Source organism: Nilaparvata lugens, chromosome 1, assembly GCF_014356525.2.
Source record: "Nilaparvata lugens isolate BPH chromosome 1, ASM1435652v1, whole genome shotgun sequence".
Lineage (NCBI taxonomy): Eukaryota > Metazoa > Arthropoda > Insecta > Hemiptera > Delphacidae > Nilaparvata > Nilaparvata lugens.
The window spans coordinates 1,116,911-1,188,999 of record NC_052504.1 but is presented as its reverse complement, the minus strand read 5'-3'; the positions used below and the strand labels follow the sequence as shown (position 1 = coordinate 1,188,999).

At 34.0% G+C, this 72,089-nt stretch overlaps 3 protein-coding genes across 11 annotated transcripts; 1 reads left to right on the top strand and 2 right to left on the bottom strand.

The window, feature by feature from the left end:
• Positions 1-1,194: 1,194 nt before the first annotated feature.
• On the bottom strand, positions 1,195-5,899 carry LOC111045356. Its single transcript, XM_039427312.1, has 2 exons — positions 5,638-5,899; positions 1,195-1,643 (listed from the first exon to the last, which is right to left on the bottom strand). The coding sequence occupies exons 1-2, from the start codon at positions 5,738-5,740 to the stop codon at positions 1,444-1,446; spliced, it is 303 nt and encodes a 100-aa protein (XP_039283246.1). The 5' UTR covers positions 5,741-5,899; the 3' UTR covers positions 1,195-1,443.
• An 8,041-nt stretch (positions 5,900-13,940) lies between these two features.
• On the bottom strand, positions 13,941-39,660 carry LOC111045357 (cellular tumor antigen p53). 4 transcript variants are annotated; one of them, XM_039427299.1, is made up of 10 exons: positions 39,403-39,640; positions 33,739-33,810; positions 30,852-30,888; positions 26,403-26,577; positions 26,282-26,366; positions 25,981-26,218; positions 20,669-20,858; positions 19,083-19,314; positions 17,873-18,086; positions 13,941-15,724 (listed from the first exon to the last, which is right to left on the bottom strand). In XM_039427299.1, exons 2-10 carry the CDS (start codon positions 33,807-33,809, stop codon positions 15,548-15,550), a joined length of 1,419 nt encoding a protein of 472 aa, XP_039283233.1. In that variant the 5' UTR covers position 33,810; positions 39,403-39,640; the 3' UTR covers positions 13,941-15,547. The 4 variants fall into 4 exon arrangements, with proteins under 4 accessions (XP_039283233.1, XP_039283228.1, XP_039283239.1 ...); XM_039427294.1 differs by having other exon boundaries at positions 25,981-26,366; XM_039427305.1 differs by lacking the exon at positions 26,282-26,366 and having other exon boundaries at positions 25,981-26,258.
• Positions 39,661-40,305: 645 nt separating this feature from the next.
• LOC111045359 (CCAAT/enhancer-binding protein gamma) lies at positions 40,306-66,811 on the top strand. 6 transcript variants are annotated; one of them, XM_039427263.1, is made up of 5 exons: positions 40,715-40,906; positions 42,529-42,706; positions 49,566-49,722; positions 57,669-57,840; positions 66,237-66,811. In XM_039427263.1, exons 1-4 carry the CDS (start codon positions 40,824-40,826, stop codon positions 57,806-57,808), a joined length of 558 nt encoding a protein of 185 aa, XP_039283197.1. In that variant the 5' UTR covers positions 40,715-40,823; the 3' UTR covers positions 57,809-57,840; positions 66,237-66,811. The 6 variants fall into 6 exon arrangements, with proteins under 6 accessions (XP_039283217.1, XP_039283213.1, XP_039283197.1 ...); XM_039427268.1 differs by lacking the exon at positions 66,237-66,811 and adding an exon at positions 65,739-65,943; XM_039427283.1 differs by lacking the exons at positions 40,715-40,906; positions 66,237-66,811 and adding an exon at positions 40,306-40,486 and having other exon boundaries at positions 42,532-42,706; positions 57,669-58,324.
• The last annotated feature ends 5,278 nt before the right edge of the window (positions 66,812-72,089 follow it).

The window sequence follows — 72,089 nt, the reverse complement described above, 5'->3', positions numbered from 1 at the left end:
AGCAAAAATTTCCCTCACAATATCTACTGATGCTAATGTTTCTATACACTACTTTTTTATATGATTTTCAGATCTTAAGCCTTAGATTTGAGACCTTAAGCCTTAATGTATGAAAACATTCTCAAAAAGTTAAATCAAAAATTTATTCTTTATTAGTGGGAAAACTGTTATTCATTTGATGAAATTCTCTAATATCAAAATTAGAAAACCCTCTTCAGATGTGTATTTTTCTAACAGGTATTTCAGTTGGCATGAGGTTCATATTTCAGTAGTAATATGTAGTTCATAGTTAAGCCAGAAAATATTAACTAAAGGAAACGATTTGGAAAAGCTAATAAACATCATCATAGTTATAATGACAAAAAGTTTATTTTTGAATTCAAAAATACAATACTATTTCCATTTTAAATACTGATTGATAGTTTTCGTGGCTTTTAATGTATTTTTACAATTTAAGGGGGTCGTGTGGTAGTGATTCATCATTTAATCCTACTTAGACCTACTTGGTTATAATAAACATAATAGGTTTATGTTAATATAATGTTTATATGTTTTTCAAGAAAAATACCAGTGTAACAAAGTTTGAAGAGACTGATGAGGAGGTTTTTTTTTAAATATCAGGACGTAATTCAAGTTCTATCAAAGCCTAAAGTTTTATTTGTACCTATGGGAGATTTCAGGGTACAATCTCCTTCCAGGACGATTTGAGTGAAAATAATAATAATAAATCATTTTATTTGTACACGGTATAACCATACAAATGAGTTGAGTATAACAAATTCTATAAATAAATAAATAAATTCAATAACAAATTCTAACAATGACTAAATTAAACCACATGAACAAAATGTTTGGCAATAGATCAAACTAATAACAAGATCCAATTATAAATTTGCATTCAACCGCGAACAATGAAAGTACCCACGTTACAATCAATAAACATTATTACTGAGTGAAAATAACATTATACTAATTTTGCATAGTAGGTTTTTAATTTAATTTAATTTTATTATTTTACAAAGGCGACTTCTTAGAAGTATTTTAAGCCTAGATGATGATGATGGGATGAATGATAATACAATGAAGGTAGAGTTATTAATGAATAAAAATTATAGGTTATGCTATCCACTTTGAATCGATTTGAGTCCACTTTCAGTCTAGTTAATGGTTTTTCCAGTCAAAATAGAAAGAAAAAGAAAAATCTCAGTACCCTTTTTGAATTATTTAATCACATATTAAATAATTCAAAAAGGGTACTGAGATTTTTATGTTTTTTTTAATTTTTATTTAATATGTGATTAAATAATTCAATAAGGGTACTGAGATTTTCTTTTTCTTCCCACCCCCAGCGTAGCCCTCCTGAAAAGTTCACTATTTTATGAATGAGTGACTGATTATGTCTCGTCATTTCAACTGTCATTGATATGATTGATTATGATGTGATCACTTTTCCTTGCAGTAACAGCTCTCATACTTGATGTAATTGTTATCTTTGAGCAAGTAACGGTTCTTGTAGTGCTTGTACTGGGAACGGTTCTTGTTGTTCTCGACAAAAGTCGGATCCTTGCTGAGTCTCCAACACTGTCTGAAGTTTTTGATTCGTTGGAAGAATCGGCGGTGTCTGTTGAGGGGTCGATTCGATTCTGAAATTTAACAAAGAAAAAAACTTGAATGAATCCAAATTTAATTGAGTAGAGAAAAAATAGGTAAAGATTTGTTCACAATAAGCTTTTTATTTACATTGATACAGAAACTCCAATACAGTCTGAAAGAAAAATACTGTTAATTTTATTCATTTTCTTTTGTAGTTTTCTTTCAGAATGTATTGAAGTTTCTTGCTTAATTGACCGAACGTAATGAGGTCTATGTTTCAACTCGATTTGCTTTTGATGTCTGTCTGTATGTAACGCGATTACGGCCAAACGCGTTGATAGAATTCGATGAGATTTGGCAGGAATATTCCTTCTTTAACTGCGCGTCGATGTATACTCAAGGTTTTTTGAAATTTTTCATTTTAAGGATAATATGAAAAGAAAAGGAATTCCTCCATACTCTGAAATCACTATATATATAATCTACTTTGAAGATAGGATCAATCAGACTATAGAATTATTCATAATCAATCATCTGACAAGTGGCATTCATTGCTTGCAATACACTAGATGTCTGGCCGTGTCTATTTCTATGATTGTAGGGTTTCAATATTTTTTATGATGAGTGCCCATCAGCAGTACGGTATCAATATTCTCTCATTTGAAAAACAAATTTGATAGGTGATTGAAAATTATTAAATGAACTGAATAATGCCGGAGAAATTATAATATTCTTGATTGAAAATAATAATAATTTTAAAATAGTTGAGAAATATTATTTTCCTACAGTTACGTTGAAAAGTGGCCATTGCTGCACTGATTACAGAACGCAAAAGAATCACTTTTCCGCTCTAGTGCGGGAAAAATTTTTCTGCACTCCAGATTTGCAACATGGCAACGCAAAATACTTAGTAGGTTATATGGAGCACCAGTGCAGCAAAATCAAAATGAAGTTGGTAACAGTGACTGGGCTGCTATAGTGAGCAGAGGTGCAACGAAGCACAACGCGCAAATTATTAATTAGATATTTATAACCAAGGACAACATTTTTATTCAATTTGACAATAAATTAAGGTTTTTATCAATAATAAAATTACACAGAAAAACATGTGATGCATTTCAGGCAATTTTACCCATAATTACCCACTTTTCATATTCAATGGTAACTGTAGGAAAAACTTAATGTGAAATACGTGCGCAAAGTTACTCTGCTGCACTCAACAAACCATTCCGCCCTCGCCTCCGGCTCGGGCGTAAACGTTTCTTTCGGTGCAGCAAACTGTCACTTTGCGCACTATTTGCACAAATAACTATATCAGATGGAAAGATAATCACGAAACTGGATAAATCATCATATGGGATACAAATTCAAACCTGAACTGAGTTTTTGATCTTGAAGAAAACAAATAACAGTTCTTAAGAGTAAATTATGGTGTATTGTGATTAACAGGTGACATCAGATACGGTACTTGTGGATGAGAAAACTGCGTGAGGTGTACTGTTCACAGAACTACTAGTATAAATAAAAAGCATATTGTTAACAAATCTTTACCCAGTTATTCTCTACTCAAGTGTAATAGATTACAGTTATTCTAAACTTATGTCAAGACCAAGAGGGTTATGTAACATCAATTATTGTTTGAAATAATCTAAAATAGCTTACAAATGACATGCAAAGCAGACGGAGACAGTTGCATTGTTGTGGCAGACTTTAGCTGCATGCCTTGGCATGCACTGCAACTAAGCCCCAGCGGTGTCCTATCACTAAAGCTGCCTCATTTCCAACGCACAAGCCTAAAACTAATGTGGGCATCACCCTCAGTGAAAAATCTTCAAATCAAATCATTTATTGTCACACAACATTTAAATGTTACAACAACGTCATAATTAACAAGAAAACATCAGTTTAAAAATCGATTACAAAGAAATCTTCAACTTTATATAAACCAGTACTTTATATTAACCAGTACTTTTTAAAAGTATTTACAGAAACTATGAAATCTCATGCTTTTTATAATTTCAGGCAAAGCGTAATAAAATTTTATTGACATGTATAAAAGCGCTATCAGCTATCTCATTACCCACGCACAAGCCTGAGGCTGAAGAGGGCATAACCCTCAAAAAATTTTGATACTGTATTAGGTGAGATAAAGTGATCCCTAATGAAAACACAAAAATATTGTCTAATATCACGAATTCAAAAAAATACAGACATACTTCGACACCTATCTTGTGTCATCTTCAGTGTGAAAAATCTCAAACTGAAGATTTTTTGAAATATGTCTGTAATTTTTTCAAATAAAATTCGTTATATTAGACAATATTTTGTGTTTCATTTGAGAAAAAGGCAAAAAAATCTGGTGTGGCGCACTCACACAACTTTCCTTGCCGTTATGAAAATTGATCAACTGACGCTAGTGTTCACGCGCATCTCGAGAGTACTATTCTAAGATCTGAGCCAGCTGTTGACAGGACAATAGCGCTGCAGACATAGTACGAGGTCTGCTATCTCTCCATAGTGAATGATTTGATAGAATGAACAGTTGCCAACAGTTTGCAACTGAATAATCTTATTTTCTCGAATTTTGAGCTTATTTTCAATTTCAGATGAAAATGTTTTTGGACATTAATTGTAGAGATTTTTATGCTCAATCTTTTCCACTTGAAAATTTGTGTTTAAATTGTATCGAAGCCTGATAATTGGGAATCTAAAATCAAATTTTGCATAGATGGGGCGGTGCTCCTGAAATTTTTACAGATATGGGACTTGTGGCAGTTGATAGAGCTTATCAATGACTATTCTAGGTATAAATTTTATCAAATTCGTTGGAGCCTTTTTTGAGAAAATCGCGAAAACCCCTGTTTTTGACAACATTTTCGCCATTTTAGCCGCCATCTTGAATTTGATTTGATCGAAATTGTTCGTGTCGGATCCTTATAGTGTAAGGACCTTAAGTTCCAAATTTCAAGTCATTATTCTGTTAATTGGAAGATGAGATATCGTGTACACACACACACACACACACACACACACACACACACACACATACAGACCAATACCCAAAAACCACTTTTTTGGACGCAGGGGACCTTGAAACGTATAGAAATCTAGAAATTGGGGTACCTTAATTTTTTTCGGAAAGCAATACTTTCATTACCTATGGTAATAGGGCAAGGAAAGTAAAAATCTCACACTGAAGGTTTTTTGAAATATGTCTGTAATGTTTTCAAATAAAATTTGTAATATTAAACAATATTCTTGTGTTTTCATCTAAGAAAAAGACAAACAATTTTAAAAGTTAACTTAGTCTACTTTATTTTTCGATTGTATGTATTATAGTACTAGTAGTACTGTGAACAGTGGACCTCACGAAGTATTCTCATCCACAAGTACCTGATTGAAATATTATAGACCTTTAAGTCTTGTCAGCTGATTTATGATTGTAGTGTTGGGCATCCTGCGCATGACGTCAGAAAAGCAATGGAGTGAAGTTTTTGTATTAAACCAGTCGGGCGGTCTAGTTTTGTAAAGTCTTTTTGTGAGTTAAAAGTAATAAGTCAATAAAGAATCAAGAGTCTAACAGTCTTTTATTAACGAGTACTCCAAATAATCATATTAAAGTATAAACATTATATTTGGCGACGAGGATGGGATAATAATTATTATATAGTCTGATTTTTACTCTTATATTGGCGTATGAAGGAGGCTCCTTTTTCGTTTTATATTAACCTTGAAATGCAAAATTTCCAAAAACCTTGTATATACGTCGACGCGCAATTAAAAAAGAAAACATACCTGTCAAATTTCATGAAATTCTATTATCGTGTTTCGCCGTAAATGCGCAACATATAAAACATATAAACATTTAAACATTCGAACATTTAAACATTAAGAGAAATGCCAAACCGTCGACTTGAATCTTAGACCTCACTTCGCTCGGTCAATTAGTACTGACAAGTTAACTATCAGATAAGATTATTCCCATAACATTGATGTAATATTATAATGATTATTAGTAAATTTAATAGATAAATAAATACATACCTGACTCAGCTTCCATTAAATCAAAGCTAGTACTCTCATCAGCCGATGAAATTGCTAATATTATTACTAGAATACTAAACAACAATAGAATACAGACTCTCATCTTGGCTCTATAACTGTAGTCTTCTAAAACACTGAGAAAAAATCTTCAAATTATTTTGCCAGAGACAAAGAATTTCAAGGAAGGTAACGTGTCTTATATACAGGACTCTTACCCACAGATAACAAGTAGATAAGTTTTGGTTGATTCTCTTCTATTCCTATGTAGTGAGGTCCACGTTATAATGGCAGTGGAGAAAGATAGGAAAACCGTGTTGCCAATTATTGGTCTTGCCACTTATCTTACCCACAGATTACAAAATACAGAAATAGTTGCATTGATCATTCAATATTTATATTTTAGAATTTTCCTGTTTCTCCCATTTATTTCTCTACATACATAATTTGTGGTTGTTTCTCTTCTTTTCCTATAGTGAGGTCCACGTTATAATGGCAGTGGAGGAAGATAGGAGAACAGTGTTGTCGGTTCTCCATCTTGCAACTGCCTTCTGTAGAGGATAGCTGATATCAGTGATATAACATTAACTGTTCAATCTTGTTTAAAATAATCAATTTATATTTAATTCGTGGAGAAATATTTCTCAATGATTTAATAATAAATGACATTGAATATATATTTCTAAATCTTCAAAAGTAAGACGTACTGTAGAGGATCACTGTTCATTCTTGTTTAAAATAAAAAATTATGTTCAATTCGTGAAGAAATATATTTCTCAATGATTTAATAATCAATTTTCATAATTTACATTGAATATTTCTAAATCGTTAAAAGTGAGACGTACTGTAGAGGATAACTGTTCATTCTTGTTTAAAATAAAAAAAATATATTTAATTCGTAAAGAAATATATTTCTCAATGATTTAATAATCAATTTTCATAAATGACATTGAATATATATTTCTAAATCGTTAAAAGTAAGACGATCTGGCAACGTTGCGGAGCTAGAAAAGGATAGCGCTATCTGCTTTGACGAATGATAGACAAGGATAGCAACACAAATGTTGATAAAATACTGCCATTTTAACGTGGACTCTACCACTATATAGGTACTGTATTTAATTCAGAGTTCCTTGACTTTCATTCCTTGTATTCCATCATTTTATGATTATGACAGGAAAATTCGAGATTCTCAGATATAAAGGATGTGGTTGAGGCTAAGTGAGAATCACTGGAAAATGTCAGTATTGATTGAATGGACAGCGTTGAAGTTTCAAATGAGGAATACTGACAGTATGACGTAAGCCTCACAGAATCAAAATCGCCTGTATTGTGGTGACCTGGTTGTAAGATTTTGATATTTTCTGTTCTATTTTCAGCCACAAAAACGGATGATTGGAGAGATTTATTGATATTATAGAGGTATTTTTTCCTATTATAGTAGGCATATTTTTACTTTCCTTGCCCTATTACCATAGGTAAGGAAAGTATTGCTTTCCAAAAAAATTTAAGGTACCCTAATTTCTTGTTTTCTGTACGTTTCATTACTTTCCTTGCCCTATTACCATAGGTAAGGAAAGTATTGCTTTCCAAAAAAGTAAAGGTACCCTAATCTCATGTTTCAAAGTCCCCTGAGTCCAAAAACATGATTTTTGGGTGTTGGTCTGTGTGTGTGTGTGTGTGTGTTGTGTGTGTGTGTGTGTGTGTGTGTGTGTGTGTCTGTGAACACGATAACTTCATTCCTAATTAACCGATTGACTTGAAATTTTAAACTTAAGGTCCTTATACCATGAGGTTCCGACAATGAGAAATTCAATAAAATTCAATTCAAAATGGCGGAAAAAATGGGGAATATGGGTAAAAAACCATGTTTTTCACGGTTTTCTCAAAAACGGCTCCAACGATTTTCTTCAAATTTATACCCTAGGTATGTGTGTGTGTGTCACACACACACACATTTATAAGCCCTATCAACTGACATGAGTCTCATTTCTGGGAAAATTGCAGGAGCTCCGTAATATTCCTGAGAAGAATGAATTTTGTTTAATTTCTATCACGATTTTCTCAAAAATGTCTTGACCGATTTTTTTCAAATTCATACCCTGTATAGTTATTTATCAGCTCTATTAACTGGCATGAGTCTCCTCCCTGGGAAACTAACAGGTGGTCCTCTCCATCCCTGAGAAATTTACTTTGTAACCTCCTTCTCGTGCGTGAGGTAGGTAGGTAGAGCAGTTTATTCAAAAGAACACATGTCGATATTTTATTTGTAGAACAGCTGTTTTGACAACTTTTAAAAAATCCTCAAATTTCATAATTCAAACAAAGGAAAATGTACTCTGAAAACAATAACAATAGTATAATCATAGTTATAATTATTTAGCCGCCAATCGGCATAATGTTATTCCCCGAAATTATCCTCTTTTAAGAATGAGGCTTATAGATCAATGAGCAAGGAAAGTTGTGTGAGTGTACCACACCAGATTTTTGTGTATTGGTTTCACGTGATGAAACATCAATTGGTAAACTATTGGTGTACCTAAACTTGGTGTACCTATTTGGTAAACTTGGTCTATTCTCCCCATATTTGTTTGTACAGGGAAATTAATTTACAGGGATGAATCTAATTGAAAATAATTTTGAGATTTGAGTGAACTTATTATTCTCAAGACTCCAAGTTAAGAAAAAATATCGGGGACCGAGCTTGCAGTACAACAGCATAAAAAATGTATTACGAAAGAAGAAATTATAATAACATTCATACAGAAATGTTCTATCTAATCACAGTAAATTGAGATTAATTCCAAGAGGAATGCAAAAATTTCTCTCACAAAGGCCCAGTTGCACAAAAGCCGGTTAAATTTTAATCCTGATTAACTTCACGTGAACCAAATCAGAGACCATTTCAAAAAGATGGATGTACTGGAATTAATCAGGATTGAAAATAACCCGGCTTGTTTGCAACCGGCAATAAGTACCTGATTGAATGATTACAAAAGTTCAACAGCTGAGTCATAATTTTGACACAGTCCCACACACATGAGCTCGCGCTCACTCACTTCCATCACCAACAGACGACGAAATAATTATTATCAGCTGTTTTTCCAAGGATGAATAATAATTATCCTTTTAATGTCATCCAGCGAGTTTTCCCAGGGATGAGATCGAGTGCAATCGAATCCTTATATTATAAACCTACTATGTTCTGAATTTCGTGAGAATCGTTTTCGAGATCCAGTGCAATACGAACATATAAACAGGAGTTGCTCGTTTAATAGTATAGGATTGTCACAGAATCACTACAGTTTTTCAACATTTCACTATCAAAATCAGAGTTGAGACCAGACTAAAATAAAAGTTTTTGTTTTTGAAAATCTTGTTTCCTGATTAGGGGTTTCATAGAATAAGGCTCGGCTACACAAAATCCTGTTAAATTTAACTGTAATTAAATGTCACGAAAGCCAATTTGGAGAAGCCTTATTTGTAAAAAGCATTCTCTGATTGGCTCACGTGTTATTTAACCATGATCAAAATTAAACAGGTTTTTGTGCAAATGAGCTTAAGTCTTGTAATTGAATACAGAAAAAATGCTACCACACTCTACAGTGAGGTCCACGTTATAATGGCAGTGGAGAAAGATAGGAGAACAACGTTGCCGATCCTCTGTCTTGCCAATGCCTTCTATAGACGGTAGCTGATACAGGTTTATTGATGTAATATTAACGGTTCATTCTCATTTAAAATAATCAATTATATTTTATTAGGCAAGAAATTATATTTTTCAATAATTTCATAATGAATTTTCACAATTTAGATGAAATATTTTGTTGATCAATTATTAATTCTACAATGTTAAAAGACGATCTGGCAGCAGATCAAACCGAGAAAGAGATAGCGCTATCCGCTTTGTTGAATGATAGACAAGGATAGCAATACCATTGCTAATCAAGCACTGCCGTTATAACGTGGACCTCACTATAGGTCCATAGTAAGTTTGTATACCAAGTTCATTTTATTGCGGCCTTTTCCTTTTTATAAAATAACTATAATTTACAAAACACGGGCCCTTAGATAAGACTTCAAAGTTTAAGACCAATCAAATACAGCATAGGAAAAGCTGAAAAAATGAAATAAAACTAAATTTGATAACAAACAAGTTGAAGAGTTAGGAACAAGCCACACGAAGCGTTTTTTCAGATGACTCGACAGGGCAGGAAGCTCTCAGATTGGCTGATTGGGTTGGCGTTTAAGGATCAGCTGATAATCAACCAATCAGAGAGCTTCCTATCTAGCCGAAACATCTGAAAAAACGCTTCATGTGGCTTGGCCCTAATTGGTGTTTTTACTCGAATTCAGTTCATCACATTGGCGAAATAAATGCATTCTATTCTTGAGTTATATGCATTTGAAGATGAGTGATTTCTCTGATCTGAGAGTGGTTTTTGAGAAATTTTATGAGATTTTGTGAGGTTTTTGGTTTCTGTGAGATTTTATGTTTCAGTGAGTAACTCACCTTGTATTGTAGCGAAACGTCTCATATTATAGCACAACACTTGGATTAATTAACTATCTACATCTAGATATCAACTTTATGGACATTAAATAAAACAAAATTTCAAAAAAGAACTTATTTATTCAATAATAAATTGAATATACAATATAGTAGCAAAAATTTAAGTAGTAAAAACAACTTTCATCCATAGAAAGAGTAATCAATTTTCTATTCTTTCATCGAAAGATATTTCCAAACTAATCTTCAAATATATTACTTGAAGATAATTACCACAATGAGGTTAACAAACGATAATAATTAAAATTATGAACAAACTGAAAGACATGCGAACAAAATATTGACTAAAATTATTGAGAAAAGTTGTTCATAGAATTTTTAGCAACAATGATCAACAAACTATAACTATAAATTGTAAACTATAGAGTAACTTATAACCTATAAACAAATCCAAGGTAGCTATAAACCAATAACCAACTTAGTTATTGGTTTATACTAACTAGGTTGATATAAACCAATCCTAGGCTAATAACTTATAAAACAAAACTAAGCACAAAGAAAATGGGTTTAGTTAACATTTCAATATAAATGCAAAAATTTGTCGAGAAAATTTGATCTCAACAAAATAATTTTTGTTCATGCACAGCAATTTTGTTTAGAGGATAATTTAGTATCTAGAAATCTTTGAATTTAAAAAATGTACCATACAATATTATTCTTTAATGATTTTGAAATGTCAGAATATTTCTAATTATTACTTGAAGTAAAACATTGTATAATTGGGTATAATACTATTATTCTTTATTGATTGATACAATAAGTAGATCATCAAAATGATAGGGAGAGAAAAATGAGGTAACCTTGTGCTATTCCTCTCCCAAATTTAGATAAGGTTACACATTATAGTCCGAAATAGGTTAAGTCTTGTAGTTGTTTTGAATTGAAACCTCTAATAACAGAATATTTTCAGAAAGTACACAATTTTGAATTAACAACTCTTCACAGTCAACAATAACTGTATTTTCTATCATATTATATCATATTTGCTGCCGTTATATTATTACAAAATTATAAAAATATGTTTATACAGTATTCTCCATCCTATAAACACATAAACGGGTATAGTGGATAGGGGATAGAGGATATAGTGGATAGATACTCTTCTAATCATAAGAGTACTGTATCATAGTTAGAACTAAATTTATTATTAGCAACTTTTGTATGTATATTATAATAATTATGTAGCACATAAAAGAAACACTTTACAGTTTTATAATATAAATAAAAACAGGAAACACACGACATAGAATAAATACACTAGGGCCGGTTTCCGAGCTCGGGATTTAGCTAAGTTCTAGACTTTAAACAGCTGGAGTCAGAAAATTTGCTTTCCAAAACGGGGCGTAGTCGCAGTTTTTATAACAGTAGTCGCAGTTTTTATTTTCTCATTTCTATAATTTAAAACGTTTTTCCTTGACGAAATTAGACATTTCTAAATAATTCAAAATAGCTGAAACTTTACACTATTTTCTCTTCATTTTATTTTGTGTTTAATTTTCTAGTTTTTTTTTTTTAATTTAATTCAAACTTGACTTTGACAATGACTACGACTACGCCCCGTTTCGGAAAGCAAATTTTCTGACTCCAGCTGTTTAAAGTCTAGAACTTAGCCAAATCCCGAGCTCGGAAACCGGCCCTTAGAAACTTACATTATTTTCGATATGTGCTCTCTTCTTCAAACAAGTAGGGAGTCCCTTGTTGAGTTGAAGGAGAGAGCACAACTCCTAGAAAATTTCCAAACAATAATGTAAGTTTCTAAGTGTTTTTATTCTATGTCGTGTGTTTCCTGCTTTAATTTATATTATAATAATTATGTATAATTATGTTTTGCCAATAAACTCCTCAGGTTGCAATTCATTGGCAATCAGAGAAATTATTATTATTACTCTAATAAATTTCGATAAAAATTAGATTCGACTGAGTCACTGTCGAATTTAACGATAAACGTGTGTTTTATTTCATTCAAAAATGAGATTAATATACTTAATGGACGGGTGTATATTGCAACATGGAATATGTCTACTTTATCAATAACTTATTAATGAGATTCCATGAATAACCATAGACTCTCCTTGTGAACAAACACAATGGTCAGGTCGATGTTTAGCTTTCAGTTAAGGTCGCGCTCGACCTCCATGTAACACAAACTCATTGTGAAGCATGGGAGTGAACAGACAGGTTGTCTCAATCGCGTCTTAGCACGATGACATCCAAATGTTTTCATGTTAGCCATCTGATTACTGGCATCAATCGAAACTAAAAGCTAAATCACGACCTGTTATTAATATTTGTACCTTTAGGCTAGCTACACACATATCGATTTTTGTTCGTACGATTTTTGCCGTTCTTATAAATTCTATTAGATTAGACGGATGATTTCAAACAGATGCTGTTTGTCAGGCTCCGTTTAATCTGATAGAATTCATAAGGACGGCAAAATATCGTACGAACAAAAATCGATGTGTGTGTAACTCAAAGTTAGTAGACAGTAGTTTCACTACTAACGTTGTGTGAAACTGGCTTTAGGGTTGTTCACATGATAATTAATTGATGAGATAATGTCTTTGTTACTATTAAACAAGATAAATTATTTACCTATCTACGAAATCAAATATGCTTATTTAAAATGTTCACACGCTATTTAATTGATGAGAGATTGTCTCAATTATTATTAAACAAGATAAATTATTCACCTATCTACGAAATCAAATATGCTTATTTAAAATGTTCACATGCTATGTAATTGATGAGAGATTGTCTCAATTATTATTAAACAAGATTTATCTATCTAAAGAATCAAGTATTGAAAAATATAGTCTTACAGATGGAATCAAATAGATCAAATAGATTTTCGTTAAATAATAATTTTATATAAATATAGTCTTCCTGTATGATAACTCTATTATTGCTTCTGTAAAACTAGTTTACACAATCAAAACTTGGATTTATATAAATTGGTAATATTATGATTCCTATAAGTTCATAAACTATAATTTTTATTACCTAAATGATACGGTAATTGATAAAAAAATAATTTAGAATGTGGACTTTAACCTGAGATACTTGATAAAACCTATCTATGATAATAGATGAGAATAGGCAATAATGAGGAGAGTTAATCCTTTATCACAGGACTTACCCTAAGATACTTAATAAATCCTATCTATAGGAATAGATAAAAATAAACAATAATAGGAGAAGTGAATGCTTTATCACAGGAATAAGCTTATAGATCACAATTTAATTCAAAATAATTAATTTCACAAAGGCAAAGAAACCGAATCCTCAGTCTTCATCAATTAAAAAATGGTTTGTCAACAACAAAATTTAAATTTAGTTGATAATTAATGCGCATTGCACTTTTATAATAATATAGGCCTAATAATGAATATATCTCTGGGTTGAAATATCTGGGCTACTATAGGACTAACTTGAAAAGATTAACTTACTGATAAAACGTATGAATCAACCGTTTTTTGACTCGATATTTTTATGAAAAAATTATATAAAAAAAACTATGAAGATAATATTCGGTTGGACTTATAATAGGTTAGTAAGGTACATTGCATATCTGGGCTACTATAGGACAAACTTGAAAAGATTAACTTACTGATGAAACGTATGAATCAACCGTTTTGACTCGATATGTTTATGAAAAAATTATGTAAAAAAAAAACTATGAAGATAATATTCGGTTGGACTTCTAATAGGTTAGTAAGGCACATTTCACTTTATAAATATTCTATTGAATATAGAAGTAAATATTCACGGATTCCATATGAAAATAACTGTCGCTAGAGGTCACTAAGGCTAGGCACACACCAGTTAGTCAAGACAAGACATGATCAGACACGTTTAGTCACAATATTTCACATTGTTGCTTATGACGAAACTCAAACTGATTAGTCATTGCAATTATACATGTCTTCATAAGCAACTATGTGAAGTATTGTGACTAAACGTGTCTGATCATGTATTGTCTTGTCTTGACTAACTAGTGTTCGCCTAGCCTAAGTTGCCAGAATAAATTTTCTCACTAAATTTTGTTCAATACAAGCATGGCACATTTCCGATTAGATTTGGTCAATAATAATTCTAATAATTCGGGTTTTCGTTACATTCATGTGTTTAAATTATATAATCATAGTTATATAGTCAGTCAATTTTATAATTTAGTTGAAATGCTTGATAGGAACCACTCTATCAATGTAGAAAAAAGACACAAAATGTACCTAGACATACAACAAATATGTTTGTGTACGAAAGCATACACAATTGTAAATATACAAATTAAACCTAATAACAAACGCAACCTATAACATTATACTAATTAAAACATTAAATATACATGCAATCATTAAAAATTAGCAGTACCGGAAGTACCCATGTCCCATGACCGGAAGTAATACGTAGGAGAGGAGCCTCACATAAAATTGAAATATTTTGGAGATAGATTACTATTTGATATGCCTAAACATGAATTTATAGGTTTTGAAAAAAAAGATGAATGAAATGCAGTAAATGCAGAAACTATGCAGTAAATCTACAAAACTATTGTCAGTCCAATAGTGCTCTACGGTGCTGAGACATGGAAGTTAGATAGAAGTGAGGAAGGGAACTTGATTGTCCTTAGAAAAATCTATGGACCTTTAAATGAGGGAGGAGAGTGGAGGAAGAAACACAACAGAGAATTCGAGACCTTTATAGGGAGCCAGATGAGTATGCGAGTTCAAGTGTAGAAGGATCAGATGGGTTGGGCATGTTTCGAGATGAAAAGAGGACAGCAATCTCAATCAAGTGTTGAAAAGAAATCCAGAAGGACGACGATCGAGAGGAAGACCACGACGGAAATGGTGGAGTCAAGTGAAGGCCGATATGGAGAGAATTGGAGCAACCGAGGAGGACGCGGAGAATCGAGAGAGGTGGAGGGGCTTTGTTAGAGCGGCTAAATATCTACTTAGATATGTATGGTCATGGCAGTAAATGAGTAAGTAAGTAAGTAAGTGCAGTAGCTTATATTCGTTTTTTGTAAGACTTTTTTGTATTTTGTTTTTGGCAAATGAATAAATTCATTCAATGAATTCAATAACAGTGCACAATACAATACATAACACAGGATTGCAATACAAATTTTACAAGTTTACTTCCAACATTAGTAAGTGAGTACTTCCAACATACACCGGCCAGGACAACTATAGTTACAATATAACACTTATGGGAATAAAAACCGTTGAAAAAATGGAATAACTATCGACTCAGGTTTATATTTGTAGCCATCGATCTACCTGGTATTCTTTTTTTTTTTTTGAATAAGAACCGTATGGAAATTAGAATAACTATCGACTAGTACTTAGTCTCAAATTTGCAACCATCAATCTGCTTGTTTTGACGCATGCCGGAAGCAATTTCTCGAAGTAAGGCGGTCGCGTGGTCGACTTTACTGCTGAGTTGGTCGAATTTCGCATGCAGCTTCTGCACTTCTTCCAATAGCAATCCTATTGCAGGCAATTGGCAAAGGTCCTGCAACCAAATTAAAAACGTGAAACATCTAATAAGAAATAGTTGAAAACGAAATTTAAAATCAAACTCTTCTCTCTTCTTTCACACCCATTGTCAAAGCTTCACTTCCATAGTTTGCAATGCTCCATAAATATGCTTTGAGCAACCGTTTTCTCACCTCTGGACTCAGTGCCGTTTGCACTTTGCCGTCTCTTCAAAAACGCCTTCTCTGATTGGTTCTCGTGAAATTAATCACGGTTAGAATTTAGCCAGCTGTTGTGGAACCGGGCCTCAATGTTTTTGCAGTCAATACCCTCTTTATTATTGAAATAATTCTTTGTCTTATTATTATTAAACGAAAATCCAAATTGAATGCTGTAAATCACCCCGAAGACGTCTGCTACTGCGAATATTGACAACAGGGTTAACAGCTAGATGGAAATTCGATGAGAGCTACTATCCAAAAATTATTTGCTAGCCCGGGAATCGAACCCGATACCTCCTAATTGCTATAGGCTAGTGACGTCCACGTTATACTGGCAGTGTTTGATTAGCAATGGTAATGCTATCAATGTCTATCATTCAACAAAGCGGAGAGTGCTATCTCTTTCTCGCTTTGCTCTGTTGCCAGATCGACTTTTAACAATGTAGATTAATAATCAATTAACAAAATATTTCAATTATGAAAATTCATTATGAAATTATTGAAAAAAATGATCCATTGCTTGATAAAATATAATTGAATATTTTAAAACGAGAATGAACAGTTAATATTTTATTAATATACCGGTATCAGTTACTCTCTATAGAAGGCATTGACAAGACAGAGGATCGGCAACGTTGTTCTGCTATTTTTCTCCACTGCCATTATAACGTGGACCTCACTATACAGCCGGGTCCTGTGGCTTTGTCTATTGGAGCTTCAAAGTATCTTTCCATAAGCAACAGATGCTCTTTTGTATCTTCTCAAAAGCAACGTGTTGCATCCGAAAGGATACACAAGAAGCTTTAATGTATCTTTCCATAAGCAATAGATGCTCTTTTGAATCTTTTCAAAAGCAACGTGTTGCATCAGAATAGATACAAAAGGAGTTTTAATGTATCTTTCCATAAGCAATAGATGCTCTTTTGTATCTTCTCAAAAGCAACGTGTTGCATCCGAGAAGATACACAAGGAGCTTTAATGTATCTTTCCATAAGCAATAGATGATCTTTTGTTTCTTCTCAAAAGCAACATGTTGCATCCAAAAAGATGCACAAGGAGCTTTTTGGAGTTACGTCCTTCTAGCACAACACAGACTATCAGCTGACATTCGTACAACATGCCTGAACAAATCAAATCAAGTTTTATTCAATGAATATCGGGGCACCGAGCTTCGCTCGTTATTTATTTATTGACTTTTCATAAACCGAACACAATTCTTTAAAATGATTGGGGAAGTACTAACAGGCACAACCCAAAACTGTGTATTTCTCGAATTTTGATTTATACACTATAAATAGTCCAGAAAATAGGTTATGTTCCATACACTTGAATTCAGGTTCAATTTTCTGTTCAAACATTTGAAAACAAAAAAAAATATAATTTAGATTATATACAAACCAAATTGAATAACAAAATAACACTCACTAATCACTTGAAATTGTCAAATAATGATCAACTTTGAAAATTATGATATACTCGAGTTTAGGAGGATTATCATGTCATGTCAACAAATCAGATTATGTTGATCAAATCGATTAAATTGTCTAGCTAGAAAAAATTTCTCGCTGATTGATTATGATTACACAGCTGGAAATAATTCTGTCTCTCTCCCACACAGGCACAAGCATCTTCTGTTATCGAGAGAAAACGAAATTATCATCTGTTTTCCAAGGATGAATTATCCTTTTAATGTCGTTCAGCAAGTTTTCCAAAGAATGAGACCTAGTGCAATCGAATCTTTATATCATAAACCTACTATGATCCAAATTTCGTGGAAATCGTTAGAGCCGTTTTCGAGATCCGTAAAACATAAATAACCAGATATATCAATACAGAAATTGCTCGCTTAATATAATAGGATATCACTTCATGACAAATTCCATTATACAAATGATATTACAGATCATTGAATACAATACTGTTTGCTTAAGAAAAATACAAGAAAGTGAATATTTTGTACCCACCTTGGTTGATTCGTTGAGAGCCATCAGCTTACTGCCGGCACCAGACTGATGCGTCAGCTTGCGTTTCTTAGCGTGCAGCGAATGCAGGGCTGACGCCTTGGTGTTGCCACCTCTCTCTCCGTCGCCCACCTCCCCGCTCTCCTCTCTGTCCTTGTCTCGCTTCGGACAACTGCAGATCTTGACCGGCACACGGGCTCGACCCACTACTTCTCCGCTGTTAATCACATAACGGGCAATTAATAGAGACAAAATAGATCCGTTTTCATTTTTCACGTATAAGAATTTAAGATTACGCAATAAGAGCCGGTTTCCAAGCTCGGGGTTTAGCTAAGTTCTAGACTTTAAACATCTGGAGTTAGAAAATTGGCTTTCCAAAACGTAGTCGTAGTCATTGTCATAGTCACGTTTGAATTAAATTTCGAAAAACTAGAAAATTGAACAAAAATAAAATAAAGAGAGAAATAGTGTGGAGTTTCAGATATTTTGAATTATTTAGGAATGTTTAATTTCGGAATATATTTCAGTTTTATATATTTTGAGTTTTTTTAGGAATTATATTTAAATATTTAGGGCCGGTTTCCGAGCACGGGATTTAGCTAAGTTCTAGACTTTAAACATATGGAGTCAGAAAATTGGCTTTCCAAAACGGGGCGGAGTCATAGCCCTCGTTCGAATTAAATTTCGAAAAACTGGAAAATTGAACAAAAAGTAAAGAGAAAATAGTGTAAAGTTTCAGCTATTTTGAATTATTTAGGATGTTTCATTTCGTCAAGGAAAAACGTTTCCAATATTATAGAAATGAGAAAATAAAGATTATAATAAAAAGTGCGACTACGCCCCGTTTTGGAAAGTCAATTTTCCGACTCCAGCTGTTTAAAGTCTAGAACTTAGCTAAATCTCAAGCTCGGAAACCGGCACTTAGTGTGAAAATGGACAACACCAGTTGGACAGGGCGTCTGCTCATGCCAGTTACATATATGTATGTAAATATAAAGTGTAAAAATGAACACTTGAAATGAAGTGTAAGAATGAATGAGGAGGATAACGAGGAGGTGGTGGTGGTGGTGGTGGAGGAGGAGGAGGAGGAGGAGAAGAATGAGGAGGGAGACGATGACAAGGAGGAGAAGGATGAGGACAATCTTTTTATAGATAGACTGCATGATTACTAATATAGATGAGTAAGAGTGGATTGTATTGTATGACGACTCACAACTGGCTCTCGAGCGTGAAGACCAACTGCACAGGTCGCCGACTCATGCCCGCTGCACAGGACGTCTTGCAGCCGAACTGGTAGGCGACCGGAGTGGTGTCCATCGGCACGAGCACACTGTGGCGGCCACTGGTGGTGTCGAACTCGTAGCGGGCCTGGGGGTGGTCGCTGGTCACCACGTGGCCGCATTGATCGAACGCAGAGCACTGGCATTGCAAGGGGTCCGCGTGTGCTGGCAAGTCATAGAAGCAGTTATTAAGTGCACCAAAAACATGTTGATATGGGGAGATCCACATTATAATTGATACAAAAGAATGCAATGTAGAGGATTAGAAGGAATTGACTAGAATAGAATAGAATAGAATAGAATGACTTCTTTATCTATCTATCTATCTATATATATATATAATATATATATATATATATATATATAATATATATATATATAATATATATATATATATATATATAAATTAATGTCTGTTTGTGTGTTTGTTTGTTCCCTATAGACTCAAAAACTACTTGACAGAACGGCATGAAACTTTGGGTATATGTTGTGTGAATATTGGGGATAGTTTCTAACCAGATATTTTAATAGGGGGACTAATAATAATTATTTATTAATCCATTTTACAGACCTATGTTTTCGAAATTCGGCTACCTATGATTTAGCATCTACAGTTACCAGCTGTATAATAAACACGTTACCCTGTGATAAATTGTGTACTGATATTAAAACGGTAGTTTGGAGTTGAAGTTAGTGTAGTTGATTTGTACCAGCTGTAGATAATCGTTCCTTAGAAGACCTATACAAATAATTATCACTCCCCTATCATTGAGAAACTGGAAAATATTGCAAAAAATTATTCATCTCATGAAATAGAGTTGTTCATATTGCATCCATTAATTACTGAAGAATGAGAGACTAAATTAAATTTTTCGAATTTAGCTTAGCTTATATTCATCCTAAAATGGAAGATGGAAAGAATATAGAGTTCTGTGTAATTCATCGTACATCGCATATTTCCTGGACCATCTATTGACAAACAACAACTATGAAAACATTCAATTCATCTTTGAAACACTGATTTAACCTATCTATTTTTTTTAATTCAACACTTTACTGATAGATATTAATACAAATAGATTGAGAAGAATATGTTTTCGGAATAATAAATGTTGCATGACTAAGCAGATAGGGAGTCCGTATTGAGATGTAATAATGAAAATATTGATTGTCAGATAAATTTCATGATTCACCAAATAAAGTAAAGTGTGACATGAGATACATTGACTTTTTGGGTAAGCTAGTTTCAAATAAAATGTCAAAGAAATTGTCTTAATGTGAAAATTCTTATTCTAGTATTCATCTATTTTTCCAATATATTAAGCGCCGAGCCACATGAAGCTTTCTTTGCCAGAGGCGTTTTTGCACTGGCGGCGGATGAGTTGGCAGGGCAGGAAGCACTCCGATTAGCTGATTATCAGCTGATCGGGTTGGCGTTCGGGAATCAGTAATTAGAGAGCTATAGACATAGTATCAGACATATATATCAGTATGCACTATAGACATGAGTAGCACTCACCCAGACGGTTCGGATCACACTTGAACACATGCAGCGTGCACCGGTTGACAGCCAGTGTGGCGTGGTCTGGGTCAGAGTAGACTAGCAGAGTGCGCACACTCAGTCCCTTCACGTCCACTCTGTTCAGTCTGAACTGCATCAGGAGCACCTTGTCTATATCTATGTAGATCTTCTGCAGCTTCGAAGAGTACTGTAACAAGCACAGATATATATCACATCAATAACATTGTATTTTGAATTTATTTATTTGCCAAAACAAATATAAAAAAGCTTTTAAAAGATAAGATAATGTTTCCGGTTTCAAAGTCTCAAACAGATCTAATACATAAATAATCAACATCTTCATTACTATTTTAGTTATTAGATATTATTATATTAGATTCGTTCAATTAAGGATTGTCCTTCCTATCTATCAATTAAGAATGGTATTGTTGGCACTGATAGTCAATTATCTGCTATGGTATTGTATCCTGGGGAAGTTGTGGGAGTTCAATTTTGCAACCTCTCATAATTCTTTATAAAGAATAATAAAAATATGTTTAAAGAGACCCATAAGATATCCAACCGAAGTATGTATAGAGAATTGGCGTTTTTAGTGTTGATACCCTATTTGAAATAAATCTTTTGAAGTTTGTGTATTTAAGACGTTCAGAGTTTCCAGTTATGGATGAACATGTATATTCCGCTCGTCGAAATCTTGCTAATAAATTAAAAGAACCCTTCACAAGAAGTAGAGTGGCCTCCTTACATGCTTTGTAAGGGACCACGACTTTTCAATAAACTGCAATCGGATATATCAGATGCACCCAGTTACAATTTGTTTAAGAATAGACTAATCGCTTCTATGAAGAAAAACGTTTAATAGAGGTGTAATATTATTTACATTTTTTTTTTGCTGTCTTCATTCAAATGTAATTATGTTAAAGATTCATAATCCCATCTAGCACACTGATTATTGTATAAAATTACTTTATTGTTTGATACCTCAAAATTGTTATCGTATTATAATTAAGTTGACTCAACTAGAGAGCGAGACATCCCCAACACAGGTTTAGCCTAAAGAGGGATGCACTGTGGTTTTTTCTGTTACATGCTTAATATTATTATCTATGTTCAATTATTATGCTTAAGGTATGTATTTGTATTACCAATTGTAATGTTCAACCATTATGTTTAATGTATGTATTTGTATTACCAATTATTGTAAAAATGCAGTGAAAAAAACGAGTTATTATTATTATTATAGATACTAGCTGGCCCGGCGAACTTCGTACCGCCAAATAGTTTAATGCATCTCATGACAAACTTTAGCTGGAGCTAAACCTGAGGAGGCGCAATGCGGAATTTTATTTATATAGATGATTTTCCACACTGCAAAATAAATTATTTACTAAAAATTAATTAATTCTGAACACCGGAGACAGCACAATTATTCGGAACAAAGCAATATCTTTAGAGCATTAAAGTCTTTAACCTGAGGTCGCACTGCTGGATGGTTACACATAGAACAGTCATTTTGTTTTTAGTCGAGGCGTTTAGAATAAAATACATGGGCGGTTATGGAGCAGCACACACTCTTGTCTACTATCTACCGACGGCTGTTGGATGACGCAACGATTATAACAGCTGATTTTTATTTCTGTGTGTGACCAGCTCACAAATCTTCTCTCATAAGGATTACTTGTAAACTTTAAAGGACAGCAGGAAAGCGTCCTGAAGTCGGATTATGAATTTGATAGGCCATAACCTGGTCCTGAACATAACGAACACAACTAAAAAAAAAAACATCAAATTCGGTGCACACATAAAAAAGTTATTGAATGTCAAAATTTGAGGCTCGATTTTTATTTATATAGATTAGATTTAGTGCCGGTTTCCAAGCTCGGGATTTAGCTAAGTTCTAGACTTTAAACATCTGGAGTCAGAAAATCGGCTTCCCGATACAGGTCGAAAAAGAACGACACCGACCGGCTAGAAGCATTTGAGATGTGGGCTTATAGAAGAATTCTCAGAATAAGCTGGACTAGCAGAACAACCAACAAGGAAGTATTAAGAAGAATGGGAAAGGACAGAGAAATCATGATCACCATCAAAATCAGGAAACTGCAATACCTGGGTCATGTAATGAGAGGAGAGAGATATACACTTTTGCAAAACATCATACAAGGAAAGATACAAGGCAAAAGATATATAGGAAGAAGACGGATCTCCTGGTTAAATAACTTGAGACAGTGGTACAACAGTAGTTCCATTGATCTGTTCAGGGCGGTTGCCTCAAAAATCAAAATTGCCATGTTGATAGCCAACCTTCTTAAAGGAGACGGCACATAAAGAAGAAGGAAAGATACATTTTCAAGATGTTCGATGTTTTTGAACGTCAACTGTCTATAGTTTATAGTCAACTGTCTACTAACGTTGATGGAAAGATACATTTTCAAGATGTTCGATGTTTTTGAACGGTAGTTGACCGAGCGAAGTGAGGTTTAAGATTCAAGTCGACGGTTTGGAATTTCTCTTAATGTTTAAATGTTTGAACATTTAAATGTTTATATGTTGCGCATTTACGGCGAAACGCGGTAATAGATTTTCATGAAATTTGACAGGTATGTTCCTTTTTAAATTGCGCGTCGATGTATATACAAGGTTTTGGAAATTTGGCATTTCAAGGATAATATAAAAGGAAAAAGGAGCCTCCTTCAGACAAGTGATTACACAGATGTGTGGAGAAGCAAGTCTATGGCTGTATTTCCATGAGGTCTATAGTTTCAATTAGGTACTTGTGGATGAGAATACTGCGTGAGGTCTTCTGTTCACAGAACTACTAGTATTATAGTCCACTAGACAGATGAATAATTCTATAGTCTGATTTTTACTCTAATATTGGCGTATGAAGGAGGCTCCTTTTTCCTTTTATATTATCCTTGAAATGCAAAATTTCCAAAAACCTTGTATATACATCGACGCGCAATTTAAAAAGGAACATACCTGTCAAATTTCATGAAAATCTATTACCGAAAATCTATTCTTGAAAAGCGAAATTTCCAAAATCCTTGTATATAAATCGACGCGCAATTTAAAAAGGAACATACTTGTCAAATTTCATGAAAATCTATTACCGCGTTTCGCCGTAAATGCGCACATATAAACATTAAGAGAAATGCCAAACCGTCCACTTGAATCTTAGACCTCACTTCGCTCGGTCAATTAAATTTAGTGCCGGTTTCCGAGTTCGGGATTTAGCTAAGCTCTAGATTTTAAACAGCTGGAGTCAGAAAATAGGCTTCCGATACAGATCGCAGTTATTATGATAATCTTTATTTTTTCATTTCTATAATTGGAAACTTTTTCCCTTGACGAAATGAAACATTCCTAAATAATTCAAAATCGCTGAAACTTTACACTATTTTCATTTTATTTTATTTTGAGTTCAATTTTCTAGTTTTTCGAAATTAAATTTAAACGTGGACTGCGACTGCGCCCCGTTTCGGAAATCCAATTTTCTGACTTCAGCTGTTTAAAGTCTAGAGCTTGGCTAAATCCCGAGCTCGGAGACCGGCCCTAAGAAAATGCTTTCAGTTTCAACATAGAGAAACAATAGTGTAAGTAGATATCCCATGGTATAGGGCGTTTATGTCGCAACTTACTGTTATCTCAAGCCGATTACTGTCGATTAGTACTGTTTTGTTGGGATGAGAATGTATGAACGGCACAATATGAGAGACTACCAGCGTCACACAGCTCCACGAGAAAGAACTACGTGGACTATCGGCTTGAGATAACAGTAAAACTGCTACATGAACGCCCTATACGATGAGATATCTACTTATGCTATTTTTCCCTATGGTTTCAATGCCTCAAACAGATCAATACATAACTAATCAACATTTCAATACATTTTCCCCTGATTTCCAACATATGATTTAGTTTATTTTCTTGCTGGTTATTGATTATATCAAAAATAAGATCATGTAAAAAAATAAATACATTATTATTGAACGAAAATCCAAATTAAATGCTGTAAATCACCCCGAAGACTTCTGCTTCTGCAAATATAGACAACAGGGTAAACAGCTAGATGGAAATTCGATGAGCGCTACTATTCAAAAATTATTTGTCAGCACGGGAATCGAACCCGGTACTTCCTAATTGCCAGTCAGTGTAAGGGTAAGCATTCCTGACCGGCAATTAGGAGGTACCGGGTTCGATTCCCAGGCTGGCAAATAATTTTTGAATAGTAGCGCTCGTCGAATTTCCATCTAGCTGTTTATCCTGTTGTCAATATTTGGAGTGGCAGAAGTCTTCGGGGTGATTTACATAATTTAATTTGGATTTTCGTTTAATAATAATTATTAATTGAGTAGCATTTAATCATTGGTTGCGTTCAAAGTCACTGATCGGTGAGTGAACGATGAGACCGGTGCGTGAACGTAGCTCTGAACGAGGCACTGTTTGGTCTAACTCAAAGACATTGAAGATGCATAGAATGAAAGAACTGAGAAAACGCAAAAAAAACACTTATTTTTGGCGTATCTTTGACGTTATTGCAAGTTCCTTCTAGCACAACATTAATACACCCTAGTTGAGCTTCTTTATTAAATTTGATCATTTTCTGTTCATTTGTTCTCGATAAAGCTGAGAAATCGAAAAAAAACGCTGGAAAAACGCAGATTTTGGGCGTATCATTGGCATTATTTCAAATTCCTTCTAGCAAAACATTATTACACCCCAGCTGAGCTTCTGTAGTAAATTTGAACATTTTCTGTTCATTTGTTCTCGATAAAGCTGAGAAAGCGCAAAAAAAACGCAGATTTTGGGCGTATCTTTGACGTTATTGCATTCCTTCTAACACAACATTATTACACCCTAGCTGAGCTTCTGTACTAAATTTGAAAATTTGTTGTTCATTTGTTCTCGATAAATTTGAGAAAACGCTAAAAAACGCTGGAAAACCGCAGATTTTGGGCGTATTTTTGACGTTATTGCAAATTCCTTCTAACACTACATTATAACACCCTAGCTGAGCTTCTGTACTAAATTTGAAAATTTCCTGTTCATTTGTTCTCGATAAAGCTGGATAAACGCAGATTTTGGGCGTATCTTTGGAAATTTTTCCAAATCCGTTCTTAGTGCGTCTCTAAAGGGTCAACTGAACATACCTACCAAATTTGAACGTTTTTGGTCCGGTAGATTTTTAGTTCTGCGAGTGAGTGAGTTAGTCAGTCAGTCAGTCAGTGAGTGAGTGCCATTTCGCTTTTATATATAAAGATACAGTATTAGAAATAAAGATAATTGAAAGTTGACTTTATACTCACAACCCAAGCATGACGTCCGTTGAGTGTGTTGGCCACGTTCACTTGGAAATCGTAGACGCCCGGTTGGATGGTCAAACAGGGCCTCAGACCAGTGGGAGAGGTGTGCTCTGAAGGGGTGGTGTCGTGGTAAGGAGGGGCACGCACCATTTCTCCCCCACTCCCCGAAATAATTCCCACCTTGCTGTCATCACTTGGCGCCGGCTCCGACATCAAATGGTTTAATTGTGGTTGATCGCCGGTCAGATGTTGTTGGGCAAATTGTTGATCGTTGCTCAAATGTTGTTGATCGTCGGCCAAATGTTGTTGGGCAAACTGTTGATCGTTGCTCAAATGTTGTTGATCGTCGGCCAAATGTTGTTGGGCAAACTGTTGATCGTTGCTCAAATGTTGTTGATCGTCGGTCAAATGTTGTTGGGCAAAATGTTGTTCGCCGTCTATCTGTTGTTGCTGCATTTGTTGATCGCTAGTTAAATGTTGTTGGACAAACTGTTGATCGTCGGTCAAATGTTGTTGCTGCATCTGATGTTGTTCGCCGGCCATCTGTTGTTGGCGAAGCAACTGTTGTTGATGTGCTGAGCTGTATAGATCAACGTACTCCTAGAAAATATGGTAATGACAATACATTAGCACTCTTCAAACGTACATTATGAATCTTCAAATGATTATGTATTCAACGCAAGTATACAAAAGGAATTGTAGTTGAGAATATTGTAGATAACAAATAGTGAGTAGGTCTTTGATTTTGTATTCAAATAAGTGAAATATTTCTAAAGTTTTTAATTATGAAGCAGCGTGTGATTACATAACCTTAACTTTTGGACAACATTAAAAATTCGACTGAGTCATTGTAAATATTGTAAAACCGTTCCATAATTGAATAAAAACACACATATGTTGTCAAATTCTACACAGTTTTATTCGGTACACGACCATGGTTTCGTGACCACACCGGTCACATTTTCAAGTTGACTAGAGCTAAAAGGTTATCAAACATCATATTGTTGGTTATGTATTCTATGCTATGATATGGTAAACAAACTATCAGCGCATGTGCAGAGAAGCAAGCAGACTACAATAATTGACCAATGCGAGCTCAGATAATTGGAACTGTTCCAGGTCGGACAATTTACCACACTTCGACTGTGGGGCAGAAAGTTGGAACTGGAACAGGTTTCTGGAACAGAATCTGTCAAAATTCCTCCCATGGAACGCGGAACTTTTTACTGGGTAAATAATTTACTTTTGATGGAAGAGTGGAGGTGTGCAGGAAGCTGTTATTGAATTTGTTTCAAATTTCTGAAAAACGTATACGACATGCTTTCATTTTTCATTTGCAATACTCATTCCTTAAATATAGTGGAAAACTTTTGTTTTCTATGCAATCTAAGGGCTTCAGAAATATGAATCTATGCAAGAAGGGTGGCTTCAAGCCTTTCTAATTCTGATTGTTATTGAGTATTCACATGAACAAGAACAATACAATAATTATAATGATTAAAAAGTTAAAATTTCAATTTAATTCAGGGTGAAACCCAAAATAAGAAGTTTTGGGTAAGAAAAAAGTTCTAAGGATTTGAAAACTTTGTAACTCGTTTTCTCAAAATGAAGGTTTGCTTCCTAACGCCCTTCTTGCATAGAGCTCCTCATATTGTGAATCGGACAATTTACCACATTCCATGTACACAGAACGGGCCCAATGTTTACCTTAACCTTTTAGCTTTAGTCAACTTGAAAATGTGACAGGTGTGGTCACGAAACCATGATCGTGTACCGAATAAAACTGTGCAGAATTTGACAACATATGTGTGTTTTTATTCAATTTCGACAACATTAAAATTTTATCAAAATTTTTTGGAGAGAAATAGTACAGGCCCAGCCTAGTTTTTCCTCCAATGTCATAATTTATTGTATTATGATTATAGTGTTTTATTCAATGAATGAATGTTTACTCTATAGTGAAGTCCATATTATAATGACAGTATAGCCTGGTTTTGATTAGTAGAGTTAGTGGTAGAAAACCCTAGGCAAGTACTAACTATCTTGTGAATTCTTCCAATGGAAACGTTCATGATAGAGTACTAGTTTTTAGTAGAGTAGAGTGGGATTGTACTCTTCCACTTGCCTTCCCCTACCATCACTTCTCATTCTACTCTACCACTACTATGCTAATGAAAACAGTCTCGAACCAGTAGAGTGGAGTAGTGCCGTAAGCTATCAAGTTTAAGAAGTATTGATATTTATTAAAAATTATTAATTTATTTCAAAGTGTTAATAAGTGTTAATTTACTAGTAGTTCTGTGAACAGTCGACCTCACGCAGTATTCACAGCCACAAGTACCTGATTGAAACTATAGACCTTATGGAAATACAGCAATAGACTGGCTTCTCCACACATCTGTGTAATCACTTGTCAGCTGATTTATGATGAATAATTCTATAGTCTGATTTTTACTCTAATATTGGCGTATGAAGGAGGCTCCTTTTCCTTTTATATTATCCTTGAAATGCAAAATTTCCAAAAAACCTTCTATATACGTCGACGCGTAATTGAAAAAGGAACATACCTGTCAAATTACATGAAAATCTATTACCGCGTTTCGCCATAAATGCGCAACATATAAACATTTAAACATTAAGAGAAATTCCAAACCGTCGACTTGAATCTTAGATCTCACTTCGCTCGGTCAATTAAAAAGTATTGACATTTTAAGGTTAGTTCTGTTCACTAGACAACACACTCTACCTACTATTCTCAATTGTAGTGAAAGCCTTAGACCAGTTATAGAATAGACAGGGCCCATTGTATATTCATACTGAAAGTCGATGAAGCCAACATCTACTGCCATATCGCCAAATCGTGACGTCAGCATCAGATAGAAAACTTTTCTGTAGTTTGTTTACATTGTTTTCCATAGCAGATTGTTTCTTTTTCAGCGGGAGCGCAGCGAGAGTTTACCATTTTAATGAATAATAATTTACATCCTCCTGAAACAGACACAATTTGAAAGTTTTCTATCCGATGATGACGTCACGATTTGGTGATATGTCAGTAGATGTTGGCTTCAGAGGCTAGACTTCCCAGCGTGTCTATTCTATAACTGGTCTAAGGTGAAAACAACCAAGTTACTCGACCAAGTAAGTAGAGTAGAATTAGTATGCCAGTTACACGACCACTAACTCTACTAGTGAAAACCAGGCTTATCTGTCAACATTGATGTTGCTATCCTTGTCTATCATTCGACAAAGCAGATAGCGCTATCCTTTTCCAGCTTCGCAACATAACAAAATCTTTGTTTAATAATAAAAAAATGATCAACAAATTCTATTATTGAAATCTATCATTAAATTTACTTAAAATTTGCATTTTTGTTTGGACTAGTAAGAAGAACATTTCAAAAGTATTCATCCCTAACATTTGTGTTTAAAAGTTGCCCCGGTAGTTGAGAAGTTGCATTTTTCATTTTTTGCAATCATGATTATATCTTGAGAAACAATGCTTTCCGCCGACATGACTGTCATAAAATGGAGCTTGATAAATTTCCTACAAGGTTTTTTAGTAGAGCTTTGTCATTTAATAGTTTTCGAGATAGCCCATCTTCTATTGAAAGTGTGACATTTTTTAAGAAACAGTTTTTCTTCCTACGTTGTGCATTTTCAGTGCTCCAACTATTCATCGAAAAAATATACTTATAATCCTATACTATTAAACGAGCAATTTCTGTTTAGATGTTTATATGTTTGTATTTCACCGGATCTCGAAAACGGCTCTAACGATTCTCACGAAATTCAGATCATAGTAGTTTTATAATATAAAAATTCCATTGCACTAGGTTTCATCCCTGGGAAAACTCGCTGAAGGGCATTAAAAGGATAATTATTATTCATCCTTGGAAAAACAGCTGATAATAATTATTCCGTCGTCTGTTGATGATGGAAGTGAGTGAGCGAGTTCATGTGTGTGGGACTGTGTGAAAATTATTACTCAGCTGTTGAACTCTTGTAAACATTCAATCAGGTACTTAGTGCCGGTTACAAAAAAGCCAGGATATTTTCAATCCTGATTAATTCCAGTAGATCCATCTTTTTGAAACGGTCTTCTCTGATTTGGTTCACGTGAAATAAATCAGGATTAAAATTTAACCGGCTTTTGTGCAACCGGGCCTTTGTGAGTGAAATTTTTGCAATCCTCTGGGAATTAATCTCAATTTACTGTGATTAGATAGAACATTTCTGTATGAACTATGAATGTTATTATAATTTCTTCTTTCGTGATAAATGTTTTATGCTTTTGTACTCCAGGGTAAAACTCGGTCTCCGATATTTATTATTATACGATCCGAAGTGAACGCTGTAAAAATACTTACAGGCCTATACTGAATAATATACAATACAAATATACGAATCTTATAATTTTAGATAATTAAATTCTCCTCAATTTGATGTATTATTTCACTGTAGTGAGGTCCACGTTATAATGGCAGTATTCGATCAACTTTGTTGTTGCTATCCTTGTCTATCATTCGACAAAGCAGATAGCGCTATCCTTTTCTAGCTCCACAACATTGCCAGATCGGTTTTTTAAAGTGTATAAATTTTATTAACAAGATATACTATCTCTATTATGAAAATTTATCATTGAATCATTGAAGAATATATTTTCTTGACGAATAAAATGTGATTGATTATTTTTAACAAGAATGATCAGTTAATATTACATGAGATACACCAGTATAAGCTGTCTTCTATTGAAGGCAGTGGCAAGACATAGAATCGGCAACACTCTTCTCTTTTCTTTCTTTACTACCATTGTAACGTGGACCTAACAATAGTAAGATATGAATATTGAAGTCTAGTATATATATTCTACTCACATTTCCTTGTAGGAACAAATACGGCTGACTGGAGTTTCTGTAAATAGAAAAAAAATATATTAATCTTCAAAAATTTCAATGTAAAATAGTAAATGGTTCTATTTTGAAAGGATTGGGTATTATCATAGATAAACAATAGCATAAGTAGATATCCCATGGTATAGGGCGTTTATGTCACAACTTTCACTGTTATCTCAAGCCTATAGTCCACGTAGTTCTTTCACGTGAAGCTTTATGACGCTGGTAGTTTCTCATATTGGGCCGTTCATACACTCTTACCCGGTCAAAACAGTGAAAATCGACAATAATCGATAGTAATAGGCTTGAGATAACAGTAAAAGTTGCGACATAAACGCCCTATACCATGGGATATCTACTTACGCTATTGTTTCTCTATGGTATTATATTAGCTATAGTAGGGTCCACGTTATAATGGCAATGTTTGTTTAGCAATGGTATTGCTATCCTTGTCTATCATTCAACAAAGCGGATAGCGCTCTCTAGTTCTCGCTTTGCTCTGTTGCCAGATCGTCTTTTAACAATGTAGAATTAATAAATAGTTAACAAAATATTTCATCTTAACTATGAAAATTCATTATGAAATTATTGAAAAATATAATTTATTGCTTAATAAAAATATAATTGATCATTTTAAACGAGAATGAACAGTTAATATTACATCAATAAACCTGTATCAGCTACCGTCTATAGAAGGCATTGACAAGACTGAGGGTCGGCAAAGTTGTTCTCCTATCTTTGTCCACTGCCATTATAACGTGGACCTCACTATAGGTATATATTATATTAGATAGCCTACTTATGTTTTGTCACAGCAATTAGGAAATTCTATGTTTGATTGCCAAAAAAGCGGGTTCAATTGAAATTTAGGATTAGCTAAATCAAGGGATCCAGGGTAAGATAACTTAATTGAGGAAAAAACTGTAAGTTAAACCTGGTTTAGACAACCGAACATAATTATATCCTATCATTTGAAATTATATGAAGAAACGTTAACAACATTTTTCCCACGCTAGACCTCATCAACTTACATAGAGTACCATATTTAGTATATGACTTCCTTTCATTCTTAGCTCTGTTATCATTCACCTCATTGTTATTCTTAATTTATTCTCAGCATATAATTCACATCATTCTTGGAATGTTATTTGTAATTTCTTGTTTCCCCTCTTATTATTTTCTCATATTGTAAATGGTTTCTAGTATATAAGTCTCTAGTATTCAGTATATTTAGTTTCTCATAATTTTTTTTCTTCACTAATATGAAATAGTTTTTCACTTGTTTCTTTCTCTCAATTTTCAATTTCTTTGTAAAGTGATTATTGTAATTTTTTTTTTGATTAGGGAGCAATTTTGGGGTTTTCCCGTATGCTCCCATATTGTTGTAAATAAATAAACATAATTTAAATGAGTTTCATAAGTTTAGCACAGTAACTTAGAATAATGAATCGTTTGAGAATGTATTTCATTTACAAATGTTAATCATGCATTTATTTTACATGGAAAACTTTGAGTAATACATTGATCCGATTCAGGAAAATAATTGTAAGATGTCAATAGCTTACTCTATTTATTTAAAAAGCCAATTAACATCAATTCTTATTTATTATAGTATAAAGCTCACTCAAAAACTGAAACTGAAATTGCAATTTGAAAAAGTGAGTAGCTTAGTCTTTGAAAATTTACGACATAAACGTCGTAATCTATAATATAATAAAGGAAAGAAATGGCTTATACCATAGCCACCTCTAATACAAGGCCCCGGCCTACGATATTGCAACGTCGCAGTATAGGCCTAGAATCTAATACATGATTGGTGGAAAAGATCAGCTGGTATTTTTTTAAATCTTAGGCCTACACTGCGACGTTGCAATATCGTAGGCCGGAGCCTTGTATTAGAGGTGGCTATGCTTATACACGTACGGGATAGGAAATTCACTAATGACGCATCATCACGTCTGAACTACTGGACTGATTAACTTGACGTTTTGCATAGTGATTCTTAATTTACCGAGGATGGTTATAGGTCTATTTTAAATTATTCAAGATTTCATTTGTATGAGAATAGCATAAGAGAATGGAATTTTGTTTTTTCTTGATATTGTAATGTAAAATTTTTTTTTCATTCTTTTCATCCCACTGACCACCTATGAAAGGGGTATAAGGATTTGTCAATTATAATCCAAGTCGTCAATCTTTGCATTCTATAATGCAAAAAGAATTCCACACTGAATAAGGACAAACCTGCAACAACTCCTCCCTCACCTTAATTCTGAACTTTTCACCTGTAAGAGCATTTATGCGTGTTGGCAATGAATTATAAAGCCGAATTCCTGCACTCTTTACCCCTCTCATACATACCAGTTCGATGAATGTGGTCTCTGAGGTTTTGTCTATATCTGGTATTGTATGAGTGGAACAACTCTCCTGTATTGAACCTATCTTTATTCCTATCAATAAAACAAAGAGCCTCTAAAATATACACCTGGTAGTGGGAGAATCTTTAACTCTTTGAAATAATCTCTACAACTTGCTCTAAGCAGATTATAAAATCTAATTATGTTATTAATATTACGATGTATATTAGTATCTTATGCTATCCACCATCCCTCATCACAAGCTTTGCTTAAAGAGGGATGCAACAATATTATTTAGAATATGATATTTTATGTAATATTCATTATTTTATAAAGAATTTATATTTTATGTTTATAAGTATGAATTGTATATTAATTTTTTGTTGACATTAATAAATTGAATTGAATTTTAGTAGGTCAAGTTTTTAATTAGACCATTCCGGAGCAAGGATTACCTACAAGTCTGTAATAAAATTGAAATAGAAAAACTTAAATTTGACAGTTTTACTTACAAGTCACTCATAATATAGTTCAACTCTCCCTCATTTATTATCTCACTTTCTTGACTGTTCATCAACTCCATCCTGTGAAAAGAAGAATAAATTCATTATGAATAAATTTATCTATACATTGATAGATACAATATAATTCTCAACTATGAATGATTGGGAAAGGAACAACAGGCTTAAAGCCCAAAACTGTTCCTCTCCGAAATCAGGTTATCTATATAATAAGAGAGAGTAGGTATGTGTTTGTTCGTTTGTTCGCATCAAAACATGTCAACTTGTGGATTGCATACCGGAAAAACGGGAATGATTTAGATCTCCAAATTTTGAACATAGATTCTAAAAATATCAATCTCGTGCACCTGGAAGCCCAAATTTCAATTTTCCTTCTAGATTTTTCAGAATTAATGTTCAAATTCATCTATGCTACCGTAGGCTACATGAAGTTTCATAGCCCAAAGTGTGTCTATTTATGAGCAGGTTATAAGACTACCATTTACGAACGTCTATGTAGCGCAGCGGTAAAAGGCCTCCTTACGGAGCGATGGTTCCTCGGTTCGAATCCCCGAGGCTTCCCATTTTTTTGTTCTTAATTTTTTCCCTCGAAACGTATTATATCAATTATTTTTTGAAGGAATTGTTTTCATTACTATTGAACTTGGATTTTATCAAATAATTATTTTTAATGTAAAATTTTGCCACCAGTACAAATGAATTGGACATAGTCTTCATGCTGTAGGCATATAATTGAATTTCATAAGAAAAACATGAATAGATCACAATAAAATAAGAAATAATTTATATTCTTCAGTTATAATGTACTATCAGACACGAATTCCAGTGAAACGAGTATTTTAGGTATTTTGTTTGGAATGGGAAAACAAAAGGCTGCCTGATTCAAATTGTGGAGGATCCTAATCGAACTAAAATTGATTGATGTATTGGAAAAAACAATATGATTCTGTGAGGTTTCCAAGTATTATGTATTCTTCAGTTTTCTATACTATAATAAAGGAAAGAACTGGCTTATACACGTAAGGAATAGGGAATTATGTTTGACGCATCATCATGTCTGAATATACTCAACTGATTAATTTGAAATTTTGCATATAGACTCATCATTAACCGAGGATGGTTATAGGTCTATTTTCAAATTTCGATTTTTATTACGTCAAGTTTTCATTTTGCAGTTTAAAATAGACCCTTGCGAAGCACGGGTTACCTACTAGTTAAATAATAAATGTTTATTTCCCAAAAAAACTAAAACTACTTCATCAATTACAGAAAATATTACATAAATTACAACCTACAATAGTTGGTTACAAAAATTCTTATAATGTGTCCTCTACTTGTTTAGTTTTTTCTGTGTTGTAATTGACCTACTCCACTATGGGGCGTATCATGTTCTAGAGTAGGTTTTGTTTGTTTTTTTTTGTGCGGATTATTGATTAGACATTCGAACAATATAGAACTCAGCTATCAAAAATGTGTACTTTTTTGTCTGGGGTTATGGGGAACAGTATAAAAGCGGTACTCCGCTCGTATAGATTTCTACAAGAAAGAGGTTTTCCCCGAAATTCCGTCGCGTCTATTCCGCCCGTATAATTGGAGGGTAAAGGTATGATCACAATAGATACATAGCCTATGTTTGCGCAAGTACGCGCGTGCATAAAATATACTTTACTTTTATTTTTCATCACAATTATTAGACAGCATTAAGGGAGCAGCGATCCCGCAGTATATGACACGTCAAAGTTTAATCTAATATCTACCATCCTTCATATTTCAACACTACAGATTCCACATAACATTATTCAACAAGGAAGTCTGCTAACCTGTACGGACACAATACAATAAAGAATTCCCTGAGTGTTTTTTGTACTCCATCAAGCCATCAATTTCTCTTATGTGAGATGGGATTGAATTAAATATTTTCATTCCCATATAAAACGGGCCACTCTCCAGCAGGCTAAAGCAAAGACCTTAAAGATGCATAGACTCACATACAGCGCTAGTGTCGTACTTGGAATTGAAATCCGCCATTGAGGGGGCAACCCATAAGATTATTACATACCAATGCCACCAATGCCTTTGTGATCTATTGTATTACAAATATATATAGATATTAATAATACTCGTGCTAAAATACCCCAATGGCGGCCTTCAATTTCAAGTAAGAGCTATCATTGGGAAGGCATAGGCATTGTGGGTCTATATCTCTTTGAGGTCTTTGGGCTAAAGCACTGGCCACACCAACGTCTGCTAGAGGTAGCGAGCTCGCTCCCGCGGTGGTAGTTCAGGCCACACCAAAAAACGTCCGCTAGCGGTAGTTTGGTTTTGATGAGTGTGGTTCTCTAGTAGTGGGGGAAGGCCGGCAACGACAGCGCTGTACTTTGTCTCGTAATACTGTAGATACTAGTAGCTAGTAGCAGAAGTTAAAATCCCATAATATTGGTCGCTTCCTTACTTCTACAATTAGGCTCTTCATTGAAAATGAATGTATTATTGGAAGACAACACGAAATGACAACAGCTCAATTTCAACTCCAACACAAAATGTTGCGTCGCTGTAGGCATGCGAATGACTCATTGTCACGTGTGAGTCTCGGTATCCTGCGCATGCTCTACCGAAGGCGAACTTTTAAAACTCGCTTTCCATGTTATTGAATTGTGCAGGCAGGCCAGACCGAGCTCGCTACCTCGGCGGTAGTACCACCAGCAGACGTTTCAAAAGTTCGCCTGGCACGGCGAAGTGAAACTACCGCCGAGGTACTCCCTCTGCGGGAGCGAGCTCGGTGTGGCCTGCTCAATTTAATAACATGGAAAGCGAGTTTTTTAACTACGTTACCGCCGCGGGAGCGAGTTTGGCGTAGCCTGCGCCACAGTATGTGGAGTGGGTAAACAAGACCTCTAAATCTTGTATTATGAATCAAGAATCAAGAATTTTATTGGCCATAAAACAACATTACAAAAATGTAAGCAATAGGCTTCGTCAATAATAAGTAAAATATCACAAGTTGGACTATAAAACGAACAAATTTACAAATACACATTGAAATATTATAGTAAAATAACACGAGTTGGACTATAGAAACGAACAAAATTACACTATACATTGAAATATTCGAGGTACTCATTGACAGAATAGAAAGCTTCAGACTTGAGCCATTTATCAACATAAATACAAAACGTTTTCAATGGTAACTTCTTAACATTATCTGGTAATAAATTAAACATGCGAATTTGTAGGTACTTATGACTTTTTAGAGTTTTAGTCAATCTAACTGCAGGTCTAGTTATATCGTCCCTATGTCTAGTATAATGTGAATGTATAGAAATATTTTTATCAAAATTAGACAGATTTTTCTTTACTGAGATTAAATTATAATATATATACAGACAAGGCAAGGTCATAATTTTGTGTTCTACAAAAATTCCTCTACAAGATTCATTGTATTTCATACCAAATATAACTCTAAGTGCTTTCTTTTGCCATATAAATGCTTTTTTTGAAGAGATGAGTTGCCCCACAGTTTTACTCCATAAATCAAGTGTGAATGGAAGAGACCAAAGTAAATCATTTTAATTACATCAAGGTTTACACAATATTTCAGTCTACGTAAGAGAAATGTTACTCTAGAAAGCTTTTTACATAAATTCACTAGGTGATACTCCCAGCTGAGTTTACTATCTAAGTACATTCCTAGTAACTTTACAGGCTTGAAAACATCATCATTCAGATTCAGGTTACCAGTACTTACATTGTTGAGAGAAAATATTATTTGTTCTGTTTTGCTCTCATTTACCTTAAGTAAGTTGGCATTGAACCATACCTTAGACTCATCCATAGCCCTTCCAAGAGTATCCTGAACAGTATGGGGATGACTCAACTGGTTATCCTCATACATCCGTCTATTTTTAAAAACTCAACCAGCAAGTGCACCCTTCAGTGTTAGTGTTTCTGAGAGATTAAGGGTATGATCACATTGGATGCACGTACTTGCACGCGAGACCATGCATTACCATGCGTGCAGATGAGAAACAAAATCTTGAAAGAGCAATAGAAACCCTCACACTGAACGCTTACACTTGCTGGTGGCGTTCAGTGTGAGCAGCTACATACAAATCACGTGTTTATTTGGCTCTTTCCAGATTTTGTTTCTCATCTGCACGCGTGGTCATACATGGCCTGGCGTGCACTCGTACATGAGTGCATCTAAAGGTGCGTACAGATATAAGCGCCGCGAACATGAGCAATTCACTTTTAATCAGCTGATGCCAAGCTTTTTATATCTGTATCTTACCGTTTCTGTAAAAATACAGATATAGTCAGCTGATTATAAGTGAACTGCTCATGTTCGCGGCGCGTATATCTGTACGCACCTCAATGTGAACATACCCTAATACCGCATCCACATATTGGCCCAACGTCGACCAGCGCCAATGTGTGGATTGATGGTTTCCCAGCGCTGACCTTCTGGGCTGACAAACCACCCATCCAAACTATCGTCCGAGAGATATTACTTTTTACAAGGCTCTCTCTCGAAGACAGAGAGATCCGATGCTCTTTCCTTCACCAATCACTCCCACAACCTAACAGAATTCACCCTACTTTTGTGCGCACCATGCTTACTCCTCGACTCCACTAATCTGTCCATGCTGCAAACTGTGGAAGAGAAAATCGGTTTCCCCTCTTCATGTTAGAAGTAGTATCTCTCGGACTATTACAACCAATGCGTGCTGTTTAGTCGTCTTCTCTTGTGTTTTGTGTGGGCTAATTGAGTTGTAATTTTTGAATTGATTTTCTGTGAATCGTTACTTTTTTATTGTTTTATAGTTCATATTGTGTTCCTTCTAGTTTATTTTTTCAACCTTTAACTTCATTTTTAATTTGCCACCTTGAATGCGGCGTTCCGTGTAGCGAGCGCTTGCCAACGTTGGCTACCGCTGGCCTTGATTGGGCTTGCAATGTAGATAGAAAGACCAACGCGGCCAAGCTTATCAGGCTGGGCCAAGTGTCGACTAGGCAAAAGGGTGTGATCACGCCGGATGCGTATATGTGCAAGTGCACGCTTGGTTATGCATAACCAAGCGCGCAGATGAGAAACAAAGTATGGAAACTTGCACAAATGTGCATCCGATGTAATCATACCCTAGGGCACAGCTAACGTTCTCCAGCAAGGTAGGTACAAAACATTTTTTCAAATGATTAAGTTAACCTATTTTTTAATTGACAAAGCCAGTTTTGTTAGTGAAGATTCTCATGAATAGAAATGTACAATGAATTTGAATCTCAAAATGTGCAGTTCTTCTACTTGTGGACTAAACTTGGAACAACAAATTAGCTAAGCAAAACTAACTTACTTTCCATCCTACAGTGGATAGCCTGAATCTACATAAGCCACTTTTCTCACTTCATAGTGGATAGGTAACTACACTGTGTTTAATTATTTAGTTTGAAGAAAGAAGCAATGACTCAATACCAAAATAGAATGAAAAAACCAAGCAATGAACTTAACGGGACTTCACAATAATTCAAAACACATGTGAGTTATAATAAAAGCCTTTTTCTATTTTTATAAGAAATACTATGAACAAAACAATAAAATTATTAGTTAGTTCTATTAAATCTCAATAATAAACAATAATTTACTTAAATCATTGAACGTACCTGAAACGTTTCTGATGTAACCCTCCAACAGGTAGTTCTCAGTCAACCGTTACCAAAAAAACTGAAGAAATTATTTGAAATTTCAATAAAAATATGATTGATAATGCAACAGAAATACTCTTCGAACATAAATTCAACCGATGACTGGACCATCCAAAGGTGCAAAACAGAATAAAGTGTAAGAATTTCAAAGAATCAGGATGGTCTGCAAATCGGCTTTACAAACACAACCAAACCAAAAGCAAAAAGCCAATGTCCTCTCTCGGGGCAATGCTTTGTTTGTTGTGACCACTGTTTCACATCCACGGAAGGGTGGTATCGACCACTATTTTATCGAACGACACAGCATTAGATATTTTTATCGATAGCTGTCCTACCTTGACTACAACTCTCATCATTCTCATCTGCTCGTTTCCTTCAACCCTCAAATGATGATGTTAAATGCAGGTGACTCAATCTGAAATTGTGTACTAATTCTACTCAGAATTCTTCCGAATTGCTACTATATAGAAAATAGAAATGGAACAGTGAATTTTAAAGCTGGAGCTATCGATAAAATAAGATCGAGATTTGACAGTGTCGGTCGATAGATTAGTATTCGACAAGGAGGATCGATCCTCCTTGGTATTCCATACCACTTGACTGTGGATGTGAAAAAAATTTCACTTTTTGATAGAAAAAATATAAATAATGAATTACATATTTTTCCCTTTTATATTTTTAATAATCTTCAATATTATGATGTAGTCATTTTAATATCAGAAATGATCTATTATAACAGTGTTATTGAATAAATTTTATCATCAAGTGTATTTAAGCTCGAGCCTGACCTTCAAGCTCGAGCCTTCAAATTACAATCAGCTGATGTGGTTTAATGTTTAATCATAGTTCAGAATTTCTTTTTGAGGTTAGTTTTAAAAATTTTCTGAAAAAGCAAGTATTTCGTCACCGAAAAATTTTGACGTATATAATAGTATCTGATTCCTCACTAAACCAATTTCAATATTTAGCAATCATATTCTGCTTGCAAATCATCTTTCTGAAAGGCGTTACGAATTGTTCCAAACAAAATATCAACAAACAGGTAGTGTACAAAAGTTTTCTGAATAGGGTTACGATGAGAAATGATGATGCAATAATTCTATTTTTGGCTTTTGTTTATTATTTACGTTTACTGAGCATGCTTGCAGCTCGCAGTCTGTAGACAATTATCATATTTTATATTATTGATTAACTATTTCCGTAACTTTTGTATTGGTTCTTTTGCCATATCTTAATAATTGAAGGACAAGTTGCTAGGTGGTTAGTTTTGCTGTTGTTAGTTGTGAGGAAGCTTGTATACTATCATACTTACTTGGATTAATTCTAATTGACTATTATATTAGTATTATCTGATAATCAACTATCAATATTCAATTAAAATGTCCGATTCCGATCACATTCAGCAATATCCGTACAATTTAAGTACTATCGAAAATGAGAATTATTGTGATATGCAGATAAAGTGAGTACTTTTCCTTTATAATACCATCATCTAAATTACCTATACCCTCAATACATTACCTTATATATTAATATTAATTCTCAAACTACTCCGTTTACACCATTCCATTATTTGGAAACACTGAAAATAAATTCAAAATTATCTTCTATTATTGTAGGTATGGATTAATAAAATAGGCCCACTGTAGAGCCAATTGTACATCAATAATTTATATATTTTGTCTAATGCAGTTAAACTAATATTCAGTCCATATCTGATAACGATCATGACATGCTCTTATATTTTAACATATACCCTAATATGGGGTTGATAAATTAAAATCGTATTATTAAGGCTAATAGCCTACTAAGGTTTTGATACTATAGCCTATGCAATATGCAATTTATTATTTATTTATAATTTTTTCGAAGGTTATGAAAAAACTATTTCGTTATCGGTATATCAGAAGTATATCTAATGTTGCTTTATCATTAATTGTTTTGTTTCATTTGATTTTTGCTAGTTCGCCTCTGAATGGTGCACATTGGTTAACGCTAAATTTACTACCACATAAATGGCGGTCAGACAATCTTATGCTCTCTTGATCAAAAACCACACAGCATCACAAAGGAATTTGAAATATACAGTGTATATGAAGGTATTTTGTCACTTGGTCATATGGGACATATGAATCATATATTTATCTCATATTGATCAGGATTTTAGAGTTTTTAAATTAAAAGTTCAATGAATAGTATTTTGTCTTTGAACAATCTTTTGTCATCGACAGAAAGATTGTTTATTTTATTTGTTGTCAATATTAACGTTAGCTTCTCTCTGTTTTTAATAACAAACGTGCGTTTGTGCGACAGATAGAAATATGTACTTGAGATGGCTTTCATGTTTGGCATTGACTGAGTTTTTATTAATACCCAAAATTTAGCTTTTGGGGCAGAGTTCTTTCGTTAGAACTTTGAGTAAAGTCTGGCTTTTGTAGTGGAAAGGATAGATTTTGCTCTTGTTTTATAATACAGTTTTTCTGTCGCAGTTCGGGCAGTTTAAAGATAATTTTATTATTGAATAAGACGGGATCTGAACCCATTTCACTAGATCAGCTATTTTGATTTTAACTAATAATTAACGTCGCGTTTCAACCAGTGAATGTCAAAGGGGGAAGCCTTTTTCAAAAGGTAGGTGTAATCCTTTTTGAGTTTTCTATATATATTTTTCATGAACACAAAGATTGTATCTTTAGCAGAAAGCAAGTAGTTTCCCCATTAATTTCATTTTAATACTGTTTTCTTTTTCTTATAATAAAGTAATCTTGATTGTTTAAATGTAAATATATGTTAAAGATTCATTAAATTTTATAGTAACTGTTCACCCTTTGATTTTATCTTTACACCCACCCAATCTGATGGTTATAGTTTCAGTCTTTCTTCATCGTTATTACATATAGTTTTCTTCACTAATTTACATATTTCTATCCACCCTTACATAATTGTTGGAGGCTCAAGGGTTTTTTAATCCAGCTTTAAAAATTTGGACTTTTTCGGTTACCTCATTTCTATCCAACTTGTGTTAATTTCTGAGAATAATTCCTCATTTGATTCAGATTCAATATTGTGTTGTTTGTGTTGCAGCAGCTACAACAACAACAACATCAGTAGGATGGCGTCGAGGGGAGGAGGAGGGGCGTCTTCGTCGGGAGGCGGGCGGGGTACGAAACGGCGGGGTGGAGGTGGAAGCCAGCAGCAAGACATGGACTATGACAACGGATCTACAGATGACTATCGACAAAAGCGAGACAGGAATAATGCGGTAAGCATATTAAAAATATTCAAATATGAGTAAAATAAAGTATAAATCAAATTTCTACAACTATAAGACGAAATCCATACAGAGGGAACGCGTTTCATGAATCCTAGAAACCGGTTTCAGAAACCGATATACGCGCATGGAACTTCTTTCCTAATAATTGACCGAGCAAAGTGAGGTCAACGATTTAAGTCGACGGTTTTGCATTTCTCTTTATTTTTATAAGAATTAAGAATAAGAATAAGAATGTTTATTTCGCCAAAATTACATAGTTACAAAACATGAATGATACATACAAAAAGCATAATAAAAATGTAAATTATAATAGATCTAAATGATTTGGCACAGCCAGCAAAGTTAAACTTGTGCGCTAGCTGTGAGTTCATAAAGCAAACAGTACGAAGTAGCCTATAGCAATACTGAAAAATGGAAAAAATATATATACCTATATAATAAATATTATAGTAATGCTTCTTATAAATAATACAATGATAAGAATTGAATAATTTCGTGTTAAAACCAATTATACAGGTGATAAGTTTATATGTTCCGCATTTAAGGCGAAACGCGGCAATAGTTTTTCATGAAATCTCACAGGTATGTTCCTTTTTGAATTTCGCGTTGACGTATACATATGGTTTTTAAAAATTTTTCATTAATACAAAAGAAAAAGGAGTCTCCTTCTAACGCCAATATTACCGTAAAAATCAAACTATAGAATTATTTATCATAAATCAGCTGTCGAGTGAATTATTAATTGCATGCAATTGATATCTCAATTTGGTAAAAAATCAGGCGTTGTGTGAACCAAAGACCTAAAAGGTGCAAAGACTCACATGCAGCGCTAGTGTCTTACTTGGAATTGAAATCGGCCATAAGGTGGGGGGGACCCATAAGATGGGGGGGCATCTCATGGGGGCAACCCATAAGATTATTACATACCAATGCCTTTGTAATCTATAGTATTCCAAATATATATATAATATCACTCGTGCTAAAATACCACAATGGCGGCCTTCAATTTCAAGTAAGAGCTATCATTGTAAAGGCATAGGCATTGTGGGTCTAAATCTCTTTAAGGTATTTGGTGTGAACTATCAATTTCATGCCTCATCGCATGCACTTATGCACTTTTAATGCACTATTGATTGCATGCAATAACGCATGCAATTAATAACTAAAATAACATAGTATTGTCTCTCAACCTTTCTCTGCTTTCAACTCGGGCTGACCTGTTGCCAGTATGTCTTGCAGAAGATTAGCTTTTGATGTAAGCATTTCTGATACAGCAACCCCAGCAGCCATTATCGTTTCCACACCGATATCTTGCCTACGCGACATTCAGACAGGATTTACTCCTCAGTATAAGAGGACGCTGTGGTTTATAACTGCGCGAGGTCTACTGTTCACAGAACTACTAGTAATATTCGTATGGCTTTCTTTGGTGGGGAGTTCCTGACGGAAGTTCCACCTCGCCCGAGTATATCATTTTAGCCGTCAATGGGTCTTACGACTGTCATACTTCAGCCGGGACCGACTACTCTCCTTATAGTCCAGTCAAATGGTCGTTTTTCAGGAAACAGCCCCGAAAGAATTTTTATCGACGGTTCTATATGTATTTTGGGGCGCTGAATTCGAATATGGAATTTGCTTACACGCCAGAGGGCGGCTTCACCCCCAAAACCCCCAATAACCCCTGAAATTTCAGACTTTTTTTTATTTTTCCATTTAATCTCGAAACCTTCGAGTTTTTGGAGAAGAATCATTCTCGACAAAAGTAAAGAAAATGAAATTTCCAATAAATTGAGTGGTCGCGCAGGATTCTACCATTCTTGGTTCCGGAGGTACGTATTTTCAAAAAAGGGGTATTTTTCAAGGGGTTTTCATAATTATTTATTTAATTATTTATCTGTTGATAGAATTACAAATCATATGAATATGATCGGGACGGAACAACAGGCATAGCCCAAAACTATTCTGTTCCCAAATTTTGATAAATAATAAAATGTCCAAAAAAATAGGTTATGTTCTTTCTGAAAAAATTTAAAGTTCTATTTCTGTCCAAAAATATATACGAGTTAGAAATTTTGTATTTAGAATGATATAATACCAAATTATAGTCAAATATTGCACTTAATATTACCGCACTTTGAATAAATTAAGTTATTTCAGAAAATGTTGAAGCCAAAAATATACACACAACTTTCTACTAGGCACAGCTGTTGATGTTTTTCAATTATGCAAATTATGCAAACCTACCACTTCTACCCTATACAACTTGGATATTTTCCTACCAAATTATAAAATTTCTATAGAATCCTGTTAAGAATTAATTGTTCTTTCACGTGATGTGTGGTTTTTAGTCTATACTAGGAAAATCTATACATGGAACAATTAAAAAAGTCCGAAATTTTGGGGGGTTTTGGGGGTGAAGCCGCCCTCTGGCGTGTCAGCAAATTTCAGATTCGAATTCAGCGCCCCAAAATACATATAGAACCGCCGAGAAAAATTCTTTCGGGGCTGTTTCCTGAATAACGACCATTTGACTGGACTATTAGTAATGACTAGTAAAAAGTAAATTCGTATGGCTTTTGTTGGTGGGGAGTCCCTTGCGGGAAGGTCCCACCGGCTGAATATATAATTTAAGCCGTCAATGGGCCTTACGACTGTCATACTTCAGCCGGGACCGACAGTTTAACGTGCCCATCCGATAACACGGGAGTGATCTGGTTAAAAAACTTTTGGTTATGAGAGGGATTGAACCCGGGATCACTGTGCTGCTACGCAAGCACTCTATCCACTAGACCACGGATCACTCCGTAATGACTAGTAATTTGGATTGACTGTGTCTGGAAATGGACCTGACTTGGTCCTTGTCATAGGATTGGCATATAAAGTTGGGCCTACACCGGTTAGTCAAGACAACACTAGTCACGTTTAGTCAAAATACTTCACATAGTTCACATAGTTGCTCATGAATAGTTGCTCAAGATGTGTCTAATTGCTAAGACTAATCAGTGTGAGTTGCGTCACAAGCAACTATGTGAAATATTGTGACTAAAAGTGTCTTATCATGTCTTGTCTTGTCTTGACTAACTGGTGTGCGCATAGCCTTAGTTGTGTCAGAAATAACACTCATTTGCGTTTGTTCCCTCAGTTTGCTTTTGGTAGAGAGTTAGTGGGAAGGATATTTTTAATATTCTTTCCGAAGAATGGACATTGATATGTCCAAAGCTCCGCCAATTTATGTAGATGCATAACAATAAAATTATCTATAGTTATTATATTACAATTTGCTTTTTCATATCATGTACAGTTCAATAATTATTTTCTTAGTCTATATTATGTAAATTCATCTATAATTTTGCTGTATTGTAAGCTATTGTATATAAGTGTATAAGCCAGTATATATATTGTAATCTACATAAATAAAGTACTCAATCAATCAAACATCTAAAACAATTAAAAAGAGATAGATTGAGGTCCACGATACAATGGCAGTGTTTGATTAGCAATGGTATTGCTATCCTTGTCTATAATTCAACAAAGCGGATAGTGCTATCTAGCGCTTTGCTCTGTTGCCAGATCGTCTTTTAACAATCAATAATTAACATAATATTTCATCTTATTTATGAAAATTCATTAGCCTATGTAATTATTGAGGAATATAATTTCTTGCTTAATAAAATATAATTGATTAAAATTCACACTATGATGCAAATAAATAGTTAATTACACAAATAATTATTTTACTTTATAATTGATTATTTTAAACGAGAATGAACCGTTAATATTACATCAATAAACCTGTATCAGCTACCGTCTATAGATGGCATTGACAAGACAGAGGATCGGCAACGTTTTTCTTCCATCTTTCTCCGCTGTAACGTGGACCTCACTGTAGCTCACAGGCTCTCTGGCTTCTGTGAAATCTGGCATCACTGTACTCTATCAGAGCAATGCTGCAATCTGAGGGTGTGATCACATTGAATGCGTATATATTATGTGAAAGTGCAAGCTTGGTTATGCTTGAACAAGCCTGCAGATTAGAAACAATATCTGAAATGAGCGATTGTAATACTCGCTTGCTGGTGCGTTCAGTGTGAGCATCTATAGTGAGGTCCACGTTATAATGGCAGTGTACGATTGACAATACTTTTGCTGTCCTTTTCTATCATACAACAAAACAGATAGCGCTATCTCTCTAGCTTTGCAATGTTGTCTGTTTGCCAGAATATTTTATTTTTACTTTTGACAGTGACTACAAAAGTAGGCAAACAATTCTCAGCCGCCATTTTTTCTTCATTCTATCAAAATACTTTAGTACACAAGTCGTATAATGATTTAAAATGAATTTTTGAAACAATGAAATAATTTTTAGACATTACCATATGAGAAACACTAATTAAAATACCTGAAATGACATTTTAAAAGTTGATAACTAACCATCCTAGACTTCATCCATGCTTCTTCAGTTAGCCTGCACATTGTAGGTTAGACCTACTCGTACCGGTATAAATAATATTGAAAGGTTTTTTCAGAATTATTTACATTGAAATTACTTATTTCAATAAGATTTATATTTTTCTAATATTTAAAAAGAAATTGGAATAGAATACCTACCGAATAACTCAATTCATTTTGTTTTGAAGTTCAGATTGGTGTATCACAGCTTTTCAAATTAGCCACCATTTCAGGTTTATAAATCTGATCTCAGTTATAAAAGCATAGTTCAGAATCAAATTATGAAAAAAAAATTTTATAGATGAATTTAATTAATTTGTAATAAAATTGATTATTTTATCAAAGGAATTAAAATTAATATCATATCAAATTTAATAGGATAAATTGAATAACAGCTGTGTACACTCAGTGGCAAAATTGAGTCAATTTGGCAACGTTGTTCTCGTATCTTTCTTCACTGCTATTAAACGTGGACCTCACTATATATGTAAGTCAACGTGTTTCAATGGCACTTTTAAAATTTTGTTTTTCGGCTCATACTTGATTTGACATGTACTTGCACACATACGCATTCAATATTATCACTCACTAAGGTTATGAAAAAAAAGTTTTGCACATATTATAGAAGCATTTTCTTTTTATTCCGTTTTTGTGCTGATTCCACCGAAAAGACCTACACTCACTTTTCCGCTATCTCTCTCACAAAAAGCTCACAGGCTTTCTGGCTCCTGTGAAATCTGGCAGCACTGTATTCCATCAGAGAAATGCTGCAATCTGAGGGTGTGATCACATTGAATGCGTATATATTATGTGAAAGTGCAAGCTTGGTTATGCTTGAACAAGCCTGCAGATTAGAAACAATATCTGAAAAGAGCGATTGGAATACTCGCTTGCTGGTGCGCTCAGTGTGAGCATATATAGTGAGGTCCACCTTATAATGGCAGTGTACGATTGACAATACTTTTGCTGTCCTTTTCTATCATACAACAAAACAGATAGCGCTATCTCTCTCTACCTTTGCAATGTTGTCTGTTTGCCAGAATATTTTATTTTTACTTTTGACAGTGACTACAAAAGTAAGCAAACAATTCTCAGCCGCCATTTTTTCTTCATTCTATCAAAATACTTTAGTACACAAGTCGTATAATTGATTTTAAATGAATTTTTGAAACAATGAAATAATTTTTAGACATTACCGTATGAGAAACACAAATTAAAATACTTGAAATGACATTTTAAAAGTTGATAACTAACCATCCTAGACTTCATCCATGCTTCAGTTAGCCTACACATTATAGGTTAGACCTACTCGTACCGGTATAAATAATATTGAAAGGTTTTTTCAGAATTATTTCCATTGAAATTACTTATTTTAAATAAGATTTATATTTTTCTATTATTTTTAAAAGAAATTGGAATAGAATACCTACCGAATAACTCAATTCATTTTGTTTTGAAGTTCAGATTGGTGTATCACAGCTTTTCAAATTAGCCGCCATTTCAGGTTTATAAATCTGTCTCAGTTATAAAAGCATAGTTCAGAATCAAATTATGAAAAAAAATATTTTATAGATGAATTTAATTCATTTGAAATAAAATTGATTATTTTATCAAAGGAATTAAAATTAATATCATATCAAATTTAATAGGATAAATTGAATAACAGCTGTGTACACTCAGTGGCAAAATTGAGTCAATTTGGCAACGTTGTTCTCGTATCTTTCTTCACTGCTATTAAACGTGGACCTCACTATATATGTAAGTCAACGTGTTTCAATGGCACTTTTAAAATTTTGTTTTTCGGCTCATGCTTGATTTTACATGTACTTGCACATATACGCATACAATGTTATCACTCACTAAGGTTATGAAAAAAAAAGTTTTGCACATATTATAGAAGCATTTTCTTTTTATTCCGTTTTTGTGCTGATTCCACCGAAAAGACCTACACTCACTTTTCCGCTATCTCTCTCACAAAAAGCTCACAGGCTTTCTGGCTTCAGTGAAATCTGGCAGCACTGTATTCCATCAGAGAAATGCTGCAATCTAAGATTTTAGAAACTTTGAAATTAAAAATACTTAAGGAGTGAAAATGCACTTACATTGGTAGTGACGATCGTTTTGAAACTTCTTTACACAGACTATAGAAACATTTTATAAATAAAGAAGCGTATTATAAATGTATCTCCTTTTCCCACTGGCGAACAAGAGTCATCTTATGCCAGTGGTTTTTTCACTTACCTTTTTTTATTATTACATTTTGGTTGGAGTGTGTTGTTATGTTGAGCTTTGTTTGATTTATGTATAATGTATTTATGAGTCTGGAATTTGAAATTTTTTCCTTCTTTGATAGGAGCAAGTATGGAAATTGATAAAATTGTCATTTTTTTGGTTTCAGGCGGTGAAGAGGAGTCGAGTGAAATCGCGTCAGCGTACTCAAGAGACGATGGACCGCGTGAATCGGCTGAAAACTGAGAACGATCAGCTGGAGGAGAAGATCAAACTGCTCAGCAAGGAGTTGGGATTCCTCAAGGATCTATTTTTGGCTCATGCAGGTTAGTTGTCTCGACCACTATTGGTAGAGAGTTAGTAGGGAGGATATTTTTAATATTCTTTCCGAAGAATGGACATTGATATGTCCAAAGCTCCGCCAATTTATGTAGATGCATAACAATATGATTATTATCTATAGTTATTATATTACAAACTGCTTTTTCATATCATATACAGTTCAATAATTATTTTCTTAGTCTATATTATGTAAATTCATCTATAATTTTGCTGTATTCTAAGCTATTGTATATAAGTGTATAAGCCAGTATATATTGTAATCTACATAAATAAAGTACTCAATCAATCAATCAAACCACTCAGCAATAGTGAGGTTTATTTATTTATATAAACATAAATAAACCTCACTGCAGGTTAGTTGTTTCGACCGCTAGCTATAGTGGGGTTTATTTATTTATATAAACATAAATAAACCTCACTGCAGGTTAGTTATCTCGACCGCTGAGCATAGTGGGGTCCACGTTATAATGACAGTGGAGGAAGATAGGAGTACAACGTTGCCGATCCTCTGTCTTGTCAATGCCTTCTGTAGACGGTAGCTGATACAGGTTTATTGATGTAATATTAATTGTTCATATGTACTTGTAAGATTGTATATGAATCAAAATTCGGGGAAGGAACAGTTTTGGGCTGTGCCTGTTGGTTCTATCAACTATAGTGGGGTCCACGTTATAATGACAGTGGAGGAAGATAGGAGAACAACGTTGCCGATCCTCCGTCTTGTCAATGCCTTCTATAGACGGTAGCTGATACAGGTTTATTGATGTAATATTAATTGTTCATATGTACTTGTAATTGTATATGAATCAAAATTCGGGGAAGGAACAGTTTTGGGCTGTGCCTGTTGGTTCTATCAACTATAGTGAGGTCCACGTTATAATGACAGTGGAGGAAGATAGGAGTACAACGTTGCCGATCCTCTGTCTTGTCAATGCCTTCTGTAGACGGTAGCTGATACAGGTTTATTGATGTAATATTAATTGTTCATATGTACTTGTAATTGTATATGAATCAAAATTCGGGGAAGGAACAGTTTTGGGCTGTGCCTGTTGGTTCTATCAACTATAGTCAGGTCCACGTTATAATGACAGTGGAGGAAGATAGGAGAACAACGTTGCCGATCCTCCGTCTTGTCAATGCCTTCTATAGACGGTAGCTGATACAGGTTTATTGATGTAATATTAATTGTTCATATGTACTTGTAAGATTGTATATGAATCAAAATTCGGGGAAGGAACAGTTTTGGGCTGTGCCTGTTGGTTCTATCAACTATAGTGAGGTCCACGTTATAATGACAGTGGAGGAAGATAGGAGTACAACGTTGCCGATCCTCTGTCTTGTCAATGCCTTCTGTAGACGGTAGCTGATACAGGTTTATTGATGTAATATTAACTGTTCATTCTCGTTTAAAATAATCAATTATATTTTATTAAGCAAGAAATTATATATTTCAATAATTTCATTATGAATTTTCATAATTTGATTATTAATTCTACATTGTTAAAAGACGATCTGGCAACAGAGCAAAGCGAGAACGAGATAGCGCTATCCGCTTTGTTAAATGATAGACAAGGATAGCAATACCATTGCTAATCAAACACTGCCATGTAACGAGGACCTCACTCTATAAATATTTTTAATTGTTTTAGATGTGGATGTGTATCTTTTCGGATGCAACACGTTGCTTTTGAAGAGATACAAAAGACTATTAAAGTTTTATTGATGTAATAGCAACTGTTCATTCTCGTTTTAAATAATCAATTATATTTTAATTAGCTAGAAACTATATATTTCAATAATTTCATAATGGGTTTTGATAATTAATTATCAATTCTACATTGTTAAGAGACGATCTGGCAACAGAGCAAAGCGAGAATGAGATAGTGCTATCCGCTTTGTTGAATGATAGACAAGGATAGAAATACAATTGCTAATCAAACACTGTCATTATAAATTGGACCTCACTATATGGGCATTATACGAGGCTCATTACTTTACTTTACTTTACTTTTCTTGTTCGTCACAATTATTAAACTGCATTAAGGGAGCAACGATCCCGCAGTATATGACACGTCAGAGTTTAATCTAATATCTACCATCCCTCATATTTCAACATAACAGATCCCACATAACATACATCAATCAAACATTATTCACACATGAAGTCTGCTAACCTGTACGGACACAATACAATAAGGAACTCCCTGACAGTTTTTTTGAACTCCTTCAAGCCATCAATTTCTCTTATGTGAGATGGGATTGAATTAAATATTTTCATTCCCATATAAAACGGGCCACTCTCCAGCAGGCTTAGTCTGTGATGTGGGTAAACAAAACCTCTGAATCGTGTATTATGGGGATGACTCACCTGGTTCTCCTCATACATTCGTCTATTTTAAAAACGAAGATTGCTAAATCTAATATATAAATAGCAGGAGCCGTCAGCAATCTCTTTTCTTTAAAATAGGTCTGCAAGAGCGCATTGTATTAATCTTATAAATTATCCTAATGGCTTTCTTCTGCAGTATGAATATTCCATTATTCTCTATACTTTTTCCCCAAAAAATAACTCCATATCTCATAACTGACAGAAAATAAGCATGATATACAAAAAGAACAGTTTTTTCACTCCCTACTCTAGCCATTACTCTTAATGCAAACAAGGCTCTATTCAATTTACCAGTGACATGAGAATATGTAGCTTCCACTTCGAATCACTCTCCACCATCAGACCCAAGAATGTCGTGGAATCAGAAGTTTCAACTCTACTTTGAGTATTCAAGTTTATTCCAAAACTTTTATAGTCTCTACTGAAGGGATTACTTTAGTTTTTTTGCAGTTCAAACTAAGACTATTCTGAACAAACCACGAATCTAATTCAGCAAGACACCTCTCAGCCTCTCCTATCATTTGGTAGAGAGTTAGTGGGGAGGATATTTTTAATATTCTTCCCAAAGAATGGACATTGATATGTCCAAAGCTCCGCCAATTTATGTAGATGCATAACAATATGATTATTATCTATAGTTATTATATTACAAATTGCTTTTCATATCATATACAGTTCAATAATTATTTTCTTAGTCTATATTATGTAAATTCATCTATAATTTGCTGTATTGTAAGCTATTGTATATAAGTGTATAAGCCAGTATATATTGTAATCTACATAATAAAGTACTCAATCAATCAATCAAACATTCACTGTTCCTACTGGTGATTAAAGCTGTAGTGTCGTCCGCAAAAAGAGAGAGTTTGAAATTGACGTGACTCTCGATGTCATTAACATAGACCAGGTCATTTATTTCAACCTTCGATCACATAATATAATTAGAAACAGACAAGCGGTATGAGGGTGATTTTCACACAGCTGCGGAGCTTGTTATCCCCACCAAATGCCCTGTGATTGGTGTGGCCACATCGTCAATTGTTATCGAGTTATAGACCAAATCGTCAATTGTTGTTTTTGGCTCGTGTGTGATTTGACTTGCACTTGCACATATGTGCATTCAATGTGGTCACACCTTTAGAAATTCAATCAAATTTTTTATCTATGTAAATTCAAAATTACATGTTTATGACGTGTGTTTACACTGAAAATTGGACAAGTGAAGGAAACATAGTCTAACATACTTTTCGGACTGTGTCATCACCTAAATTTTGTAATGAGCCAGCCAGGTCACTCGATATTATTATTATTATTACCTAAATTTGGAAGGCAAAATAACACGAGGATTGGTTTAGTATTTTATTTACCATTGTTTTCACATCAGTGTCTTATGTATAAAATAAAATTATAGAATTATAGTAAGAACCATTAATGAGGTTTCTAGTAATCTATAATACAGGGTGCGGCAGCGAAACTTCATTTTTTCAAGTGAATAGAACTCTTTGTATTGTTCAGAAAGTTTTTATTTATTTTTGTAATGTAGACACTATACAGGTTGTTCTTAAAATAGGTGCCCATAAGTCAGGGCGTGATTCCTCACATACAAAAGAAGAAAAAAGTTCTAATAGACAAAATCTGTTAGCTCTCTATTTTTCATGCGTTTTGTATGTAATGAAGGATTATTTTTCAATGTTGCGTTTGTCTATTTAGACTTATTCTACATCTTTCTCTTTTAAATTAAATTTTTCTACAAGTTCTGTAAGAAAATATTTTGTGTTTATTGTACATTTAACATAGTAAATCTGCTTCAAACCTTAAAGGAACATGTTTTTCGGGACCAAGTTTCGCGTATTTCGTCACATATCTTGAAAATTACTTTAGCTAAAGTTCTGGAAACGGTTTTATTCAATTTCTTAGTCTATTTTACATAAATAGCCTACGCTAAATATTACAATAACCTTAAAGGATCAATCATGTTTTCAGACCAAGTTTCGCGTATTTCGTCACATATCTTGAAAATTACTGTAGCTAAAGGTCTGGTTTAAAGGAAACGGTTTTATTCAATTTCTTAGTCTATTTTACATGAAATAGCCTACGCTAAATATTACATCTTAATTAACAGAAAACAAATACCCGTAGGGCTTCATTTCGGCAGGGGAACTGAAATTCAGACGAAATATTCCACCCTGTGTAACGTGATAACCAAGCATTTTCGAACCTATGTTAATTAGTACTTTTTTCTTCTTTTGATGAGAGGAGTCACGCCCTGACTTATGGGCACCTTTTTTCAGAACACTCTTTTTAAAGTTTTGTTTCAATTAGTTTTGAATGTCAAATGAGGTTGGTGACGTCCCCTATTCTCCACACACTGAGTTAACCGATTTCTGGAGTTTGTCATGACTCCTGCCAGCATTGCAGGCGTTGTTAGCAATTTCCTCCCTGATATTGGTCTTCAAATCTTGTAGGGTCCTTGAACGGTTCACTTAAACAAGGGATTTCAAAAACCCCATAGAAAAACATCACAAGGGTTTAAATCGCGAGATCGGGCTGGCCACTCCAAATCGCTCCTAATTGAGATGAGGCGTCCTGGAAAGTGTTCCCTCAATTGAAGTCACGTTCAGAAAGTTTCTGCACAGTTGCCATCTTGTATGGATGGAAATGAAGATCATCATGAAGAGTTTGTCTCTCAGAACGATCGGAAAGTCCAAGAGCAGACGCATGTTTGCGCGCAGAACGCTGTGGTGATCGCAACATTGAAACTCTCACTGCCTCAATGTTCTCAGGTGACCTAATGGGCCGAGGGACTTCAGTTCTTCGTCTTGTCGCACTTGCAGTTTGTGTGAACGTAGTGACTCACGTAACAATTGATTTCCGTTCCAGCCAATAGCCAAAGGGGCTAAATTAGAGAGGTTTCGAAATGCGCGCTGGGTTGTGATCACAGAACATCCGCTGGAAAAATAAGTCTCAACGGAAAATGCATGCTCCACATTGTTCCAATGCATGATGGTGACTGAACATGTCAGGAAGAAAACTTTATAGATTGGCGACTCTAACGAGACCAAATTTTCTCTACTACGATATCAGCTGACTGAATGGCGTTAACTTTATGGTTTGGCGTCTCTAACGAAACCCAATTTTCTCTACTACGATATCAGCTGACTGAATGGCGTTAACTTTATGGTTTGGCGTCTCTAACGAAACCCAATTTTCTCTACTACGATATCAGCTGACTGAATGGCGTTAACTTTATGGTTTGGCGTCTCTAACGAAACCCAATTTTCTCTACTGCGATATCAGCTGACTGAATGGCGTTAACTTTATGGTTTGGCGTCTCTAACGAAACCCAATTTTCTCTACTACGATATCAGCTGACTGAATGGCGTTAACTTTATGTTTTGGCGTCTCTAACGAAACCCAATTTTCTCTACTACGATATCAGCTGACTGAATGGCGTTAACTTTATGGTTTGGCGTCTCTAACGAAACCCATTTTCTCTACTACGATATCAGCTGACTGAATGGCGTTAACTTTATGGTTTGGCGTCTCTAACGAACCCAATTTTCTCTACTACGATATCAGCTGACTGAATGGCGTTCACGTTATGGTTTGGCGTCTCTAATGAAACCCAATTTTCTCTACTACGATATCAGCTGACTGAATGGCGTTCACTTTAAAAAAGAGGTTTTGCTGCCGTACCCAGTATACAAGGTATATTGGTAGTAAGGGATAGGGAATTCATGGATGACGCATCATCATTTCTGAACTACTGGACTGATCAACTTGAAATTTTGCATATAGATTCTTAATTTACCGAGGATGGTTAGGTTAGGTTAATTCAGCAACTGCAAGCCACATGATTATGAATAGTGAAAATGACAACCTCGTCTCGAATAATCCAAACAGTGTTCCATTACAGCTTTTTAGAGGCAATCAGCTGCTTGCGTTTGAAATAATTCTGTCAAATATCTTGTAAATTGTCAGACTTTAGTATACAATTTGGTACACAATGCATACCATGCAGCCGCTCTCCTAACTTTAAAATTCATTGGAGACCAAAATACGATCTTCCGTCTGCTTTTCACAATTGAAAAAATAATTTCAAATATTACCATTTGAAATATTTTTTCCAATTTCCATTAACCCTATACCCCATTAATCATCCTTAGTTCATCTAATACCCCATACTCCTTTTAAATTCCTAAACTCCCAGTTACATGAAAAAAATTGTTTTCCTTAGTTTATTGTTAAAGTTAGCATTCATTCTATTTATGTATTTTATTATTTGTAGGCACCTACTGTAAAATCTTTTAGGTTTAGCGGGACCAATTTTGTAATGCTTTTTACTGAATAAAATGATTGATTGATTCAGAGAAACTTTCTCGCTTTCACCACCCACTTATCTTTTGAAACAAAAATTTTCCAGCATATCGAAAATTTCATGTTCTCTGCTCGAAATGTCTCGACATTGACGAACATAATCATTAATTAAAAAATAACCATTGCTCAGATAAAGATGATCCAGACACCAATAGAAAGGAAACAGTCTCCCCGTTAATTTGATATAAAATTATTACGCATTACGAAGCCCCATGATTCTGAGAGAAGTGATATTCAAAAGAAAAACAAATCTTCAAATCAAATCAATTTATTGCCACAGACAAACACTTTACAATTTGTATCGGCCACGTCAATATTACAAACTATATTAGAGATCATACAACAATAGCAATTACCTAAAAATCCAGATAGACTCCATGTTAACATTGAAATATTCATCCACACTATAAGAACAATTTTTTATCAAATATTCTTAATTCTTAGTTTAAATTCCCTGAACGTCAAACCTCGAACATTTGGTGGTAAATGGTTATAAAACTTTATTGAAAAGGCCTTAAAACTCGTATGGCTGGATTTGTAAGAGCAGTAATCATTCCTCAGATTCGATTTATTCCTTGTGTTATAAGAATGAATGTTGTCATGAGTTGAGAATAAATGTAGATTTGACTACAAAAATCAGACAATTAAACATAAAAATACAAGGTAAGTTCATGACTCCCAATCTAAGGAACAACGGTTTTACAGTGAGCTAAAGGAGGCACATTACAAATTATTCTAATATTTTTCCCAAATTATTACCAATTATTCTTCGCGATGTTCCCAATTTTATCATAAAAGTTAAATTTCCTTTTAATCCTTCAACCCTGAAACTTTTTTGGGATATCGGGGATGATATTCTACATCCAATTCTGACGTTGAATTGGAAATTTGAGAAAGTTGCAATTTTACACGAATTGGCAACCTTGTAATTTCTTCGGATGGAGGGCCAAGTCTCAACTTATTTTACACAGATTATAAAAATCTTTCAAGATTCCAGTGGGTCAAGTTTTCAATTTGTCATGCTTCCAGTTTCTTATTATAAAAATTCTTCAAGATTCCAGTAGGTCAAGTTTTCAATTTGTTATGCTTCCAGTTTGTTATTTTTTGCTAACTTTGATTGACGAGCTAATAATAATAGCTAATTTTTGTTTGTTTTGAATCCAGGATCGTCACACAACGTTGACCTGAAAGATATCGACTTGGAGGCACTGCTCAACGACGAGTCGATACCGTCTTTTGTCGACAGCCAAAACAGCAACGTCAGCAAACCGCAGTCCAGCGGTAGCAGCTCGAGACGAGAGTGACGTCACACCAAGCCCAAACGATGACGTCATAGGTGAGCTAAGTCGTTACGTCATCAACCATCAATATAGTACGTCCAGAGCGGCGCAACCGAGGATAAATGGAAATTTTGAAGTGTCATTTGTGCTATAGGGAGGTTCACGTTTCATGATAAATGATATTATGTACTAGGAGGTAACCCGTGCTCCGCAAGGGTCTAATTAAAAACTTGACTATCTGAAAACTTGGCCTACTGAAATCTTGAAGAATTTTTAATAGGCCTATAACCAAAGAATACATATAGAATGGAATGTATCAATCCATTTTACATGACGCCAAGACTTGAGTGCACCAAGACCACGTCACGTGACTGCGCCATCTTGTTAGAAGTTAAAATTACTGCTGATTATACAATGCTGAATTCTCTTTCAAGTATTCTGTGCTATAACAACCATCATCCGTAAAATGAGAATCAATGTGCAAAATTCAAAGTTAATCAGTCCAGTAGTTTAGACGTGATGATGCAAAGTTAGTAGACAGAAGGTTGGTCACTCATCTATAGTATTTTTGTTGAAATGCAATTGGAGTGGGGGAACTGCAGTCGTGACGTAGGCTGTAGTACAGAGTAGGCAGAATATCGCATTCTTGAGAATCATACGGTGACGTATAGTCAAATTATATAACACAAACATTTTCTGACATGCAAGATTTCTGTTTCTGCTTTACAATAATTATCAAAACATTTGAATAATACAAGTATTTTGCCATATAAAAGCAAAAACCCCACCTCCTAACCTTCCCTTTCAAATCCTTAAGGTTTCTTCATCTTCTAGGTCGTGTTTATAATTTGTAGTTTGGCTATACATCAGCTTGTGAATTTCGGGGATGAGATATTTTGATTCTCGTAGAACATGTGCTCGATACCAGCTTGTGTTCAGTGCATTTATATGAATGAAATTCTTCGGATTTATTGGAATCGGTTTATCGGATTATTGCAATGCATTGGTTTATCAAGATTTTTTATGGGTTAATCTGAATTATAATAGTATAACGTTGTCTACTAACGCTTTTCCAGCTTATTAACTTTTTCGTGTCACGTTTTTAGATTCTTGAAAAATTTTCAACTTAACTTTATTCATACAAGTTTAATGAATTTGAAGTATTTAACAACATCATTAGAATCAGTGATTCAATCGCTATAAGTATGAAGAATTTTTAAGTTCTAGGTCAATCTTGAGGGGATTAAACGACGATGTATTTGAAGATACAGTGAATAAACTGTATGCTCAGTGTGGTTACTCTATCACTTTTTTACTACACGTGACGTCACGCTGGCGTTTCCCCCACCACTTCGAATCTTTCACCTGTGAGTGATCAACCTTCTGTCTACTAACGTTGGTGATGATGCAATCAGTCCAGTAGTTGAGACGTGATGATGCGTCATTCGTGAATTTCCTATCCCCTACGTGTTAAAGCCAATTCAATTCTTTCCTTTGATATAGGACTAGCAGGTTACCCGTGCTCCGCAAGGGTAAACTTGACGTTATGAAATCTTGAAGAGATTGAAATAGGCCTAGAACTATCCTTGGTTAGTTAAGCATCTAATATCGGGGCACCGAGCTTCGCTCGTTATTTTTATTTATTGATAAACAGAACAAATTCTCTAAAATGATCGTGTTTATATTTCACAGCTGGCTATATGCATAGCCACCTCTAATACAAGGCCGCGGCCTACGATATTGCAACGTCGCAGTGTAGGCCTAGAACATGGTTGGTTAAAAAAATCAGCTGGTATTTTTTAAAATCTTTTCCACCAATCATGTATTAGATTCTAGGCCTACATTGCGATGTTGCAATATCGTAGGCCGCGGCCTTGTATTAGAGGTGGCTATGCTATATGTCATCTTATGAATTTCGGGGATGCGATATTTTGATTTTTCACATGCTCACTGGCTCACTCACTTTTTTACTATCCACAGCTGTTTCAGCCAAGGATGAATTATCCTTTTAATGTCGTTGAGTGAGTTTTCCCAAGGATGAGACCTAGTGCAATCGAATTTTTATATCATAAACCTACTATGTTCCAAATTTCGTGAAAATCGTTAGAGCCGTTTTTGAGATCCGTTGAACATAAATATCCAGATATAAATAGCCTAACCAGATAAATTACCAGATATAAAAATACAGAAATTGCTCGCTTTATATAATAGGATAGGATATGCAAAATTCCAAGTTAATCAGTCCAGTAGTTTAGACGTGATGATGCGTCATTCGTGAATTTCCTATCCTGTACGTGTTTAAGCCAACTCTTTCCTGTATTATATTAAAGATATCTTCAATTTGAATGAAAAAGACTGAGAAATTGTCAATAAACCCTCAAATTACCACAATATCAACTTCTTAACTACACAAAAAAATTAACTTTAAGCTTACATTCTAGCAATTGATTCGTCAAAGCAAATAAATAATAACATAAATATATATCAAAAAGAAGATTTTATAATACTAATTTGAACAGGAAACACGATACATATAGATAAAAAAAACTTAGGAACTTACATTATTTACCAGAAATTTTCGTGGCAGGACCAACCTTTCTCAACCGTCCAGGTTGAATCCGAAAATTTCCGGTAAATAATGTAAGTTTCAAAGTGTTTTCATCTATCTGTATCGTGTTTCCTGTTTAAATTAGTATTATAATACTGTAAAGTATTTTCTGTTATGTGCTATAAAAGAGAAGATTTTGATATATTGAGAAAATTCGTGGACTATATAGTCTTTGATGCAAAAAACACGGTATGACGTAAAGGAGACAGTATCCCATAAAGTTCACGCATAAAATTCATTTATGGTAATTTCCGGGACATTAAGAATTAACTCCCTTATTGAATAAAGAAAGGGTTTCACAAGGAAATCCCCTTATTTTAGTTGTGAGAGCCCTTGCTGAATAATGGTAGTATTTCATTTGATTCGAATCCTCTATGGAAGGCAGAGAATTGGCAACGATGCTCTCCTATCTTTCTCCACTACCATCATAATATAGCCTGTACCTCACTATAGACGTTGTGATGCTATTCAGATGGAGTGGAGTGAAACCAATGATTAAGAAAAAAGTTTACTTTGACTAAAATGTATTTTATGCTACCAATGACCACATAATAATATTTGAGAATGATATTCTATTATCTATCACTGTATAAATAAATAAAATGATATTGAAAGAAGTTTACTTTGACTGAAATGTCTTTGAATAAAAATTTGAGTCACGGTATCTTTTCTATATAATAAGAGAGAGTAGGGTTGTGTTTGTTCGTGTGTTCGCATCAAAACATGTCAACTTGTGGATTGCATACCGGAAAAACGGGAATGATTTAGATCTCCAAATTTTGCACATAGATTCTAAAAATATCAATCTCTTGCACCTCGAAGCCCAAATTTCAATTTTCCTTCTAGATTTTTCAGAATAAATGTTTAAATTTCATTGATGGTACATACGATTTCATAAAAAATAACCAAATCGAGATAGAACTGGCTTAAACATGTATACAAGTGTAAAGGATAGGAAAATTATGTTTGACGCATCATCACATCTGAACTACTGGACTGATTTACTTGAAATGTTGCATATAAATTCTTAATCAACCGAGGATTCTTATAGGCCTATTTTAAATTCTTCTAGATTTCATTACGTCAAGTTTTCAGTTTTTCAAGTTTTAAAATACACCCTTGCGAAGCACGGGTTACCTGCTAGTTAATAATAATATCGAGTGACCTGGCTGGCTCAGGTCTGGTGTCAGAGTTTTCAGGTTGCAACTGATCAATTTCAGGGCCTCTGACATGACCTAACACATGACATGAGTCACAGTCAGATGTGATAGATGTTGATCTCGAAGCTTCACTGGAAAATGACAGGATGTTTTGCTTTTTGTATCTTGCAATTTTGAGTAAAATATCGAAACAAAAGTATCGATACAACTACCAAGTAAGTATCGATACCGAAAATATCGATATAGGATGTTTTGCTTTTTGTATCTTGCAATTTCGAGTAAAATATCGAAACAAAAGTATCGATACAACTACCAAGTAAGTATCGATACCGAAAATATCGATATGAGTCAAGTATTGGACCAACCTAGGCAGTCTTTAGCGCTGCACACACACACATCGATTTTTGTTCGTACGATATTTTGCCGTCCTTATGAATTTTATCAGATTATGAAACTTGACAACATCATCTTTTTGAAATCATCTGTTTAATCTAATAGAATTTATAAGGACGGCAAAATATCGTACGAACAAAACTCGATGTGTGTGTAGCTAGCCTTGAAGTGCTATGATTGAGCGGAGTCCAATTTCTTGAATTGACCTCCTCATAAACCTCAACGAAATTATAAACTATATTATTCTGTTCATATTATATGTTTATAACTATATTATTCTGTTCATATTATATGTTTATATGTTTATCTATATAGAGTAATAGCATAGAGAAATATATCCCATGGCGTTTATGTTCCAAATTTCAATGTTATCTCAAGCCGATAGACCTCGTAGTAATTCTCTTTCGTGGAGCTATGTGACGCTGGTAGTCTCTCATATTAATAACTAGCAGGTAACCCGTGCTTCGCAAGGGTCTATTTTAAAGCTTGACAAACTGAAAACTTGACGTAATGAAATTTATTTATCCATATTGTTTTTATCGGAAGAGAGATCCTTTTGGATGTTCTGCCTTGCCGTATTACCCAATGTCATTTCCTATTACCACTCAAGTTTTTAGGTTATATATTGGGTTCTTCATGTTTTCTCACTAAAAATTGCCGTAATGAAATCTTGAAGAATTGCAAATAAGTCTATAACCATCCTCGGTTAATCAAGAATCTATATGCAGAGTTTCAAGTTAAGGCTTCCACAGACAGACGCGACACAGGCTCGGAACAAACCGAGCGATATTGAGCTCGGGAAAATATCCGCTAGTTTACCGACCTGAACATTCACACACGCGCTGCACGCAGACGCTCGGAATTCGGTAAAACCATCCTGTCCTGTTAGGTTAGTTGTGTGTGTACCGTAGCCTACTGCTTCTCATTGAAATCCCGTAATTTTTTATTCACTATTTTTCTGTTCAATAACTATTAAACGGAACTTGACAAACATCATCTGTTAGAAATCATCTGTTTAATCTAATAGAATTTATAAGGACGGCAAAATATCGTACGAACAAAACTCGATGTGTGTGTAGCTAGCCTGAAAGTGCTATGATTGAGCGGAGTCCAATTTCTTGAATTGACCTCCTCTTAAACCTCAACTAAAATATAATATTTATATTATTCTGTTCATATTATATGTTTATCCATATAGAGTAATAGCATAGAGAAATATATCCCATGGCGTTTATGTACCAAATTTCAATGTTATCTCAAGCTGATAGACCTCTTAGTAATTCTCTTTCGTGGAGCTATGTGACGCTGGTAGTCTCTCATATTAATAACCAGCAGGTAACCCGTGCTTCGCAAGGGTCTATTTTAAAGCTTGACAAACTGAAAACTTGACGTAATGAGATTTATTTATTCATATTGCTTTTATCGGAAGAGAGATCTGCCTTGCCGTATTACCCAATGTCATTTCCTATTACCACTCAAGTTTTTAGGTTATATATTGGGTTCTTCATGTTTTCTCACTAAAAATTGCCGTAATGAAATCTTGAAGAATTGCAAATAGGTCTATAACCATCCTCGGTTAATCAAGAATCTATATGCAGAGTTTCAAGTTAAGGCTTTCACAGACAGACGCGACACAGGGTCGGGACAAACCGAGCGATGTTAAGCTCGGGAAAATATCCGCTAGTTTACCGACCTGAACATTCACACACGCGCTGCACGCAGACGCTCGGAATTCGGTAAAACCATCCTGTCCTGTTAGGTTAGTTGTGTGTGTACCGTAGCCTACTGCTTCTCATTGAAATCCCGTAATTTTTTATTCACTATTTTTCTGTTCAATAACTACTAAACGGAATTGATTTTCTTTTGGCATGCATATTCCTTGATGCTTCTTTAAACCGATGTCAAGGTTATTTTTTTCAAAAAAAATCTGATAATGTGTAATTTCTTGGTTCAAGTTCGTGAATTTCAATTATAAAACATGAAAAGTTACTTACAATGGCTCATCATGTTCGTCCTCGTCCATAGCGAGCGACAAAAGCAATGCTTCTTCTTGTAAACACTGATCCAAATTTAAAAAAATTGAACTACATTATTAGCTACTAACTACACTGCATTCATGTGCGATAAGAAAGGTGTGCACTACTGATTCCCGCCTTGATTTCCGAGCGGTCTACCGAACAGATTCGGTAGACCGAATTACCGACGCGATCTACCGCTTGCGATAATATCGCTTTCCTCGGTATATCGCTGCTGTGTGCACGTTCTCATTTACCGCTATGTAATAACATATCGTACCGAGCCCTGTATCGCGTCTGTCTGTGAATGCCTTAAATCAGTCCAGTAGTTCAGACGTGATGATGCGTCAAACATAATTTTTCTTTCCCGTACGTGTAAAAGCCAGTTCTTTCCTCTATTATAGCACGGATTATTGATAACAGCCGACAGTAATTGGCTTGAGATAATAAAAAAGAAACTTGAAAATTGGAACATAATCAGATTTGTATTAGTATTCAATCAAAATATAGTAGCTATTCGATATTTTTAGAGATAGATATAACCAGTGTATATTTTTAAGGAGTTAACTACTTTAAAATATTTGTGTTATAGTGAGATTCTCTGCAAACTGTCAACATTCATTCATTCATTCATTTATTTAAAGGAGTTAACTACCTACTTTAAAATATTTGTGTTATAGTGAGTTTCACTATAACCTGTCAGCATTAGTTAGATAAGAAGCGATGTTATTACAGGGTCCGGCATAAAAACCTGACGATTTTTGAGGGGTAATAATTAAAGTGTGTTTCGTACAATTGTTCTGTTGGATGCAAGAAGGGCCTGAGTCCAAAAACTCGATTTTGAGAAAAATGCCCTGAAACATTTTGAACAAAATAATTTTTTATTCTCAGTCAAGATGTATCATTTAAGTAACCATTGCATTAAAATTTAATATTTTTTCTATTCATCATTCCTTTTGTATTGAGGAATTTATTTGTAAAATAATGAGTTATTATACTGTTATTTTAAAAAGGATCTTTTCGAGTCCTTCTTGCATGAAATGAATAAGAACACAAAAAATGTGTTTTATAACAATTTTTATTGATTTTAAGATAGAAAATCGATTAGATAGTCAACTGTAATAAAATATCATATATTTGATAAGTCATGGAATAATTTAAAATCTTAATCTTGTTCATGTGCTATTATTATTTCTTTATCACTTGGAATGTCCAAATCATCATCATTGCCATACAATAACTGTTATGATTACAATAAAATTCAATAAATAAATATTGATTGAACAGTAACTCATTGAATAGAAAGTTAACTTTTAAAAGGAAACTTCTCCTAACTTTTGCAGAAACTAGTCATCTCAACTTGTAAACAAACGCATCAGGCCAACAAGCTACAGTTTGACCAACAGTGCTTCACAAAAATTTTCATAACTCAGTCAGTTTTAAAGATACAGAAACGAGATTTAGCAGGCATGTACAGAAAATCAGCTGGAATTGATTTTAGCGTTTTATGCAAGAAGGGCTTGAGTGACTTGAAACCCTTCTTGCATCCAACAGTACAATTATTAAAACATGTAATATGTCAAATTGAAGATCAAATTTTGCAATTTACAGTGAATTACATAGATTACTCACAAAATTTTTTATTTGAAGACTATGTCATCCAAATGATTTCCGTTACTTTTCACACACTCACTTAACCTAATTCTAAAATTTTCCATTGCTCGCTCAATCATCACTTGTGGAATTGCTTTAATTTCTCGTTGAATGACTTCCTTTAGTTCTGTGGATTATTTATTGGCTGCCCAATAACGGTAATTATGTTTATTTACAAATCCCGACGAATGGAAATGTGCCTCGTCACTTGAGAGAATAATGACATCCTGGTGGACATTTTCGAGAATGATCTCGCAAGCGGCTTTGCGATGTGCCCAATTAAGTTGTTGCTCTAACATTATCTTATACAAATGGAATTTGATTGATTGATTGATTGATTGATTGAGTACTTTATTTATGTAGATTACAATATATACTGGCTTATACACTTATATACAATAGCTTACAATACAGCAAAATTATAGATGAATTTACATAATATAGACTAAAAAAATAATTATTGAAAGTATATGATATGAAAAAGTTATTTGTAATATAATAACTATGGATAATTATATTGTTATGCATCTACATAAATTGGCGGAGCTTTGGACATATCAATGTCCATTCTTCGGAAAGAATATTGAAAATATCCTCCCCACTAACTCTCTACCAAATTTCAGATACCGAATTTCAGATCGGAATGAAGAGTTCGTCGTACACTTCGATCAGAAATGACTAGTGCAACAGCATTTCGCTGCTGAACGTCGTGGAGACCGTGTAACAGCTACTCTTACCGCGAAAATGTTTTCAGGAATTTTTACAGTCCGTTTTCGTCCTGTTGGTTCTGTTTATAAAGCAGACGACGTGTTCCTAAAATTCTTTACCCACAACAAGATCGTATTCCTAGTGGAAACAGGCGCGTGTCGATTTAAATTGAAATGTCTGCAAAATAAACGCTGAGTCATTGTTTATAAAATAAGCTTCAAACACAAACCCTCGATGTTCACTTGACCACGACATACCGTCTACTGAAATTGCATGAATAGGTAGATGTACAAAATTCCCGCCTTTTCAATGACAGTGGTGCCAACATAACAAGTACTACAAAATCGTCAGATTGTTATGCCGGTCTCTGTATTTATAACAATTTATGACATTATGAAGTGACTGTCACTAAAGAAATATATGTGCGGGTTGCACAAAAGCCAGTTAAGGCTGTGCAAAGGCTGAAAATAAACTTTCTACTGGTGATATTTATCAAGGATTTTCGATTTATCCATCATCAAGATATCAAAATGAGAAAGTTTTCTTAGGAAAACATTTTTTCCGATCATTACTTTTTGAGATATGAACGCCTAAAGTTTAAATTTTTGGGACAGAACATTTCGAATTCGGTAAGAGATAAATCTATGAGATTTGAAGAATTGATTCTCCATGGTATTGTTGATCTAGTAAAATGAAAATTTTCTGAAAATATCAAATTTTGAGAAAGTTGTTCAATTCACTAAAAATGACCAAAAATAACTTTCTGTTGAGTTATTTTAGGTAATTTTTTGTAAATTGAATAACTTTATCAAAAAATTATATTTTCGGAAAACTCTCGTTTCACAAGATCTACAATACCATGGATCTACAATCCTCTAAATCTCATGGATCTATCTCTTACCGAATTTGAAATAAGTTTGAAATCCGAGAAAATGTGATTATTAAATTGCAAATTATTGTTGATTCTATTAAATCATTCACTACGAAGGGATAGCAGATATAGTGTGTTTCCAGCGTTATTGACATATCACCAGCTGTCTCATATCTTTGATTAGTAGACTTGAGATGCATGAGTACACTAGCGTCAGGTGATCAATTTTTTTAACGGCAAGGAAAGTTGTGTGAGTGTGCCACACCAGATTTTTTAGTAAGTAATAAGTTCCTCAGAAATTTATATTTTCAGAAAATTTCGTTTTATTAGATCAACAATACCATGAAGAATCTATCCTCTGAATCTCATGGATTTATCTCTTACCGAATTTGAAATGTTCTATCCCAAAAATTTAAACTTTAGGCGTTCATATCTCAAAAAGTAATGATCGAAAAAAAATGTTTTCCTGAGAAAACGTTTTCATTTTGATAGCTTGATGATATACAAATCGAAAATCTTTGAAAGATATCACCAGTAGAAAGTTTATTTTTAGCCTTTGCACAGCCTTAAATTTTAACCGTGATTAATCCACGAGAACCAATCAGAGAATCAGAGAAGCCGTCTTTTCAAAAGCGCCTTCTCTGATTGGTTCCCGTGAAATTAACCACGGTTAAAATTTAACCGGGTTTTGTGCAACCGGGCAAATCTTGTGTTGTAAGCAAATGAGTTTGAGTGTTTTGTTGGTATTTGTAACACTTGTTTGATATTTGTATAAATTTATTTGAAAGTTTGTAAGCATATATATTGTAAGCAATATATTGTAAGCATATATTGTAAGCAATATTACTTGTATGAAGTACAGGGTGATTGAAAAGTCGCGCTACCAAAATTGTACAATTTATGAGGTTGCTGCATTTTTCCATCACTCTGTATGTGTTACAGTGTTTTTTGATGATGTGTTGATATCTATATAATGTGATTTTATAGTTTTACATTATTATGTGAGAAAAATAATTTTTGTTTAAAAATTTTCGATTGAATCTATGTAATGTGATTTTATAGGTTTACATTATTATGTGAGAGAAATAATTTTTGTTTAAGATTGAAAAGTGAAATTTTTATGAAGAGTTTGCCTATAGTGAGGTCCACGTTATAATGGCAGTGTTTGATTAGCAATGGTATTGCTATCCTTGTCTATCAAGACAAGCGGATAGCGATATCTCTTTTTCTCTTTGCTCTGTTACCAGATCGTCTTTTAACAATGTAGAATTAACAAAATAATTCATCTTTATTATTATGAAAATTCATTATGAAAAGTATAATGTCTTGCTTAATTAAATATAATTGATTATTTTAAACGAGAATGAACAGTTAAAATTACATCAATAAACCTGTATCAGCTACCGTCTATAGAAGGCATTGGCTAGACCGAGGATCGGCAACGTTGATCTCCTATCTTTCTCCACTGCCATTATAACGTGAACCTCACTATAGGGTAAAATCGAGTTCCCGAGTTCGGATTTTCAATATTATAAAAATAACAGTTATTGAAATCTATTGTCTATAGAATGACAGACAGTTTACTATGAATCCGAAACGATTCGGAAGCATTGTTCAGTCAGTGAGCAAATAATATTTTATATCTTTAACAAATAATAATATATAGTCCTTATTTTAGTAAATTGATCAAACATTTGTTCAAGAAAACTGTGATTTCCTACTGTTTTTTGTAAAACATGTAATTATGATATTTTTCTCAGGGTTTGATTTCAGACTTGGTTGGCTATTGATATTATGTTTGAGCAGGGTATCAATCCCTGGTATTACCTTTTGTGATTAATTTTCTTTACAACATAAAATTATTAATCCAATTATACTTTATAAAATTATAACTTTACTATATATTGCAGTACCTTAATGAAGTAACTGAAATAATGTACAATTAAAAATGAATAGAAATTATTTCGTATTGAATGAAAAAGTCTAAGAAATTGTCAAAAACCACAGATTTATTGATACTTAGAAACACCGGTTTTCGGTTATTACACCATTGTCAATCTCTGATAAACTGAGATATTAACTGTTTATCACAGATTGACAATGGTGTAATAACCGAAACCGGTCTTTCTAAGTATCAATACATCTGTGGTTTTTTGACAATTTCTTAGTCTTCTTCATTCAATATGAATAATTATCACAATATCAACTTCTCAACTACACAAAAAGAAAAAAAGAAATTATTTCTCTGAAGTCACTTTCCAACTGTATATATTGTTTACCATACTATCGATTACATTATTTGAAAATACTTTTCCTTTACTGTTGGAAATGTTATTTAGAAATGACTTTTATAAAGTCATTTTAATACTTTATATATCCGAGTTTATAATATGCCATGTTACAGCTACCAAGAATGTACAATATAACAATAAAATTCAATTGTTGGAAATATTATCAATATATTATTTTAAAATATTAGAAAGTAGGCTACTGTACTACAACATTAGTTACATTTGTTTAACAGTTAATTTACCAATCATTGGAATATCGATTGACAGAAACTCTCTCTTGTTTAAATTCAACTATTTGATATCATTTCTTAATCAGATCAATAATAGGTGAAATAAAAACGATATTGTCTGTTCCAATAAAAACTATGTGGAACTGACAATATCGTTTTTATTTTACTTTAATATGGAGAAATTCCACAATATCTCTGTGAATAGTGTAAAGCTCAATAAATAATTATTGTTCAACAGGCTTGAAGTATCACTTTTGTATTATATTTATTAGCTGTCATTATAATTTTTGTCTATCTAGATTTAAGATTGGATCAGTTATCGTATTCTGAATATATTATCTGACTATATAGATGTGAACATTATATTTTGAAAGACCTGTAGAAATTGTGTTTTAGATATTACTTTACTTGTATTTCAAATTATATATATGTTGTTATTGATGTGTATAGAATAAATTTGTGAGTGAATATTTCAACTGAGTTTTTCTTACATTTGTTTAGTTTATTCGATTTTATTCAGTAGATTGGATTAGAAATATTGGTTTAATACCATGCAACGAATGCTCAAAAATAGATTTTGTAGGGAAAAGTTTTGAACACAATTTTTGACCTCGCAGCTCGTTTAAGGCTGTGCAAAGGCTAAAAATAAACTTTCTACTCGTGATATTTTTCAAAGTTTTTCGCTTTGTATATCATCAAACTATCAAAATGGAAAAGTTTTCTTAGGAAAACATTTTTTTTCTTTTCATTACTTTTTGAGATATGAGCGCCGAAAGTTTAAATTTTTGGGACAGAACATTTCAAATTCGGTAATAGATAAATCCATGAGATTTATAGGATAGATTGATTCTTCATGGTATTATAGATCTATTGAAACAAAAATTTTCTGAAAATATCATTTTTTGAAAAAGTTATTCAATTTACCAAAAATAACTCAACTAAAGGTTATTTTTGGTTATTTCTAGTAAATTGAATAATTATATTGAAAATTGATATTTTCAGAAAATTTTTCTTTTACTAGATCAACAATACCATGAAGAATTTATCCTCTAAATCTCTTTGATCTATCTCTTACCGAATTTGAAATGATCTGTCCCAAAAATTTAAACTTCAGGCGCTCATATCTCAAAAAGTAATGATCGGGGAAAAATGTTTCCCTGAGAAAACTTTTTCATTTTGATAGCTTAATGATATACAAATCGAAAAACTTTGAAAAATATCACGAGTAAAAAGTTTATTTTTAGCCTTTGCACAGTCTTAAGGAGGTAAAAATATCAAAGTCCTTATCCCTTGTGCTAAAGGGATGACGGTGGTTTGAAGGTTCCATTTTTTCATGTATTGCTTACAGGATCTTCAAAACAATTGCGTTACACCGTCATGACTTACAATAATGAAGCTTGATGAACTTCCTTCACGTCTTGTCCAGTGATGTAATATCTCTAATACTTTTATGGTATGATAAGAGATGTTTTGATATTTCTACAGATTTGAATACATTGATGTTGTCAATACCGCTATAATTGATCAAAAATAATTTAATGACAAACATCAAATTTAAAAATTGTTGATTTTGCTTTCCATGACGAAACACAATATAATAACTTTGTTATAGTTCAGACACTGTGTTACTTGTAAATATCTGAAAAAATCTGGTGTGGTGCACTCACACAACTTTCCTTGCCGTTATGAAAATTGATCAACTGACGCTAGTGTTCCCGCGCATCTTATGTCTACTTTTTTTAAGATCTCAGCCAGCTGGTGACAGGACAATAGTGCTGCAGACACACGAAGTCTGCTATCTCTTCATAGTGAATGATTTAATAGAATCATTTGTTGTAATAATACAATCAACAGTTGCCAACAGTTTGCAATTGAAATAATAACATTCTCTTGAATTTCGAGCTTATTTTAAATATTGGGTGAAAATGTTACTGAACATTACTTGTAGAGATTTTCATGCTGAATCTTTTTCACTTAAAATTTTCTGTTCAAATTGTATCTGAAGCCTGATAATTAGGAACCTTAAATCAAAGATTGCAAAGATGGGGCGGGGCTCCTGGAATTTTTACAGATATGGGACTTGCGGCAGTTGATAGAGCTTATCAATGACTATTCTAGGTATGAATTTGATAAAAATCGTTGTAGCCGTTTTTGAGAAAATTGCAAAAAACCCTGTTTTCGACAACATTTCCGCCATTTTAGCAGCCATCTTGAATTGCATTTGGTCGAAATTGTTCGTGTCGGATCCTTATAGTGTAAGAACCTTAAGTTCCAAATTTCAAGTCATTCCGTTAATTGGGAGATGAGATATCGTGTACACAGACGCACATACACTCATACACACACACACACACATACAGACCAATACCCAAAAAA

Bases quoted from the DNA above. Each gene is read 5' to 3' on its own strand.
- LOC111045357 (XM_039427291.1), bottom strand. From the start codon at position 33,809: ATGGAGTTGATGAACAGTCAAGAAAGTGAGATAATAAATGAGGGAGAG. The intron at 26,578-30,851 runs GTGAGTAGAATA...CATATTTTCTAG, and splicing joins ATTTGTTCCTACAAGGAAAT to GAGTACGTTGATCTATACAG. The intron at 15,725-17,872 runs GTGGGTACAAAA...ATTTGGTTGCAG, and splicing joins CTCTCAACGAATCAACCAAG to GACCTTTGCCAATTGCCTGC.
- LOC111045356 (XM_039427312.1), bottom strand. From the start codon at position 5,740: ATGAGAGTCTGTATTCTATTGTTGTTTAGTATTCTAGTAATAATATTA. The intron at 1,644-5,637 runs GTATGTATTTAT...GTTAAATTTCAG, and splicing joins TTTAATGGAAGCTGAGTCAG to AATCGAATCGACCCCTCAAC.
- LOC111045359 (XM_039427263.1), top strand. From the start codon at position 40,824: ATGTCCGATTCCGATCACATTCAGCAATATCCGTACAATTTAAGTACT. The intron at 40,907-42,528 runs GTGAGTACTTTT...TTTGTGTTGCAG, and splicing joins TATTGTGATATGCAGATAAA to CAGCTACAACAACAACAACA. The intron at 49,723-57,668 runs GTTAGTTGTCTC...TTTTGAATCCAG, and splicing joins TCTATTTTTGGCTCATGCAG to GATCGTCACACAACGTTGAC.